The following is a 60948-nucleotide window of genomic DNA, read 5'->3' as shown; positions in this document are numbered from 1 at the left end:
CATTAAAGCATAAAAATAGTGTTCCTTGGGTTGGTTATCAAAATGTGAGAAAGGGAGATTTGTCAAGTATTTAATACTCTTATCAACATGGGAGTTGGCAAATATGCTTGCTTTATATAAATGTATGTATGTACTTATTATTGGAAATCAATTAACAACACAAAACAATAATAAATATTGTCCGGAAACCCTCACAGGTACTGCATTTAGAATAAAAAATATGCTCAAATCATAACATGGCAAACTTTTTATTTATTTGACCTTTATTTAACCAGGTAAAATCAAACTGCAGCCCAACAGGCAACAACAACTGTCAGTGTGTCAGTGTGCTGACTTGACTCTGACTTGCCCCAAACTGCATGTGATTATCATAAAGTGGGCATGTCTGTAAAGGGGAGAATTTCTGAATTTAAAGACAACCAGGCTGTAGTAGGAAATGTGTAGCTAATATGCACACTTCAATATTTGTTAAGTCATATCGTCATCGCAATATTGAAAAATGTTATTACAGATTTTCCTCATAACGTGCAGGCCTAGTGTACAAATCGATTCAGATCCCGTAAAGGTTTGTTGCATGTCAACCGACCCACCCATGTTGCTGAAACACATGGACACTATAGCCCAATGTCACATTTATATTATGGGAGAAACCGTAGGAGAGGTCATTCAAAGTGACATGCTCCCTCTTAAGACAGTCAATTAACAACAATTAACAAAAATGTATTTATTTAATAACTGCAGCATATAAATGAATCATTACATTGTTCAAACTGAAGATACTCTTCGCTGTTTCCATAAAAATAGGATCTTTACAATGTGGAAACAAATCCTAACATACCTTCCAAAGATCATAACATTCACATCTCTGCATTATTATCACAGAAGAAATGACTGCACATTAGCATCACTAACATCATTATTACTGTAAGATCACTTTTAATACATTAAACAAGTTTGGCTTGACAGAACAACCTCTTCAGGTGTTTAGAGATTTCTTTCATTTTTAGTCCGTATATAATTGGATTAAGAGAGGATGATACAAAACAGTTTGTAAAGTCATTATGGAATTCACAATTTTTGGAAAATTAGATCCCAGTCGAACTATCGCGACATCATATGCACACAAACAGGAAAAGCTGATTAAAACCAACAGGTGAGGTAAACAGGTCTCTGCTGCTTTTTTCCTGACTTCTCTGCAACTTCGATGGGTTATTATAAGTATTTTTGTGTATGTAAAAATAATGAAGAGCATGGGCAGAATTGCAAGATCTAATAAAGCAACAACACCATTTATAGTAATTACTCTTGAACTTACACATTGAAGTTTATAAATTGCATTGTTACAAAATATTCCTTGTAAAGTTAAGTTACACAGTTTTGTTTCAGCACTCAGTATTGTTGGGAGTGCAATATGACAAGCAGGAAGAAGCCAAGCAAAAAACAGGAAAATACTCACCGTGTTTTTTTGTCATGATAGTTGGATATTGCAGAGGTTTACATATAGACACATACCTGTCATAGGCCATGGCTGACAACAGTAAGAATTCTGAACTGCCTACAGCATAAAATATATAAAATTGAAAGAGACAGGCAGAATAAGATGTGATAAGTTTTTCAGATAAAATGTCAACCAAAAGCTTTGGGTAAATAGCAGTGCTTAAAACAAACCGAGTTCAGTAATAAAGCTGCAATGAAAATGTACATAGGCTCATGGAGATTCTTGTGTATAAAGATAAGGTACAGAATAGTAGAATTACTGCATATTATTAGAATATATACTGTGAATATAACCAAAAAATAAACATATCTGTATTTCTTAACTTCCACATGCCCACCAAGAGTTATATATGTTGCATTTAACTTATCATCCATTATGGTTGTCTAAAATATATGTTCAGTAATAAAACCGGAAGATGTTATATCCGGCATACATGAATTAAACTATGAAAAGAAGTCTCACTTTGATGATAATACATAACATCCAACCTGTACTGAAGCATCTTATTCATTCACAGAAAGGCACTTGGTGTTTGTCCATCTCCAGAATTCAGAAAGTGAACTGTTTCAGTCTGTGGAAAGTTTTTATTAAATTGCTTCACCCTCCAAGGATCTCATTAAATTGTTTTACCTCTTTTGAGCATTACGCAATCTTTCCAACTCAAAATATCGGCCGTAGTATTCCACAACAACTTAATAGCCCTCTTTGTTTCACGCGAATGGTCGCAATAGTCTGCCATGGCCTGTTTGGTATCTGATGAGAGGTGAGATTTGATGCATGTTGTTCCTGGCATAGGGAAAATCTTTTCCCATGCGAGTCGTCACAGTCAGGCAGGTCCTTTTTATGTAGTGTGTTTGCTTGTGGTAGGGGCAACTCTACGCAACCTCCTTCTCATTAGGAGCTGCTTAGATGACTTAAACCAGTTGACTGATAAGTTGCAGTGTACCAAAAGAGGACAAGTATGGACCAGCTCCTGAGCCTCTTCCTTTGTCCAGTATGAAGTTGGCAGAGCTTACCACTCTTTCAGCCGTCCCTGCACAGCACATGCTCAGTGTCCCATGAAGCTGTCGGAGATGACTAACTCCAGCACTCCATGTCTGGCGAACATGGCCGTCAGCTTTCTCGTGACAGTTACTGTGGTAGTAAACAACAAAACAAGTCTCTGTCGGAACAACATTACCCACACAGAATGTGATGTACCATGTAGTACAATCCTTGAGTTCATCAATGTCCTCTCCATGTTCATTAAAGATCACTTCCCTGCCTCTTTGAACTGTTGCTGTCAGGGAAGCGCTGTGTCAGGGGTCTCAGCCGACTTCAAGCCAGGTACTGAGTTGGGAGTCTGAGCTGACTTCAAGACAGGTCCTGAGTCGGGAGCCTGAGCTGACTCCAAGCCAGGTCCTGAGTCAGGAGTCTGAGCTGACTCCAAGACAGTTTGAGTGTCAGGGGTACCAGCCCTCTTGTCCCTGATTTTGGTTTCTAGGCTTTGGGGTTTTCTGTTATATTCCTTGTCTCTTTCATTCTAGTGTTTCCTGTTTTATTTTGATAAGTTCACTCCTGTTGTGTCTTGTCTGGTTTTACTTCCTGCCTTTGTTTTTTTCCCGCCTTTGTGATTGTCTGGCTCACCCTTATCTGTTCCACCTGTGTTTAATCATCCTGCTCTCCATATGCATTTAGTTTGTGTGTTTCCCCTGTTTCACTGTCAGTTCATTGTCATATTGAGTTCATATTGAGATTTTATTCCAGTGTTTTGTAGTTCAAGTTTATTCCTTTTGACCATAATTTGTGGATTGTCTTTTCTGTAACCTGCCCCTTTTTGTGTTCTACGTACGTTTTTTTCGTTTGAAATCATTGTACTCTGACTGTTGCCTCCTCATCCTTACTTGCATTGGGGTCCAAGCCTGTTATCCTGAATACCTGACAGTTTCATTTCCCTCTACAAACATAGAAGTTTTAAGCCCAACCATGTTGTTTTTTCCTAAACCTAACTAAGTGGTTTTGTTGCCTAAACCTAAAGTGACGCCAAGGGGCGTGACAAAAAGCGTCAGTATGTGACGAGTTGGGATGAAAATGTGTTTAATTTAGGGATGGTTACCGAAACCTGGTATTAAGGGGCTAAAGACCATAGTATTTATTATCACGCTAACGCCTCTTCCCTTCTCCATGTCAGGGCTGTGGAGGAGCTCTCCAAATACACACAGCAAAGCCAGCTAACAGCAGATCGGAGAGGCCGCGGTGGAGACAGTGAAGTGAAGATTTGATACTACACTTGTTATTATAAGTAAGTCAAAAAAAACCTTTGCAAGTATAAAGCCAATAATTTATTAATGCACCTGTTCAACAAGCTCATGACCTATAGGTGAGGGTTGGAGCGTAGATGGAGTGGTAAATCAAGAGCTTTGCTTTCCGGCTCAGCTCCCTCTTCACCACAATGGTCCGGTACAGGGCCCGTATAACTGCAGACGGCCAAACTGTCATGGCCATTTTCAATGCGGTTCCTTGACCTCTGACCTCAAGTTATGTGAATGAAAATGGGTTCTATGGGTACCCTCGAGTCTCCCCTTTACAGACATGCCCACTTTATGATAATCACATGCAGTTTGGGGCAAGTCATAGTCAAGTCAGCACACTGACACACTGACAGCTGTTGTTGCCTGTTGTTAATTGATTTCCAATACTAAATATGTGCATATATTTGCATAAAGCAGCATATTTGTCCACTCCCATGTTGATAAGAGTATTAAATATTTGACAAATCTCCCTTTAAGGTACATTTTGAATAGATAAAAAATGTGTGATTAATTTGCAATTAATCACGATTAACTATGGACAATCATGCGATTAAATACTTTAATCGATTGACAGCTCTATTTAGGATACATCTTGTTAATCTTTTTTTTTTTAATAATGTAATCTGTGTATGACCTTGAACTGAATCAGCTGTTACCTGGCATTAATTGAATTTAAGTGAATCCTATCCATCCCCTCCTTCCACACCTGCTCTGTCAACTCAACACCAAGATCTGCCTCCCAGGCAGATTTGATATGGTTTGATGATGCAGCAGTAATATCAGAAAACAACAACACAAATTTTGATACAAGCTGTTGAGAACGAGGATGTTATTTCATTAAAGCATTAAAATGGTGTTCCTTGGGTTGGTTATCAAAATGTGAGAAAGGGAGATTTGTCAAGTATTTAATACTCTTATCAATATGGTAGTTGGCAAATATGCTTGCTTTATATAAATTTATGTATATATTTATTACCGTTTATAAACCCTCACAGGTACTGCATTTAGCATAACAAAAATATTCTCAAATCATAACATGGCAAACTTTTTATTTATTTGACCTTTATTTAACCAGGTAAAATCAAACTGCAGCCCAACAGGCAACAACAGCTGTCAGTGTGTTAGTGTGCTGACTTGACTATGACTTGACCCAAACTGCATGTGATTATCATAAAGTGGGCATGTCTATAAAGGGGAGAATTTCTGAATTTAAAGACAACCAGGCTGACGTAGGAAATGTGTAGCTAATATGCACACTTCAATATTTGTTAAGTCATATCGTCATCGCAATATTGAACAATGTTATCACAGATTTTCCTCATAACGTGCAGGCCTAGTGTACAAATCGATTCAGATCCCGTAAAGGTTTGTTGCATGTCAACCGACCCATCCATGTTGCTGAAACATGTGGACACTATAGCCCAATGTCACATTTATATTATGGGAGAAACCTTAGGAGAGGCCATTCAAAGTGACATGCTCCCTCTTAAGACAGTTAATTAACAACAATTAACAAAAATGTATTTATTTAATAACTGCAGCATGTAAATGAATCATTACATTGTTCAAACTGAAGATACTCGTCGCTGTTTCCGTAAAAAGGATCTTTACAATGTGGAAACAAATCCTTACATACCTTCCAAAGATCATAACATTCACATCTCTGCATTATTATCACAAAAGAAATGACTGCACATTAGCATCACTAACATCATTATTACTGTAAGATCATTTTTAATACATTAGACCAGTTTGGCTTGACAGAACAACCTCTTCAGGTGTTTAGAGATTTCTTTCATTTTTAGTCCGTATATAATTGGATTAAAGAGAGGATGATACACAAACATTTGTAAAGTCATTATGGAATTCACAATTTTTGGAAAATTAGATCCCAGTCGAACTATCGTGACATCATATGCACTCAAACAGGAAAAGCTGATTAAAACCAACAGGTGAGGTAAACAGGTCTCTGTTGCTTTTTTCCTGACTTCTCTGCAACTTCGATGGGTTATTATAAGTATTTTTGTGTATGTGAAAATAATGAAGAGCATAGGCAGAATTGCAAGATCTAATAAAGCAACAACACCATTTATAGTAATTACTCTTGAACTTACACATTGAAGTTTATAAATTGCATTGTTACAAAATATTCCTTGTAAAGTTAAGCTACACAGTTTAGTTTCTGCACTCAGTATTGTTAGGAGTACAATATGACAAGCAGGCAGAAGCCAAGCAAAAAACAGGAAAATACTCACCGTGTTTTTTGTCATGATAGTTGGATATTGCAGAGGTTTACATATAGACACATACCTGTCATAGGCCATGGCTGACAACAGTAAGAATTCTGAACTGCCTACAGCATAAACTATATAAAATTGAAAGAGACAGGCAGAATAAGATGTGATCTGTTTTTCAGATAAAATGTCAACCAAAAGCTTTGGGTAAATAGCAGTGCTATAAACAACCGAGTTCAGTAATAAAGCTGCAATGAAAATGTACATAGGCTCATGGAGATTCTTGTGTATAAAGATAAGGTACAGAATAGTAGAATTACTCCATATTATTAGAATATATACTGTGAATATAGCCAAAACATAAACATATCTGTATTTGTTAACTTCCACATGCCCACCAAAAGTTATATATGTTGCATTTAACTCATCGTCCATTATTGTTGTCTAAAATATATGTTCAGTAATAAAACCGGAAGATGTTATATCCGGCATACATGAATTAAACTATGAAAAGAAGTCTCACTTTGATGATAATACATAACATCCAACCTGTACTGAAGCATCTTATTCATTCACAGAAAGGCACTTGGTGTTTGTCCATCTCCAGAATTCAGAAAGTGAACTGTTTCAGTCTGTGGAAAGTTTTTATTAAATTGCTTCACCCTCCAAGGATCTCATTAAATTGTTTTACCTCTTTTGAGCATTACGCAATCTTTCCAACTCAAAATATTGGCCATAGTATTCTACAACAACTTAACAGCCCTCTTTGTTTCACGCGAATGGTCGCAATGGTCTGCCATGGCCTGTTTGGTATCTGATGAGAGGAGAGATTTGAGGCATGTTGTTCCTGGCATAGGGGAAATCTTTTCCCATGCGAGTCGTCACAGTCATGGCCATCAGCTTCTTCGTGACAGTTACTGTGGTAGTAAAAAACAAAACAAGTCTCTGTCGGAACAACATTACCCACACAGAATGTGATGTACCATGTAGTACAATCCTTGAGTTCATCAATGTCTTCTCCATGTTCATGAAAGATCACTTCCCTGCCTCTTTGAACTGTTGCTGTCAGGGAAGCGCTGTGTCAGGGGTCTCAGCCGACTTCAAGCCAGGTACTGAGTTGGGAGTCTGAGCTGACTCCAAGCCAGGTCCTGAGTCAGGAGTCTGAGCTGACTCCAAGACAGTTTGAGTGTCGGGGGTACCAGCCCTCTTGTCCCTGATTTTGGTTTCTAGGCTTTGGGGTTTTCTGTTATATTCCTTGTCTCTTTCATTCTAGTGTTTCCTGTTTTATTTTGATAAGTTCACTCCTGTTGTGTCTTGTCTGGTTTTACTTCCTGCCTTTGTTTTTTTTCCCGTCTTTGTGATTGTCTGGCTCACCATGATCTGTTCCACCTGTGTTGAATCATCCTGCTCTCCATATGCATTTAGTTTGTGTGTTTCCCCTGTTTCACTGTCAGTTCATTGTCATATTGAGTTCATATTGAGGTTTTATTCCAGTGTTTTGTAGTTCAAGTTTATTCCTTTTGACCATACATTGTGGATTGTCTTTTCTGTAACCTGCCGCATTTTGTGTTCTACGTACGTTTTTTTCATTTGAAATCATTGTACTCTGACTGTTGCCTCCTCATCCTTACTTGCGTTGGGGTCCAAGCCTGTTATCCTGAATACCTGACAGTTTCATTTCCCTCTACAAACATAGTAGTTTTAAGCCCAACCATGTTGTTTTTTCCTAAACCTAACTAAGTGGTTTTGTTGCCTAAACCTAAAGTGACGCCAAGGGGCGTGACAAAGCATCAGTATGGGACGAGTTGGGATGAAAATGTGTTTAATTTAGGGATGGTTACCGAAACCTGGTATTAAGGTGCTGAAGACCGTAGTATTTATTATCACGCTAACGCCTCTCCCCTTCTCCATGTCCTGGCTGTGGAGGAGCTCTCCACATACACACAGCAAAGCCAGCTAACAGCAGATCGGAGAGGCCGCGGTGGAGACGGTGAAGTGAAGATTTGATACTACACTTGTTATTATAAGTAAGTCAAAAAAAACCTTTGCAAGTATAAAGCCAATAATTTATTAATGCACCTGTTCAACAAGATCATGACCTATAGGTGAGGGTTGGAGCGTAGATGGAGTGGTAAATCAAGAGCTTTGCTTTCCGGCTCAGCTCCCTCTTCACCACAATGGTCCGGTACAGGGCCCGTATAACTGCAGACGGCCAAACTGTCATGGCCATTTTCAATGCGGTTCCTTGACCTCTGACCTCAAGTTATGTGAATGAAAACGGGTTCTATGGGTACCCACGAGTCTCCCCTTTACAGACATGCCCACTTTATGATAATCACATGCAGTTTGGGGCAAGTCATAGTCAAGTCAGCACACTGACACACTGACAGCTGTTGTTGCCTGTTGTTTATTGATTTCTAATAATAAATATATACATATATTTGCATAAAGCAGCATATTTGTCCACTCCCATGTTGATAAGAGTATTAAATATTTGACAAATCTCCCTTTAAGGTACATTTTGAACAGATAAAAAATGTGTGATTAATTTGCAATTAATCACGATTAACTATGGACAATCATGCGATTAAATATTTTAATCGATTGAAAGCTCTATTTAGGATACATCTTGTTAATATTTTTTTTTTTTAATAATGTAATCTGTGTATGACCTTGAACTGAATCAGCTGTTACCTGGCATTAATTGAATTTAAGTGAATCCTATCCATCCCCTCCTTCCACACCTGCTCTGTCAACTCAACACCAAGATCTGCCTCCCAGGCAGATTTGATATGGTTTGATGATGCAGCAGTAATATTAGAAAACAACAACACAAATTTTGATACAAGCTGTTGAGAACGAGGATGTTATTTCATTAAAGCATTAAAATGGTGTTCCTTTGGTTGGTTATCAAAATGTGAGAAAGGGAGATTTGTCAAGTATTTAATACTCTTATCAATATGGGAGTTTGCAAATATGCTTGCTTTATATAAATTTATGTATATATTTATTACCGTTTATAAACCCTCACAGGTACTGCATTTAGCATAACAAAAATATTCTCAAATCATAACATGGCAAACTTTTTATTTATTTGACCTTTATTTAACCAGGTAAAATCAAACTGCAGCCCAACAGGCAACAACAGCTGTCAGTGTGTCAGTGTGCTGACTTGACTATGACTTGACCCAAACTGCATGTGATTATCATAAAGTGGGCATGTCTATAAAGGGGAGAATTTCTGAATTTAAAGACAACCAGGCTGACATAGGAAATGTGTAGCTAATATGCACACTTCAATATTTGTTAAGTCATATCGTCATCGCAATATTGAACAATGTTATCACAGATTTTCCTCATAACGTGCAGGCCTAATGTACAAATCGATTCAGATCCCGTAAAGGTTTGTTGCATGTCAACCGACCCACCCATGTTGCTGAAACATGTGGACACTATAGCCCAATGTCACATTTATATTATGGGAGAAACCTTAGGAGAGGCCATTCAAAGTGACATGCTCCCTCTTAAGACAGTCAATTAACAACAATTAACAAAAATGTATTTATTTAATAACTGCAGCATATAAATGAATCATTACATTGTTCAAACTGAAGATACTCTTTGCTCTTACCGTAAAAAGGATCTTTACAATGTGGAAACAAATCCTAACATACCTTCCAAAGATCATAACATTCACATCTCTGCATTAGTATCACAGAAGAAATGACTGCACATTAGCATCACTAACATCATTATTACTGTAAGATCACTTTTAATACATTAGACCAGTTTGGCTTGACAGAACAACCTCTTCAGGTGTTTAGAGATTTCTTTCATTTTTAGTCCGTATATAATTGGATTAAAGAGAGGATGATACAAAACGGTTTGTAAAGTCATTATGAAATTCACAATTTTTGGAAAATTAGATCCCAGTCGAACTGTCGCGATATCATATGCACTCAAACAGGAAAAGCTGATTAAAACCAACAGGTGAGGTAAACAGGTCTCTGCTGCTTTTTTCCTGACTTCTCTGCAACTTCGATGGGTTATTATAAGTATTTTTGTGTATGTAAGAATAATGAAGAGCATAGGCAGAATTGCAAGATCTAATAAAGCAACAACACCATATATAGTAATTACTCTTGAACTTACACATTGAAGTTTATAAATTGCATTGCTACAAAATATTCCTTTTAAAGTTAAGTTACACAGTTTAGTTTCAGCACTCAGTATTGTTGGGAGTACAATATGACAAGCAGGCAGAAGCCAAGCAAAAAACAGGAAAATACTCACCGTGTTTTTTGTCATGATAGTTGGATATTGCAGAGGTTTACATATAGACACATACCTGTCATAGGCCATGGCTGACAACAGTAAGAATTCTGAACTGCCTACAGCATAAACTATATAAAATTGAAAGAGACAGGCTGAATATGATATGATCTGTTTTTCAGATAAAATGTCAACCAAAAGCTTTGGGTAAATAGCAGTGCTGAAAACAACCGAGTTCAGTAATAAAGCTGCAATGAAAATGTACATAGGCTCATGGAGATTCTTGTGTATAAAGATAAGGTACAGAATAGTAGAATTACTGCATATTATTAGAATATATACTGTGAATATAACCAAAAAATAAACATATCTGTATTTCTTAACTTCCACATGCCCACCAAGAGTTATATATGTTGCATTTAACTCATCGTCCATTAAAGTTGTCTAAAATATATGTTCAGTAATAAAACCGGAAGATGTTATATCCGGCATACATGAATTAAACTATGAAAAGAAGTCTCACTTTGATGATAATACATAACATCCAACCTGTACTGAAGCATCTTATTCATTCACAGAAAAGCACTTGGTGTTTGTCCATCTCCAGAATTCAGAAAGTGAACTGTTTCAGTCTGTGGAAAGTTTTTATTAAATTGCTTCACCCTCCAAGGATCTCATTAAATTGTTTTACCTCTTTTGAGCATTACACAATCTTTCCAACTCAAAATATCGGCCGTAGTATTCTACAACAACTTAACAGCCCTCTTTGTTTCACGCGAATGGTCACAATGGTCTGCCATGGCCTGTTTGGTATCTGTTGAAAGGTGAGATTTGAGGCATGTTGTTCCTGGCATAGGGAAAATCTTTTCCCATGCGAGTCGTCACAGTCAGGCAGGTCCTTTTTGGGTAGTGTGTCTGCTTGTGGTAGGGGCAATTCTACGCAACCTCTTTCCCATTAGGAGCTGCTTAGATGACTTAAACCAGTTGACTGATCAGTTGCAGTGTACCAAAAGAGGACAAGTATGGACCAGCTCCTGGGCCTCTTCCTTTGTCCAGTATGAAGTTGGCAGAGCTTACCACTCTTTCAGCCGTCCCTGCACAGCACATGCTCAGTGTCCCATGAAGCTGTCGGAGATGACTAACTCCAGCACTCCATGTCTGGCGAACATAGCCATCAGCTTTCTCGTGACAGTTACTGTGGTAGTAAACAACAAAACAAGTCTCTGTCGGAACTACAGAGACTTGTTTGTTGCAGGATTTGATGTACCATGTAGTACAATCCTTGAGTTCATGAATGTCCTCTCCATGTTCATTAAAGATCACTTCACTGCCTCTTTGAACTGTTGCTGTCAGGGAAGCGCTGTGTCAGGGGTCTCAGCCAACTTCAAGCCAGGTACTGAGTTGGGAGTCTGAGCTGACTTCAAGACAGGTCCTGAGTCGGGAGCCTGAGCTGACTCCAAGCCAGGTCCTGAGTCAGGAGTCTGAGCTGACTCCAAGACAGTTTGCGTGTCGGGTGTACCAGCCCTCTTGTCTCTGATTTTGGTTTCTATGCTTTGGGATTTTCTGTTATATTCCTTGTCTCTTTCATTCTAGTGTTTCCTGTTTTATTTTTATAAGTTCTCTCCTGTTGTGTCTTGTCTGGTTTTACTTCCTGCCTTTGTTTTTTTCCCGCCTTTGTGATTGTCTGGCTCACCCTGATTTGTTCCACCTGTTTTTAATCATCCTGCTCTCCATATGCATTTAGTTTGTGTGTTTCCCCTGTTTCACTGTCAGTTCATTGTCATATTGAGTTCATATTCAGGTTTTTTTCCAGTGTTTTGTAATTCAAGTTTATTCCTTTTGACAATAATTTGTGGATTGTCTTTTCTGTAACCTGCAGCATTTCGTGTTCTACGTAAGTTTTTTCATTATGAAATCATTGTACTCTGACTGTTGCCTCCTCATCCTTACTTGCGTTGGGGTCCAAACCTGTTATCCTGAAAACCTGACAGTTTCATTTCCCTCTACAAACATAGTAGTTTTAAGCCCAACCATGTTGTTTTTTCCTAAACCTAACTAAGTGGTTTTGTTGCCTAAACCTAAAGTGACGCCAAGGGGCGTGACAAAGCGTCAGTATGGGACGAGTTGGGATGAAAATGTGTTTAATTTAGGGATGGTTACCGAAACCTGGTATTAAGGGGCTGAAGACCGTAGTATTTATTATCACGCTAACGCCTCTCCCCTTCTCCATGTCAGGGCTGTGGAGGAGCTCTCCACATACACACAGCAAAGCCAGCTAACAGCAGATCGGAGAGGCCGCGGTGGAGACGGTGAAGTGAAGATTTGATACTACACTTGTTATTATAAGTAAGTCAAAAAAAACCTTTGCAAGTATAAAGCCAATAATTTATTAATGCACCTGTTCAACAAGCTCATGACCTATAGGTGAGGGTTGGAGCGTAGATGGAGTGGTAAATCAAGAGCTTTGCTTTCCGGCTCAGCTCCCTCTTCACCACAATGGTCCAGTACAGGGCCCGTATAACTGCAGACGGCCAAACTGTCATGGCCATTTTCAATGCGGTTCCTTGACCTCTGACCTCAAGTTATGTGAATGAAAACGGGTTCTATGGGTACCCACGAGTCTCCCCTTTACAGACATGCCCACTTTATGATAATCACATGCAGTTTGGGGCAAGTCATAGTCAAGTCAGCACACTGACACACTGACAGCTGTTGTTGCCTGTTGTTAATTGATTTCCAATAATAAATATATACATATATTTGCATAAAGCAGCATATTTGTCCACTCCCATGTTGATAAGAGTATTAAATATTTGACAAATCTCCCTTTAAGGTACATTTTGAACAGATAAAAAATGTGATTAATTTGCAATTAATCACGATTAACTATGGACAATCATGTGATTAAATATTTTAATCGATTGACAGCTCTATTTAGGATACATCTTGTTAATCTTTTTTTTTTTTAATAATGTAATCTGTGTATGACCTTGAACTGAATCAGCTGTTACCTGGCATTAATTGAACTTAAGTGAATCCTATCCATCCACTTCTTCCACACCTGCTCTGTCAACTCAACACCAAGATCTGCCTCCCAGGCAGATTTGATATGGTTTGATGATGCAGCAGTAATATTAGAAAACAACAACACAAATTTTGATACAAGCTGTTGAGAACGAGGATGTTATTTCATTAAAGCATTAAAATGGTGTTCCTTGGGTTGGTTATCAAAATGTGAGAAAGGGAGATTTCTCAAATATTTAATACTCTTATCAACATGGGAGTTGGCAAATATGCTTGCTTTATATAAATGTATGTATGTACTTATTATTGGAAATCAATTAACAAAACAAAACAATGATAAATATTGTCCGGAAACCATCACAGGTACTGCATTTAGCATAAAAAATATGCTCAAATCATAACATGGCAAACTTTTTATTTATTTGACCTTTATTTAACCAGATAAAATCAAACTGCAGCCCAACAGGCAACAACAGCTGTCAGTGTGTCAGTGTGCTGACTTGACTATGACTTGACCCAAACTGCATGTGATTATCATAAAGTGGGAATGTCTGTAAAGGGGAGAATTTCTGAATTTAAAGACAACCAGGCTTACGTAGGAAATGTAGAGCTAATATGCACACTTCAATATTTGTTAAGTCATATCGTCATCGCAATATTGAACAATGTTATCACAGATTTTCCTCATAACGTGCAGGCCTAGTGTACAAATCGATTCAGATCCCGTAAAGGTTTGTTGCATGTCAACCGACCCACCCATGTTGCTGAAACACGTGGACACTATAGCCCAATGTCACATTTATATTATGGGAGAAACCTTAGGAGAGGCCATTCAAAGTGACATGCTCCCTCTTAAGACAGTCAATTAACAACAATTAACAAAAACGTATTTATTTAATAACTGCAGCATATAAATGAATCATTACATTGTTCAAACTGAAGATACTCTTTGCTGTTTCCGTAAAAAGGATCTTTACAATGTGGAAACAAATCCTTACATACCTTCCAAAGATCATTACATTCACATCTCTGCATTATTATCACAGAAGAAATGACTGCACATTAGCATCACTAACATCATTATTACTGTAAGATCACTTTTAATACATTAGACCAGTTTGGCTTGACAGAACAACCTCTTCAGGTGTTTAGAGATTTCTTTCATTTTTAGTCCGTATATAATTGGATTAAAGAGAGGATGATACAAAACGATTTGTAAAGTCATTATGGAATTCACAATTTTTGGAAAATTAGATCCTACTCGAACTATCGCGATATCATATGCACTCAAACAGGAAAAGCTGATTAAAACCAACAGGTGAGGTAAACAGGTCTCTGCTGCTTTTTTCCTGACTTCTCTACAACTTCGATGGGTTATTATAAGTATTTTTGTGTATGTAAAAATAATGAAGAGCATAGGCAGAATTGCAAGATTTAATAAAGCAACAACACCATTTATAGTAATTAATCTTGAACTTACACATTGAAGTTTATAAATTGCATTGTTACAAAATATTCCTTGTAAAGTTAAGTTACACAGTTTAGTTTCAGCACTCAGTATTGTTGGGAGTGCAATATGACAAGCAGGTAGAAGCCAAGCAAAAAACAGGAAAATACTCACCGTGTTTTTTGTCATGATAGTTGGATATTGCAGAGGTTTACATATAGACACATACCTGTCATAGGCCATGGCTGACAACAGTAAGAATTCTGAACTGCCTACAGCATAAAATATATAAAATTGAAAGAGACAGGCAGAATAAGATGTAATCTGTTTTTCAGATAAAATGTCAACCAAAAGCTTTGGGTAAATAGCAGTGCTATAAACAACCGAGTTCAGTAATAAAGCTGCAATGAAAATGTACATAGGCTCATGGAGATTCTTGTGTATAAAGATAAGGTACAGAATAGTAGAATTACTGCATATTATTAGAATATATACTGTGAATATAACCAAAAAATAAACATATCTGTATTTCTTAACTTCCACATGCCCACCAAGAGTTATATATGTTGCATTTAACTTATCATCCATTATGGTTGTCTAAAATATATGTTCAGTAATAAAACCGGAAGATTTTATATCCGGCATACATGAATTAAACTATGAAAAGAAGTCTCACTTTGATGATAATACATAACATCCAACCTGTACTGAAGCATCCTATTCATTCACAGAAAGGCACTTGGTGTTTGTCCATCTCCAGAATTCAGAAAGTGAACTGTTTCAGTCTGTGGAAAGTTTTTATTAAATTGCTTCACCCTCCAAGGATCTCATTAAATTGTTTTACCTCTTTTGAGCATTACGCAATCTTTCCAACTTAAAATATTGGCCGTAGTATTCCACAACAACTTAACAGCCCTCATGGTTTCACGCGAATGGTCGCAATGGTCTGCCATGGCCTGTTTTGTATCTGATGAGAGGAGTGATTTGAGGCATGTTGTTCCTGGCATAGGGGAAATCTTTTCCCATGCGAGTCGTCACAGTCATGGCCATCAGCTTCTTCGTGACAGTTACTGTGGTAGTAAACAACAAAACAAGTCTCTGTCGGAACAACATTACCCACACAGAATGTGATGTACCATGTAGTACAATCCTTGAGTTCATCAATGTCTTCTCCATGTTCATGAAAGATCACTTCCCTGCCTCTTTGAACTGTTGCTGTCAGGGAAGCGCTGTGTCAGGGGTCTCAGCCGACTTCAAGCCAGGTACTGAGTTGGGAGTCTGAGCTGACTTCAAGACAGGTCCTGAGTCGGGAGCCTGAGCTGACTCCAAGCCAGGTCCTGAGTCAGGAGTCTGAGCTGACTCCAAGACAGTTTGAGTGTCGGGGGTACCAGCCCTCTTGTCCCTGATTTTGGTTTCTAGGCTTTGGGGTTTTCTGTTATATTCCTTGTCTCTTTCATTCTAGTGTTTCCTGTTTTATTTTGATAAGTTCACTCCTGTTGTGTCTTGTCTGGTTTACTTCCTGCCTTTGTTTTTTTCCCGTCTTTGTGATTGTCTGGCTCACCATGATCTGTTCCACCTGTGTTGAATCATCCTGCTCTCCATATGCATTTAGTTTGTGTGTTTCCCCTGTTTCACTGTCAGTTCATTGTCATATTGAGTTCATATTGAGGTTTTATTCCAGTGTTTTGTAGTTCAAGTTTATTCCTTTTGACCATACATTGTGGATTGTCTTTTCTGTAACCTGCCGCATTTTGTGTTCTACGTACGTTTTTTTCATTTGAAATCATTGTACTCTGACTGTTGCCTCCTCATCCTTACTTGCGTTGGGGTCCAAGCCTGTTATCCTGAATACCTGACAGTTTCATTTCCCTCTACAAACATAGTAGTTTTAAGCCCAACCATGTTGTTTTTTCCTAAACCTAACTAAGTGGTTTTGTTGCCTAAACCTAAAGTGACGCCAAGGGGCGTGACAAAGCATCAGTATGGGACGAGTTGGGATGAAAATGTGTTTAATTTAGGGATGGTTACCGAAACCTGGTATTAAGGTGCTGAAGACCGTCGTATTTATTATCACGCTAACGCCTCTCCCCTTCTCCATGTCCTGGCTGTGGAGGAGCTCTCCACATACACACAGCAAAGCCAGCTAACAGCAGATCGGAGAGGCCGCGGTGGAGACGGTGAAGTGAAGATTTGATACTACACTTGTTATTATAAGTAAGTCAAAAAAAACCTTTGCAAGTATAAAGCCAATAATTTATTAATGCACCTGTTCAACAAGATCATGACCTATAGGTGAGGGTTGGAGCGTAGATGGAGTGGTAAATCAAGAGCTTTGCTTTCCGGCTCAGCTCCCTCTTCACCACAATGGTCCGGTACAGGGGCCCGTATAACTGCAGACGGCCAAACTGTCATGGCCATTTTCAATGCGGTTCCTTGACCTCAGACCTCAAGTTATGTGAATGAAAACGGGTTCTATGGGTACCCACGAGTCTCCCCTTTACAGACATGCCCACTTTATGATAATCACATGCAGTTTGGGGCAAGTCATAGTCAAGTCAGCACACTGACACACTGACAGCTGTTGTTGCCTGTTGTTAATTGATTTCCAATAATAAATATATACATATATTTGCATAAAGCAGCATATTTGTCCACTCCCATGTTGATAAGAGTATTAAATATTGGACAAATCTCCCTTTAAGGTACATTTTGAACAGATAAAAAATGTGATTAATTTGCAATTAATCACGATTAACTATGGACAATCATGTGATTAAATATTTTAATCGATTGACAGCTCTATTTAGGATACATCTTGTTAATCTTTTTTTTTTTTAATAATGTAATCTGTGTATGACCTTGAACTGAATCAGCTGTTACCTGACATTAATTGAACTTAAGTGAATCCTATCCATCCCCTCCTTCCACACCTGCTCTGTCAACTCAACACCAAGATCTGCCTCCCAGGCAGATTTGATATGGTTTGATGATGCAGCAGTAATATTAGAAAACAACAACACAAATTTTGATACAAGCTGTTGAGAACGAGGATGTTATTTCATTAAAGCATTAAAATGGTGTTCCTTGGGTTGGTTATCAAAATGTGAGAAAGGGAGATTTCTCAAATATTTAATACTCTTATCAACATGGGAGTTGGCAAATATGCTTGCTTTATATAAATGTATGTATGTACTTATTATTGGAAATCAATTAACAAAACAAAACAATGATAAATATTGTCCGGAAACCATCACAGGTACTGCATTTAGCATAAAAAATATGCTCAAATCATAACATGGCAAACTTTTTATTTATTTGACCTTTATTTAACCAGATAAAATCAAACTGCAGCCCAACAGGCAACAACAGCTGTCAGTGTGTCAGTGTGCTGACTTGACTATGACTTGACCCAAACTGCATGTGATTATCATAAAGTGGGAATGTCTGTAAAGGGGAGAATTTCTGAATTTAAAGACAACCAGGCTTACGTAGGAAATGTAGAGCTAATATGCACACTTCAATATTTGTTAAGTCATATCGTCATCGCAATATTGAACAATGTTATCACAGATTTTCCTCATAACGTGCAGGCCTAGTGTACAAATCGATTCAGATCCCGTAAAGGTTTGTTGCATGTCAACCGACCCACCCATGTTGCTGAAACACGTGGACACTATAGCCCAATGTCACATTTATATTATGGGAGAAACCTTAGGAGAGGCCATTCAAAGTGACATGCTCCCTCTTAAGACAGTCAATTAACAACAATTAACAAAAACGTATTTATTTAATAACTGCATCATATAAATGAATCATTACATTGTTCAAACTGAAGATACTCTTTGCTGTTTCCGTAAAAAGGATCTTTACAATGTGGAAATAAATCCTTACATACCTTCCAAAGATCATAACATTCACATCTCTGCATTATTATCACAGAAGAAATGACTGCACATTAGCATCACTAACATCATTATTACTGTAAGATCACTTTTAATACATTAGACCAGTTTGGCTTGACAGAACAACCTCTTCAGGTGTTTAGAGATTTCTTTCATTTTTAGTCCGTATATAATTGGATTAAAGAGAGGATGATACAAAGCCATTTGTAATGTCATTATGGAATTCACAATTGTTGGAAAATTAGATCCCAGTCGAGCTATCGCGATATCATATGCACACAAACAGGAAAAGCTGATTAAAACCAACAGGTGAGGTAAACAGGTCTCTGCTGCTTTTTTCCTGACTTCTCTGCAACTTCGATGGGTTATTATAAGTATTTTTGTGTATGTAAAAATAATGAAGAGCATAGGCAGAATTGCAAGATCTAATAAACCAACAACACCATATATAGTAATTACTCTTGAACTTACACATTGAAGTTTATAAATTGCATTGCTACAAAATATTCCTTTTAAAGTTAAGCTACACAGTTTAGTTTCAGCACTCAGTATTATTGGGAGTACAGTATGACAAGCAGGCAGAAGCCAAGCAAAAAACAGGAAAATACTCACCGTGTTTTTTGTCATGATAGTTGGATATTGCAGAGGTTTACATATAGACACATACCTGTCATAGGCCATGGCTGACAACAGGAAGAATTCTGAACTGGCTACAGCATAAACTATATAAAATTGAAAGAGACAGGCTGAATATGATATGATCTGTTTTTCAGATAAAATGTCAACCAAAAGCTTTGGGTAAATAGCAGTGCTTAAAACAACCGAGTTCAGTAATAAAGCTGCAATGAAAATGTACATAGGCTCATGGAGATTCTTGTGTATAAAGATAAGGTACAGAATAGTAGAATTACTGCATATTATTAGAATATATACTGTGAATATAACCAAAAAATAAACATATCTGTATTTCTTAACTTCCACATGCCCACCAAGAGTTATATATGTTGAATTCAACTCATCGTCCATTAAAGTTGTCTAAAATATATGTTCAGTAATAAAACCGGAAGATGTTATATCCGGCATACATGAATTAAACTATGAAAAGAAGTCTCACTTTGATGATAATACATAACATCCAACCTGTACTGAAGCATCTTATTCATTCACAGAAAGGCACTTGGTGTTTGTCCATCTCCAGAATTCAGAAAGTGAACTGTTTCAGTCTGTGGAAAGTTTTTATTAAATTGCTTCACCCTTCAAGGATCTCATTAAATTGTTTTACCTCTTTTGAGCATTACGCAATCTTTCCAACTCAAAATATCGGCCGTAGTATTCCACAACAACTTAATAGCCCTCTTTGTTTCACGCGAATGGTCGCAATGGTCTGCCATGGCCTGTTTGGTATCTGATGAGAGGTGAGATTTGATGCATGTTGTTCCTGGCATAGGGAAAATCTTTTCCCATGCGAGTCGTCACAGTCAGGCAGGTCCTTTTTATGTAGTGTGTTTGCTTGTGGTAGGGGCAACTCAACCTCCTTCTCATTAGGAGCTGCTTAGATGACTTAAACCAGTTGACTGATAAGTTGCAGTGTACCAAAAGAGGACAAGTATGGACCAGCTCTTGGGCCTCTTCCTTTGTCCAGTATGAAGTTGGCAGAGCTTACCACTCTTTCAGCCGTCCCTGCACAGCACATGCTCAGTGTCCCATGAAGCTGTCGGAGATGACTAACTCCAGCACTCCATGTCTGGCGAACATGGCCATCAGCTTTCTCGTGACAGTTACTGTGGTAGTAAACAACAAAACAAGTCTCTGTCGGAACTACAGAGACTTGTTTGTTGCAGGATTTGATGTACCATGTAGTACAATCCTTGAGTTCATCAATGTCCTCTCCATGTTCATTAAAGATCACTTCACTGCCTCTTTGAACTGTTGCTGTCAGGGAAGCGCTGTGTCAGGGGTCTCAGCCGACTTCAAGCCAGGTACTGAGTTGGGAGTCTGAGCTGACTTCAAGACAGGTCCTGAGTCGGGAGTCTGAGCTGACTCCAAGCCAGGTCCTGAGTCAGGAGTCTGAGCTGACTCCAAGACAGTTTGCGTGTCGAAGGGTACCAGCCCTCTTGTCCCTGATTTTGGTTTCTATGCTTTGGGATTTTCTGTTATATTCCTGGTCTCTTTCATTCTAGTGTTTCCTGTTTTATTTTGATAAGTTCTCTCCTGTTGTGTCTTGTCTGGTTTTACTTCCTGCCTTTGTTTTTTTCCCGCCTTTGTGATTGTCTGGCTCATCCTGATTTGTTCCACCTGTGTTTAATCATCCTGCTCTCCATATACATTTAGTTTGTGTGTTTCCCCTGTTTCACTGTCAGTTCATTGTCATATTGAGTTCATATTGAATTTTTATTCCAGTGTTTTGTAGTTCAAGTTTATTCCTTTTGACCATACTTTGTGGATTGTCTTTTCTGTAACCTGCCTGCCGGACCTGCCGCATTTCGTGTTCTACGTACGTTTTTTTCATTTGAAATCATTGTACTCTGACTGTTGCCTCCTCATCCTTACTTGCGTTGGGGTCCAAGCCTGTTATCCTGAATACCTGACAGTTTCATTTCCCTCTACAAACATAGTAGTTTTAAGCCCAACCATGTTGTTTTTTCCTAAACCTAACTAAGTGGTTTTGTTGCCTAAACCTAAAGTGACGCCAAGGGCGTGACAAAGCGTCAATATGTGACGAGTTGGGATGAAAATGTGTTTAATTTAGGGATGGTTACCGAAACTTGGTATTAAGGGGCTAAAGACCGTAGTATTTATTATCACGCTAACGCCTCTCCCCTTCTCCATGTCAGGGCTGTGGAGGAGCTCTCCACATACACACAGCAAAGCCAGCTAACAGCAGATCGGAGAGGCCGCGGTGGAGACAGTGAAGTGAAGATTTGATACTACACTTGTTATTATAAGTAAGTCAAAAAAAACCTTTGCAAGTATAAAGCCAATAATTTATTAATGCACCTGTTCAACAAGCTCATGACCTATAGGTGAGGGTTGGAGCGTAGATGGAGTGGTAAATCAAGAGCTTTGCTTTCCGGCTCAGCTCCCTCTTCACCACAATGGTCCGGTACAGGGCCCGTATAACTGCAGACGGCCAAACTGTCATGGCCATTTTCAATGCGGTTCCTTGACCTCTGACCTCAAGTTATGTGAATGAAAACGGGTTCTATGGGTACCCACGAGTCTCCCCTTTACAGACATGCCCACTTTATGATAATCACATGCAGTTTGGGTCAAGTCATAGTCAAGTCAGCACACTGACACACTGACAGCTGTTGTTGCCTGTTGTTAATTGATTTCCAATAATAAATATATACATATATTTGCATAAAGCAGCATATTTGTCCACTCCCATGTTGATAAGAGTATTAAATATTTGACAAATCTCCCTTTAAGGTACATTTTGAACAGATAAAAAATGTGTGATTAATTTGCAATTAATCACGATTAACTATGGACAATCATGCGATTAAATATTTTAATCGATGGACAGCTCTATTTAGGATACATCTTGTTAATCTTTTTTTTTTTTAATAATGTAATCTGTGTATGACCTTGAACTGAATCAGCTGTTACCTGGCATTAATTGAACTTAAGTGAATCCTCTCCATCCCCTCCTTCCACACCTGCTCTGTCAACTCAACACCAAGATCTGCCTCCCAGGCAGATTTGATATGGTTTGATGATGCAGCAGTAATATCAGAAAACAACAACACAAATTTTGATACAAGCTGTTGAGAACGAGGATGTTATTTCATTAAAGCATTAAAATAGTGTTCCTTGGGTTGGTTATCAAAATGTGAGAAAGGGAGATTTGTCAAGTATTTAATACTCTTATCAACATGGGAGTTGGCAAATATGCTTGCTTTATATAAATGTATGTATATATTTATTATTGGAAATCAATTAACAACACAAAACAATGACATCATAACATGGCAAACTTTTTATTTTTTTGACCTTTATTTAACCAGGTAAAATCAAACTGCAGCCCAACAGGCAACAACAGCTGTCAGTGTGTCAGTGTGCTGACTTGACTATGACTTGCCCCAAACTGCATGTGATTATCATAAAGTGGGCATGTCTGTAAAGGGGAGAAATTCTGAATTTAAAGACAACCAGGCTGACGTAGGAAATGTGTAGCTAATATGCACACTTCAATATTTGTTAAGTCATATCATCATCGCAATATTGAACAATGTTATTACAGATTTTCCTCATAACGTGCAGGCCTAGTGTACAAATGGATTCAGATCCCGTAAAGGTTTGTTGCATGTCAACCGACCCACCCATGTTTCTGAAACACGTGGACACTATAGCCCAATGTCACATTTATATTATGGGAGAAACCTTAGGAGAGGCCATTCAAAGTGACATGCTCCCTCTTAAGACAGTCAATTAACAACAATTAACAAAAATGTATTTATTTAATAACTGCAGCATGTAAATGAATCATTACATTGTTCAAACTGAAGATACTCTTTGCTGTTTCCGTAAAATGGATCTTTACAATGTGGAAACAAATCCTTACATACTTTCCAAAGATCATAACATTCACATCTCTGCATTATTATCACAGAAGAAATGACTGCACATTAGAATCACTAACATCATTATTACTGTAAGATCACTTTTAATACATTAGACCAGTTTGGCTTGACAGAACAACCTCTTCAGGTGTTTAGAGATTTCTTTCATTTTTAGTCCGTATATAATTGGATTAAAGAGAGGATGATACAAAACGGTTTGTAAAGTCATTATGAAATTCACAATTTTTGGAAAATTAGATCCCAGTCGAACTATCACAACATCATATGCACACAAACAGGAAAAGCTGATTAAAACCAACAGGTGAGGTAAACAGGTCTCTGCTGCTTTTTTCCTGACTTCTCTACAACTTCGATATGTTATTATAAGTATCCTGGTGTAAGTAAAAAGTATGAAGAGCACAGGGAAAACCGCAAAAATTAGCAGAGCAACATAGCCGTATATAGTCCGTACTTTTGTAGTCACACAGTGGAGACTGTAAATTGCATTGTTACAAAAAATTCCCTCTAAAGTTAAATTGCACAGTTTCATATCAGCGCTCATTATTACTGGGACTGAAGTCTGACAAGCCGGCAGAAGCCAAGCTAAAACCAGGAAAATACTCACAGTGTTTTTTCTCATGATAGTTGGATATTGCAGAGGTTTACATATAGAAACATATCTGTCATAAGACATGGCTGACAACAGTAAGAACTCTGTACCACATAAGGTGTAGCATAGGAAAAACTGAAAAAGACAGGCTGAATATGATATGATCTGTTTTTCAGATAAATAGTCGATTAACAACTTTGGGTACATAGCAGTGCTGAAAGCAACAGAGTTCAGTAGCAAAGCCGCAATAAAAACGTACATAGGCTCATGGAGGTTTTCGTGTATCCAGATAAGGTACACAATAGTGAAATTAAATAAGATTATTAGAATATATGCTATAAACATGATAAAAAAATAAAGATATCTGTATGTGTGCACTTCCACATGCCCACCAAGAGTTATATATGTTACGTTAAGTTCATCATCCATTATTGTTGTCTGAATTAAAATGTTCAGTAATAAAACAGGCTGATTAAATAACCAGCATACATTAATGAAAATTTATAAAATAAATAAAGCTCACGATAATACTAACATTTATTCTATACTGGAGTGTCTTATTCATCCAGATACTTCTCCTTGAAATGCACTTTGGTGTGTGTTAATCTCCTAAATTCTAAAACTCAACCCAAAAGAGAAAAATAGAAAGAAAAAGACTGAATAAGATATTAACAGTTTTTCGGATAAAGAGTTAAGCAGATGTTTTGGGTAGATTGTAATGATAAAAAGAACACAGTTAAATAGCAAAGCTGCAATAAATGTATATAGGATCATGGATGTTTTTGTGACTCCAGATAAGGTACACAACAGTAGAAATACTGTTTATTATTAGAATATATACTCTGAACATTATGAAAAATAATCATAGCTGTATTTGTTAACTTCAACAGAGGCCTACTCAGTAAGCATTATATATAACATTTACCTCCGTTAATGTTCTCTAAAATGTTCAATAATAAAACAGGCAGATGACTTAATCAGTGTACATGAACAATAATTCAAAAAAGAAGTCTTACTATAACGATTATACCAACATTCAACCTGTACTGAAGCATCTTTCTCTTTCACAAATACTTGACCTTGAAATTCACTTTGGTGTGTGTTCATCTCCAAAATTCAGAAAGAATGAATGTGATTGTTCATGAAATGAGCTATTTGCATTGATGTAAAATTTTTATCAGATTGCTTCACCCTCCGGGGATTTCATTAAACTTGCCACCAAAGTAGATGCTAATATGTTAATGTGGGCCGAGAAGAGAGCCAAGGACTTGTGTGTGTTTGTCTAACAGGGGTTAGCCAACACACGGCAGTTCATAAAATTGTCACAAAATTGAATCTATATGATTCATGTACATAAACACAAATTTCCCTTTTTTTCGTGACGCTCCGCACAACTTTCAACAACACCAGTCTTTTCAAAATAAAACTACTTAGTTAGGTTTAGGAATGCATCGACTTGGTTAAGTTTAGGTAGCAAACTACTTAGTTAGGCTTAGGAATGCATTGACTTGGTTAGGTTTAGGTAATAAACTACTTAGTTAGTTTTAGGAGTACATCGACTTGGTTAGATTTAGGTGGCAAACTACTTAGTTAGGTTTAGGAATGCATTGACTTGGTTAGATTTAGGTAGCAAACTACTTAGTTAGGTTTAGGAATGCATTGACTTGGTTAGGTTTAGGTAATAAACTACTTAGTTAGTTTTAGGAGTACATCGACTTGCTAAGGTTTAGGTAGCAAACTACTTAGTTAGGTTTAGGAATGCATCGACTTGGTTAGGTTTAGGTAATAAACTACTTAGTTAGTTTTAGGAATGCATCGACTTGGTTAGGTTTAGGTAGCAAACTACTTAGTTAGGCTTAGGAATGCATTGACTTGGTTAGGTTTAGGTAATAAACTACTTAGTTAGTTTTAGGAGTACATCGACTTGGTTAGGTTTAGGTGGCAAACTACTTAGTGAGGCTTAGGAATGCATTGACTTGGTTAGGTTTAGGTAATAAACTACTTAGTTAGTTTTAGGAGTACATCGACTTGCTAAGGTTTAGGTAGCAAACTACTTAGTTAGGTTTAGGAATGCATTGACTTGGTTAGGTTTAGGTAATAAACTACTTAGTTAGTTTTAGGATTACATCGACTTGGTTAGGTTTAGGTAGCAAACTTCTTAGTTAAGCTTAGGAATGCATTGACTTGGTTAGGTTTAGGTAATAAACTACTTAGTTAGTTTTAGGAGTACATCGACTTGGTTAGGTTTAGGTAGCAAACTACTTAGTTAGGCTTAGGAATGCATCGACTTTGTTAGGTTTACGTAACAAACTACTTAGGCTTAGGAATGCATTGACTTGGTTAGGTTTAGGTAATAAACTACTTAGTTAGTTTTAGGAATGCATTGACTTGGTTAGGTTTAGGCAACAAACTACTTAGTTAGGTTTAGGAGTACATCGACTTGGTTAGGTTTAAGCAGCAAACTACTTAGTTAGGCTTAGGAATGCATCAACTTGGTTAGGTTTAGGTAGCAAACTACTTAGTTAGGCTTAGGAATGCATCAACTTGGTTAGGTTTAGGTAGCAAACTACTTAGGCTTAGGAATGCATTGACTTGGTTAGGTTTAGGTAACAAACTACTTAGTTAGGTTTAGGAGTACATCGACTTGGTTAGGTTTAGGCAGCAAACTACTTAGTTAGGCTTAGGAATGCATCAACTTGGTTAGGTTTAGGTAGCAAACTACTTAGTTAGGCTTAGGAATGCATCGACTTGGTTAGGTTTAGGTAGCAAACTACTTAGTTAGGCTTAGGAATGCATCAACTTGGTTAGGTTTAGGTAGCAAACTACTTAGGCTTAGGAATGCATTGACTTGGTAAGGTTTAGGCAACAAAATACTTAGTTAGGTCTGGGAATGCATCGACTTGGTTAGGATTAGGCAACAAAACTACTTAGTTAGGTTAGGAATGCATTGACTTGGTTAGGTTTAGGTAGCAAACTACTTAGTTAGGCTTAGGAATGCATTGGCTTGGTTAGGTTTAGGCAACAAACTACTTAGTTAGGTTTAGGAGTACATCGACTTGGTTAGGTTTATGTAGCAAACTACTTAGTTAGGCTTAGGAATGCATTGACTTCGTTAGGTTTAGGTAACAAACTACTTAGTTAGCTTTAGGAAAAGATTGTGATGTGGGTTAAAATAACACCGGAAATGCCGTAACTTAAGTACGGAAGTTCTGTGACAAAAACTACTTAGTTAGCTTTAGGAAAAGATCGTGGTTTGGGTTAAAAATAACTCAGGAAGTGCCGTAATTTAAGTACAGAAGTTATGTAAGAAATTAATCAACTTTGACTTCTGGTTTCACAAAGGACACGAATACTGGTGTCCTGGGTGAAAGTTTTTTGACGCACCCATCCACCCCGACTTCCTGCCTACATGGCGTTTGCTGCTCTTTATACTTCCCAGTTCACAATTACATGGATTACATACGAATCGATTTCGTGCTGTCAATCACGAAAAAAAATGTGAAATTTGTGTCTTTGTACACAATTTCGTGACTATTTCCCAATCTGCTGTGCAACTGGGCTGGGTGAGCAGTAGAAATTACCCAAGGGGAGACAGAACTGAAGTTGAATAATTTATTCACAAATTATCTAATAAAAACTATATGTGCCTTGTGTAAAAATTATAAAAGTAAAGGTCTTTTTTTGTCCTGACTTGTCGCCGCAAGTCCGCTGCCACGTTCCCTTGTCCCGTCACAACATCGACCAGCCTCTCTCTCTCTCTTAGTCCAGTTCCAGCTCTATGGGCAAGCCGCTAGCACCATCCTTTCCGCTGCTGCTCAGGCCCTGTTCTAGACTGCTTTGAATGGGGGGGAAGAGATTTTGGTTGGTCAACAATGACTAGTGTTGAGTGATCTTTAAGACTGTAATGTGCACTCTGATTATGTTTTCATTAGGACTGTCAAAGTTAACACAATAATAACGCCATATCGTTTTAACGCCACTAATTTCTTTAATGCATTAATGCAACTTGCGATTTTTAGGTTGTAGCGGGCTCAGTTTTACAGCTATAGCGAAGATAGTGGTATCTTATGAAATTACAAAACCTAAGGAATCCATTGGTACCATGTCATACTAGTTTGTCAGGAAGGAGGCTAAATAACTTATACAACTTTCACACCAATGACCAGGGTTGGGCCAGGGTTAACTTACCGTGGTCCAACCCTCCTTTTGTCAATTCAAACCAAGCCAGTCAACCTGGGTTGAACCCTGGTCAGGACAATTAAAATACAACCAGGGTCAGAGCAATGCATACCAATTAGCTCAGGTGTTAGAAATGGGCAGGGGGGTTACACCTCTAGAGGATTATAGAGAGAGGGGATGATAGTGGCATCATCAAGACGTGAAAACATGAAATGTCACAGAATGATACATGTTTTTGGGATACAGTGTAAATATAGTACACACAGCATTGTTAGCTTTGTAAAATGTTTAACTATGTTGTATGTATGGAGCTGTAATGTTTGCAAAAACATTAAGACAACATACAGATTTACAGTATCTATTCATCAACATGAACCTTTTTTTCTCTGTCTATCTACAGCACCCATTTATCATATATTAGACTACATTGTGTTGTCTAATATGATAGTATAGACTACATTTACAAAAGGATTAGACACTTCTGAAGACTGAAATATATATTTCACTCACTCCGCCATCCCAGCAAAGATTTGCTTCATATAGTAGGGCTACTAAAGTTGTTCAGCTGGTCATGTGGCAACTGTTAGATAATGGAAAAGTTTGTCCATACAATAAAATTAGTTTATATTTCATTTAGTTTGCTAATTGTTTGATAATGTAATGAACCAAGGCTGGGTTTGTTACTTTATAACAGAGAGAACAGGCAACAGATGGATCTTTTTGCAGGTTTATTTTGAAAGATAAAAAGTTTAAAAAGGTAACGTTACAAATAGAAGATGTGTAAACACACTTTAAAAACAGATGCGAGTACAGCTGGCGGTACGGTGAGGTGGTTGGCTTACTATTAACACGGGGTGTTTTCGTGTAACGTAACGGCGGATGTCTCTCTCATTCAGCAGCCTTGTTATGTTCATTTAATGTTACACTACGTTGTCCCTCACCGGCCCGTCATCTACCGCCAACCCTGGTCTGACCCACCTCTCGACCTGGGTCGCAAAGGTGAGTCGATCAATGCGGGTTAACCCTTTCATATACACAACCAACCCTGGTTCAACCCTGGTTGAGTCCTCGGTGTGAAAGGGGTATTACTTGCACTACTTTGGCGATGAACATCTGGCATGGCCATATTCAAACGGGTCCCTTGACCTCTGACCTCCAGATATGTGAACGGAAATGGGTTCTATGGGTACCCACGAGTGTCCCCTTTACAGACATGCCCACTTTATGATAATCACATGCAGTTTGGGGCAAGTCATAGTCAAGTCAGCACACTGACACACTGACAGCTGTTGTTGACTGTTGGCGCTGCAGTTTGCCATGTTATGATTTGAGCATATTTTTTATGCTAGATGCAGTACTGTGAGGGTTTCTGGACAATAATTCACCCTCTTCAGCGAGCGGCACAGGAGCAACAGGGCCCCCTTGTTAGAGGTCTCCGCCTGTGCTTATAGAACTAGGGTTACAATATCATTACCTTTGTTCTAACTCACACAGGCGGAGCCCTCTACTGTACTCTATGGGTACAGTGGTGCAGCCCAGTGATCTCCAAATAAAGAGGTTTAAATCATCTGAATATCAGATTGTAAATAATCGGGTTTATGTCCAATCTGTGTGATCAGATGTCAGAGGATTTGAATTTAGCACATTAAAGTTTGACCGCTTTGATGTGCTTGTCATGACACAGCATGTTGGATCAGTTTGGTAGTTGTTTCTGATCACAGAGGTCCGCTGAGGCTGGCACACTGTGACCACTGGGTCATAATTAGCTGTTGGCGTACTGGCTGTAGTCAGGCTGGTCCCCTGACGCCTGGCCTGTTGTTCACCACAGTGAGGCGGCACACTAATGACACTCATTACAGTGTCCTTACATCAGCTGTGGGCTTCTGTGTACGCCACATTGATGTTACCTAAATAGATTGCATTATACTAATTGGAGGCACACACAAACACAAAACAATAATCCCTTACATCACTTTTAAGATGCACTTTCTGATAACTTTTGTACCATATTTTGACCTCTTTGAGGTTAATTTCACATCTTGGCTCTTCATAAATAACTCAATAGCTAAATTCGCATTCTTATTGTTGTTTTATCGTCAATAAGTTATACATCTGGAAAGTGCACTTTTGCAGGGAAGAGGAAAAGTAGTAAATGCATCAACAGAAAGGGGGCAGACAAATGTGTTGAAGCAGACAATTCAGTGAAATCTGAACATGTCTAGATGACAGTCTGTGGTCTCCACTGCTGTTGTACAGTCTGATGGCGGTGGGCACATGCTCAGTTTTACATCTGGGTCGGATGAATGAGCTGCCCCATCTGCCACAGCTCTTCATGGACAGGGTGAGAGGGGTAAACCAGGATGTCGTTGACCTTGTCCTTCATCCTCCTCTCCGCCACTCACTCCAGACTGTCCAGTTCAAGCCAAAGAGCTGTTCTTCCTTACCAGCATGTCAAGCTCCAGCACACCCAACCCAGTCGCCAGAAAAAAAGGTTGCCATTGTACATTTCTGCGCTTCACTGGATACATTGAATGTCAACCTTTGTGAACCAAAAAAAAAAATTCATAAATCGGTTTCATACCAGACTCCTATCACGCTTGCAGAAACGCCCAATGACACGCGGTTAACGTTGTGAAACGATTGGTTAGGATTAGGCAACAAAACTACTTGATTATGGTAAGAAAAAAGATCACGGTTTATGTTAAAATAATAATATAGCAACTTAATGCAACATACGTAACAACGTAACTAGCATCTGTCATCAGTGTGTGAATGTGTGTGTGAATGGGTGAAATGCTGACATGTAGTGTAAAGCGCTTTGAGTGGTCGGAAGACTAGAAAAGCGCTATATAAATGCAAGTCCACTTACCGTATCTTAATGTCTTGACTTTTGTTTATCTTAAAGTGACTGTAATCAATATATTAATTATTATTAATATTGTGAAACAGTATGAAATGACAACAATGTGACAATATAAAAAAGGGGTCTTTGATTTAGAGTTATACATTTTAGTCTCTTATTATCTGAATAGTTATTTGTAAAGTGTGGAGGAAATTTTGGGGGAAAAGCTGCACAAAAACATGTCTCCTCTTTTGGCGGCTATGTTTTCTTACTTTTGCCTGTTTCTGTGGCATATCTCTCCATCTCTCTGTCTCTGTTTCTGAAGGATCAGTGTTAATCTCTGAGGAGTTGACCCAGTGACCATTACCCTGTGATAACCCCCCCCACACACACACACACACACACACACACAACGCTGATAACGGCTGGTCTCTTGAAGACCCAGATGTTGCAGCAGGATTTAATGCATCACAACTACTGTTATTGTGTGTTGCCCTCTTAAAACTGTGTTTCCTGCTGCTGCTGAGCATGTCTGACCTGCCGTGTGGGCGTGTGTGTGTGTGTGTGTGTGTGTGCGTGCGTGTGTGTGTGTGTGTGTGTGTGTGTGTGTGTGTGTGTGTGTGTGTGTGTGTGTGTGTGTGTGTGTGTGTCTGTGTGTGTGTGTGTGTGTGTGTGTGTGTGTGTGTGTGTGTGTGTGTGTGTGTGTGTGCGCGCGCGTGTGTGCGTGCGCGTGCGCGTGTGTGTGTGTGTGTGGCTAAAAGCAGTAAAGAGTTAAGAAGCTTTGTGATCTGTTGTAGAAGTACTTACTAGTGAGTGAGAGAGCGAGTAAATGGTAGAATGAGGGAGCTACACAAGGAAAGAGTGCGAAGGTAAAGAGATGAAGGCCTGACGCACCAGAGAAACAGATGGAGTGAGGAACAGGAGGGCGGGCGGGGAAAGAAAAAGATGTTTAAAAATAACAGAAGAAAGCAAAGAGAAAGAGAGAGAGAGGGAGGGAGGTTGGTGGTTGGTGGATTAAGTCGGGTTAGAGAGGATTAGTGTCTGTTTTGGTTTGGTAGTAAAATCACATCCATGTCAGTCACCACTGGCTGCTGCTGACACGCTCACACTGCTGATTCACTACTTCAGCCCAGAGTTCACACGTTGAAAACACCACCGGACCATAGCAGGAGGAGGACAAAGAGGGGGTGAGTTGGTCTTATTTTACAGTTTTGACTGTCTGAGTCGAGGACTGAGCTCTGACCAAGAGTTCTACTTGATGCTATAGTCTGTAGTCGTGCTAGCAGATCTGTGAGGCTAAATGCCAACATCAGCATGATAACATTAAAATGTTTAGCAGGTATAATGTTTACCACGTGCACCATCTTAGTTTAGCATGCTAACATTTATTAATTAGTACTAAACACAATGTAAATCTGAGGCTGGTGGGAATGTCAGGTATGTGCATGTGTTTGGTCATAAACCAAAGTATTGGACACATTAAAATGTTGACCTGATGATGGCGCTGGATGAAAGGTCAGAGGGTCACCGAAGACAGCAGGAATCATCCTCTGGGTACGATGAATGACAACGAGTGACGTCACGGTGCACTAGTGCAGTTGTCTTTTGCGGTGTTGTTTATATTCAAACTATAGGGCAGTCAATCGATTAAAATAGTTAATGATCATATTTCCAATGACTTTGTATCCAAATGTGTCACGTGTAAAATGAGCATTTACACCTTTGTAACATCCATATTGTTTGGCTCTGATAGCAGAAATTAGAAGCAGAGCTTTGTTGAACAAAATGGAGAACTTACAGGAATTCAAGATTGAATTTTGCATAGTAGCTGTGGTCTTTAGTTTCTGACTGCAGCTGAAGCATTTTCAATAATCTCAGAGTTTGATTTCAGCTGATTTAAAAAATATACTATTATAATTTTACCGTTAAAAACCACAAACATAAACCAAAACACTCCTGTATTGCAGGTTTGAGTTTGTGGTATTATAACCAGTGGGAACAGTCCCGGGCTTTATGTATAGCTGTGTCTTTGGCTGTCAGAAGAGGCTCTGTGACGCTGCGTGACGTGCTCAGTTGACTTATGATGACTTTCAGATAGTTAATGGAAGCTCTTCCTGGACAGTGTTAAGTGGAAACGGAAGCTGAGCCAAGATAAGAAGCTAAAGAGGAGACATAACATCAAATTAGCCCACATTTAGTAACATGCTGTGTCAGAGGAAGAACCAAAATAACATGAGCTGACAGAGCTGTGTTTGAAACATTCAATTCAGTCATTTTTTGTCTCTTATCTACTGTTTTGGGAGAATGTGACAGTGTTTTCCAAAATTTCAAACCATTAACATCCACAAAGTAATATCACAGATCTTATCAGCTATTAGGATAGGTCGTCAGGCAGCGAGTCTCGCGAGATTGTTTTTGCAATTTTTTTGCAATTTTAGGCTTACCTTCTAGACACGGCTGACTAAAAGCCAATGTGATTTTTCTATAGGATTTTGGATTATTGCAGAAAATAAGATCTGTGGCAAACAAACGTTTATGATATTTACACATTTTGTTCAGCGAGATAATCTTCACAAATGAACACCACTTTTATGATTTTTGAAGCGTACGTGCAATCGCCAGAAGTAATAGAGCTAACGTGGGGGAGTTCTTTGATCACCTCACTTCAGTGATAGACAGGTATAGACTTGGCGTACCATGACTGGCTCAACTTATCCTCTTCCTAGACTGAACTTACACCTCATCATGGGCAAGTTGAGCCAAAAGTATTTATTTTACATCCAAAGTAATCATTCCCAAGGATGCACCACATCGTGAAATATATGTTCATGTTTTAGTTGGAGACATTCCTGTCATTCCCTCACTTTAAATATGCCTCAAGTAAAAACTGGCTCAACTATAGCTAATACCGCTGTCCCGACCGACGGCGTTGTCATGGAAGAATAGCACCCACCCTCCAGTTGCTTGCTGTTGTTTGCACCGTTAGCACCGTTAGCTGCGAGACGTCGGTCAGCTGTCGCCATGTTGAGAGTCGTGTGGAGGCAATAGATAGGCTCTGAATTTCGTACTGAGCACCTTTAAATCATGATGATGGTGGACGTACATGCAAATTAAGTTCTTGATTGTAACACCGCCTCAGATTTTTAACATATTTTGTAGTTATTTTAAAAAATAGTAAGCAATGACATTGATATCAATTAGTCAGTCATGTCTTAAGTTGTGACCTTCTTGCATTAGATCAGAGTATGATTCACACTAAAAGTTGTTTTTTGTTATTGTTTTTTTTAGTAAAATACGCCTTTTTTCCTCTGAGGCGAGTCTGGACAATCACCATGATACAAGTTATGGAGGACGGTGAGAAACACACACACACACACACACACACACACACACACACACACACACACCTATACATATATATATATATATATATATATATATATATATATATATATATGACCTTCATTGATGGCATTCATTGTTTATTATTAGACTTGAGTTCAGTCTTAACCCTGAACTCAAGTCTAAATCCAGGCGCGGGCTTAATTTCAATTTAATCTAATCTAAAATCTAATTCAGATGGTATGAGTGTCTCTCTGCGGGGTCAGGGCTCCTCAGTAGCACTTAATCCTGTCTGGCCCAAACATGTTTGTTTTTCACCCTCTGCTCAGGAGCCTCAAACATCTGCTGTGATATTACAGAAAACAATATTTAATCTCTTGCATGTTGGAATCTGCTGTTGACTCGTGTAATGCATATTATTCATTGTGAGGCTTCAGTGTCTTACTTCTTTCACTTTTTGGTGGCAGCATTTATCATAGTTGATATACATACATTTATAATACATGAATTGCTCCATTTTATCTGAGTAGAGTCACACTGTTCATCTGAAATGATGCATGGCATAATCAGTGGTGGAAGAAGTGTTCAGATGCTTTACTTAAGTAAAAGTACTAAAACCACACTGTGAAAATGCTACACTGGAAGTAAAAGTCCTGAATTAAAAACCTTACTAAAGTAAACGGATGTATTATCAGCAAAATGTAGTTGCTGTCAAACTGCACTTCTTCATTTATTTCTGCATTTTTTATTGTGTTGTTTCTCTGTGTTTGTATGCAGGTGTCAATGAGGTGCTGGCCACTGTTGTGGAGGACGTAAGTCACGCTGTCAGCCAAAACATCGATGGTGCTCAGGTTCTGCATGAACTGCTGAGTGCACCCTGGCTGCGCGCACTGCTACAGGTACGACCTGACTCGACAAACCCTGCACTAAAACAGATGCACCATGTACTTGTCAAGTCATGACATCATTTCCTGTTTTGTCTCTCCAGGTTTATGAGTGCCTGTTGGAGTTCGAGAGGTTGACACCCACACCCATTCTGCCTTATGCCTCAGGACTCTCTCATGAGGTTTATGCACACAAACACACACACCGCATATCCCAATTCGTCAGACCCCTCGGCGTCACTTTCGGCAGCAGTAAACACGTGCTTAACGTTGTAAAGTAAACAAAAACACGAGCAGGTTCAGGCAATAAAACCTGTGATTATCCTAGAGGTCACCACAGGTCATTTTATACAGTAAGCTCAGGTTTAAAAAATATGGTCTCACTATATGAAATGGCTACTATGGGGACTAACATCATCACACATAAATACAATTGGGCTCATTGGATCCACAAGAGTCTCAACTTTACAGTGATACCCAGTTTATGAAATTCCAAGACTGTTTAGGGACTAAAAAACACTGCATGTTTTTTGCCCCAAACTGCATGTGATTATCATAAAGGGGGCATGTCTGTAAAGGGGAGACTCGTGGGTACCCATAGAACCCATTTTCATTCACATATCTTGAGGTCAGAGGTCAAGGGACCCCTTTTAAAATGGCCATAAAAGTTTTTCCTCACCAAAATTTAGCCTAACTTTGGACCATTATTTAGCTTCCTTCCCGACAAACTAGCATGACATAGTACCAATGTCAGTAGTTTTTGATTAGAGAGTTAGCATTTGTATTCCTGTCTGACTATCTCTCTGTCTGTCTTTCCATCCATCAGATCATGACTGTAATACAGAAGGTCCACCATCCCTCCACTGAAGCCAGAGAGCTCTACAACCTCCTCAGCTCACCACACATCCAGGTGTGTTGTTATCACTCATGTACGAGCTCTTGCAGAACTCGTATTTGTTGCTCTGTTATATATAACACCTGTTCCCTTTCTCTCAGGCCCTCCTATCCTCCCACGACAGTGTAGCCCAGTCAGACTATGGACCGGTTTTACCCCCTCTGCCTGATGAGATGCCTGAGGACGAGGAGGCCATGAGGATCGTTTGTCTGGTGAAGAACAACCAGCCGCTGGTGAGACAGAAGCTTTGGTAGTAAAAAATATCCAGACAACAGTTGTCCCTACAAAATGTATTAGCAAAGCAAATTATTAAGTGTCTAAACATGACAGACGGTGGTTGAATAATCGGATCGCATCTACCATATTCAGAATTTAAAATCTATTCAGTCATCAGTCATTGTGGTAATTTGATTGAAAGCGTTATTGATCTATAACTGCATTACAGATTTAATTTTAAGCTTTGAGGAGAGATCTTTCCTTTATCTTTTGTTCAACAAGAACAGAGAAGAGCGCAGGGGAGGTGTAGGAGACGGAGTAGGAATGATTCATAGTCGTTGGAGCAGCCTCCGGCGCCTCACGTTGGACCGTCTAGTCCCTGCGAGGAGGGCGTGGTCGGGGGAGGAGCTCAGAGCGACTGAGAGTGAAGCCAGGCCTCTGCCCCTCCCCAGGGGAGGACGGTCACGTCCCTTTCTCCCCCGCTATCAGTCAACAGGAAGCTGCTGTTTGTGCCCACAAACCGCAGAGCTTTGGAAGAAAGGGCTCAACCAATCAGCTCCCTCTGTCTTTAGTCCGGCCCCCTGTACTGGTAAGAGGAGGAGGACTGTCAATCAATGCAATCACCAATCATCCGTCCATTCACTCATTCTTTGTCACACTCTTGGTGAGCTTACTGTCCGGCAGCTCCCAACAGGCTAAGACTCCTCTGGAGATAGGACTGATTTCCTCTGATGATGCTCGATAAATATGGGTCCAATATTGTACCATACATCATTCATCCATCCCCTCATTCATTCATCCATTTCTGCATTTGCTCTTTCCTTTGTCAGAAAGTCCGTCTTTTGGTTCATCCAGCAAATTTGTTGGAAGGCAACAACCAGTTCATCTATTAGTTCATCCATCGTGAATCTTTCAACTCACAAACAAATTTATTATCCTCACCATCTGTCAATCATCACCAAGTCATCATCTGTCTTTTTCATGTAACCATCGTTCGGCTCCTTTCTTTCTTTTTCCTGCACTGCTGTTCTCTTTCAATGATGTGTATTCTGTTGGCACTTTCTTTCTTGTCTTCATCCGCCTCCCAACATGGAGGTCCATTTTTAGAGAAACCCAATGACAGCAGGGGAGACGGTGCCTCTCCCGGAGGGAGCAGTGATGACTACGCCTATCCTCCGCCTCCAGTCCTGGCTTACAGTCTCAGCCTTCCTAACTCCCCCGTCTTTTACCAGAAGGGGGCTACAGGGGGACACTCGAGGAACATCCCTACACCCGGCAGGAGCCCCTCTTGTGCCGGGAAGAACCCTCATAGAGCCCACACTGCACCTTCTAGTCCTGCGCCTCATCGCTCCACTCGGCAGCAGGGAGTTAGCACCCTCCCCACCCCCGGCAGGCAACATGGGTGTCAAACTGGATCTCATAACAAACTCCAAGAAGATCTTCTAAGTCGTCCCTCGATGTCCCACTACTCTACTGCTCCTCATCACAATGGACGCCAGAAGCAACCACAACAGACGCGAAACGAGCAGCAGCAACCAAAACGCGGTCCACATCGTGAGTTCACCAAACAGTCCAGCGTGGAGGAGCTCAGGTCCACCGTCCAGACGGTGGCCAGCAGCATTGAGCACGGCACTCAGGACGTCCGCCATCTTGGCCACAAGATGGTGGCAGCGACGGAGATGATCACTGACAGCGTGGAAGAGAATGCCCAGGCGCTCAATCTGCTGGCGGAGGTGGTCGACAAGCTCCAGGGGCTCATTGTGGCCAGCAAGCACCCAGAGGTGTCACCGCCACGCCAGCCCAAACAGCGCACTCCTCCCCCACCTCCTCCGAGGGTCTCCTCAATGTCTCCAAGAGCGGTCCACAAACCTCCCACTCCTTACCCACGCCACCGCTCGTCGTCCTCTTCTTCTTCTTGCTCCTCCTCGTCTTCGTCCACGTCTGTCAGTTCCTGTGTAGACGGCTTCGCAACGTCGAGGATTCCAAAACGATTGAACGGAGGCTCCAAGAGGACAGTGGTGACTTTTAGTGGCACCCACAGGGCAGGAGGCAGTGGTAGTAACGGACAGGTGAGGCTCAACAATGGAGCAGTTTCTAGAGCTTCTCTGGAGGACCAAGACTGTAACGGCACAGGCTGCTTGACAACCAAGAAGAAGAAAAAGAATAAGTAGGCCCGAAAACAAACCGTCTCCTCTCCTTCTCTGCTGTGGCGTAGAAAACAAACTTAAATATCTCTACTTCTTTAACTTTTTCAGTGTAGATTTACATCAGCATTTGGATCCCAAATATCAGTTTAAGGAACTGTTTAACCATATAGAAGCAGACTGATATCAGTTCTCGGACAACAAGCACTTTTTTTGTTTTTTCATCTCTGGATTTATCACTCGAAGGGGAAAAAAGCAAAATATTTGAAGGTACAAAGAAATTTCATTTTCTCACTCAACATCTCCCATTTCATCCAGCTATTCTTAAAAAATGTGACCACCGTCATCATCTCTCTTCTATTGTTTTCCGTTTCTATTGTCAGTCAGTCCACTGCGCTTTGAGGAGCACAAGAAAGCAAAAAGTCCTTTATTTATTTATTTTTGCTTTGATTTAAACCAAACCAACTGGATATAACCAACGCATTTCCATACATCAGCTCATGCTTTAAGAGCGTCAGTCATCAGTTGCTTTCATCCCATCTTCCATTTGTATCTTTCCCAATTTATATCTCTCTCTATTTATACAGAGCTGCACTAAAAGCTGGTGCTTCTGTAGCCATTGAAGGTTGTTAAATCTGTCTGTCTGTTTGTCAGGGGGCCACGATACGGAGGGACGAGGAGACGGGAGAGATTTACATCGCCAGGGTGATTCATGGAGGACTGGCCGACCGCAGCAGTGAGATAAAACTGTATTATATATGTATTAGATAGAAGGTACAGGTGTATTAAACATGGTCAAAATGTGCAATATCATGGCTTAACATGTGTGTGTGTGTGTGTGTGTGTGTGTTCCAGGACTCCTTCATCCTGGTGATATGTTAGTGGAGGTGAACGGACACCCTGTAGTGGGTCTGGAGCCAGAACAGGTCATCCAGATACTGGTAGGTCACCTGAGGGGAAAATAAATACATCACTAAATGAAGGCCAGAGATAACTTAAGTGAAGATGATTTTAATTTAAATTTCTAGTAATAAGTAAATATAATATAATATAAATAAGTAAAATAAGTAAATTCGATGTGGTGTGGTATCTGTAGGTGTTCATACTTGTGATCATCATGTGATTATTAAGACAGTTTATCAGTTATTTACTAGTATTTGTTGTGTTTACAGATCAATTCCCAGGGAACGATCCTGTTTAAAGTCATTCCTGATACAGCTCAGAGCAGCAGCAGCCAGAAGTCGGTAAGAAACATCCAGCACACATCCTCAAATGATAGATTCTGTCTCTCTACCAGTGGTAGAAGCAGTACTCAGATCCTTTACTTAAGTAAAAGTACAAATACATTAATGTAAAATGTATCATGGTCATGTTTGTTGACCTGGTTGGTGAGCTGCTGCTGCATACAGTTGCCCTTGGAGGGATTAATAAAGTTTTATTGAACTGAATTGAATTTGAATTGATTGCCGTCTTAAATAAATGTCCTTCTAAATGTACTAATGAGTTTTGCTTGAAGGTGTTTAAATTTGGGAGATTTCCTTTAATCCCTCTCTGTGTGTCTGTCAGGTGTATATGAAGGCATTGGTGGACTACTGCCCCCTGCAGGACTCCTCCATCCCCTGTCCTGACGCAGGGATGGCGTTCAGCAGAGGAGACCTGCTGGAGGTGGTCGACCAGTCGGACGGACGCTGGTGGCAGGCCAGGAAGCTGCCCTGCTCTGTGTCCTGCGCTGGTCTGATTCCCTCTGCCAGCATGCTGAAGAGGTGACGCCTCACACACCCTGAATAGGAACTTAACAGTTGTGTCATCATTCCCAACAAACATTACAGCACTGGTTCCCAACATGGGGGTCCCGATCCCCACTAGGGGTCGCCAAAGCTTCAAGGGAGGTCTTGAGGCCTTTTTGATTTTAAGGGGTGTATTTAAAATACAGTATTATCAAAATCATTGACTGTTAATTTCCTTTTGATCGATTAACCGTTGCAGCTCTAGTTAGAGCCAACTTGAAGCAGCTACACGTTGTTTTCTTTTATGAAAAACAAGTTGTTTGTAGCTGCATCTTTCTTACATTTAACATCTTACTCTTTCTCTCTCTCTCTCTCTGCAGTAAACAGAGAGAACAGTGGTGGTGTCAGCCATTACAAGTTCATACCTGCATCAGACCCTGTAAGCACTCGTCAATGTCATCACTAACTTTAATGTGTATTGATGTGCATCTACAGTTAGGGCTTGTTTATATAACAGTGCATATTAATAAACATCGCTGTAAATGCTGCAGAGTTAGTCAAAAAGTTAATTTTCCTATGTGATCCCTGGACAGACAGACGCATAGTTGTCCTGATATATATAATAATATAATTATATTAAATATAAGATTAAAGACAGGTGTTAATCTCCATACAGGCTCTATACATGTTGTGAATGTGACCTTTAACAGCGTTTCTTTTCTGTCTGTCCTCAGTGACTCTGGCTGATAACGGTGGGTGAGACAGCTCATAGTTCACTTTTTTTTATTACAGTATCTGATGTGTTAGGTGTTTTTTATTTACACATTTGATCCATTAGTGTAGTATTTGTGTGACTTCAATAGGTGTGTGATGATACTGATGATGTGACTGTATTAAACTACTGTCCTGTGCTGTGAATGTAGTGTGCAGGTGTTAAAGGTGCTATTGGTAACATTGATAAAATTCAGCCAAATAAATAATGTGTGATTCTTTTGCGATAAATCAGGATTAAATATTATTATTAATTGACAGTCCTAATTATTATTATTTGCTGCTGTTTCATATGCTGTATTCCCTTCATAATTTGTTTCAAAACCAGATACGATATGATACGATACGATACGATACGATACGATACGATACGGTACGATACGATACGATACGATACGATACAATACGATACAGTACGATACGAGCAGTTAAAGTCATAATTACAAGACAAGCAGTAGATATAGAGTACACACAGTACCAGAGTTGTACTCAAACTAATACCACAGTACTGTCTCAGTCGGCAACAATATAGAAACAGCTCAAGTGAAGTGATTCAACCTGAACTGAGAAACAGGTGAAAACATCATGTTGTCACATCCTCTCACTGTAGAGGAGCGTTGACTCTTCACTTTATTCCTGTCCTGTAGAGTTTGTGGTCAATACTCAGGGTTAGGGTCACTGTGTGACTGTGGAAACAAGCTTCAACTTAAAAAAAGTACCTTTTTTTCATCTCTTCCAGAGGACGATCGAACACATGTTGATGACAAACGCACCCTAATAGGTAATACATGTCCAACACAATGATGAATAACTGATACAGTTTTTACAGACTGAAATATATCCTCCTCCTCATCATCATCATCATCATCATCTGTTTTTCTTCTCTCCGCAGAGCTGGGGGACATACACTTTGGTAAGTGTTTATTTAGGAATTTTATACATTTCACAGAATGATTGTCTGTTATCAATGCACTTGTGTGCTTAGTAAAAAGCAGTATTTAGCAAAATCAAGTGTACTTTAGTGTAAAGTGAGTGAAGAGCTTTAATGTTTTCTTCCTTCAGATGAGCCCAACTCTGATATCACTGATGGAATCTACATGGGTAAGACGCAGTTAGTTATAGTTAGTTAGTTTATATACACAAATAATCACAAAGGGGCAACAGAAAGAGTGAATGCATGATTATACTTTTTGCATGTTGATGGATGAGTAAAATAATGAATTTAACAAAAATAAGCAACACTACTTAAATACATAAAAAATATTGTTAATGTGACAAAGATACAGTAAATGAATGAATGAATTGTGTTCACCAGCTGGTTTCCGGCAGAGTTTCCGTCTCTGGAGGAGGACTTCCTACAGGAGGAGACGACAGTCCTGCACCTCCTGCTCACCCAACAGCAGCGCCCTGGCCACCCCCTACGAGGAGGTGGCTTTGTACCAGCGCCCCCCGCAGGAGAACCACCGCCTCATCATCCTCATCGGTGAGACAGGAATGTTTAAATTATCGTTTTGATTCATAATTTTTTTCTGTTGAAAGCTCCGACTTTTTTCTCTCACTGTTTGTTCCTCTTTAATTCTCCATTTCTCTACAATATCTACAGTATATACAATATATTTCTCTCTGTCCAGGTGCTACAAGAGTTGGAGTGAATGAACTGAGGAAAAGACTCATCAAACTGAACCCTTCAACCTTCCAGGGACCCGTACCTCGTATGTGCCCTCCACAAATCTAATACATTAATTTATAGTGTCACAAAATGGGTTTACTGTTTTACATTGTGTGTCACAGACCCTGGAGATGCCCACTGTTCCTCAACTTTAGTTCCACATGAAGAAAATTATACTGAAAAACATGTGAAGTAAATGATAGCGTACCAGTTTTGATTTGCTGTCACCCTGTTCCTCCAGATACTACTCGTCCAATCAGAGCAGGGGAGCAGACAGGAAGAGAGTACCACTTTGTCACCAAAGAGCTGTTTGAGTACATGGTCTGTAACCACAGGTAGACTTCTCTTCTCTTTTCTTTTGTCTATTTACATGATGACTGTATTTACTGTATACATTTGATTTGGATGCACAGTCTATCCAAATTATTCTTAGAAGAAACTTTGATTATTTAATTTTAGATTAAATTTATCTTTGCTACATGGTCAATATCTAACATTTCTGACGGTGCTGTTATCTGATGTGTATTTGTACCTCTGTTATGTGTGTGCTGGTCAGGTTTGTGGAGTATGGGGAGTATAAGGGCCACCTGTATGGGACCAGCACTGACGCTATTGATGAGGTGCTAAAACGAGGACGGATGTGCATCATCGATATTGAACCACATGTGAGTTTCATTGAGAAGCCAGTCGTTGATAACATGGATCGTTCATCCATCATCATCCTGTTAGACATTTGTGTGAAATTGTCATAATTAGCATTTCAAGTGGACGTTTGTTCCAAATTTGAAGACATTCCCTACCAGCGTTCCTGAGATATCGCAATCACGAGAATAGTATGACGGACGGAAAGACAACCCGAAAATAGAATACCTCCGGGCACGGCTTTTGCCGGCACGGGGGCATAAAACACTCATGTTAAAGGATAAAGCTGCTGTTATTCTATATTACACACACTGTCAACAAATCACAGGAAAATAATGTGTTAGTTGGTCTGTCAGTACTTCCTGTCTGTGGCTTTCAGCTCCAAGTCCACTGGTTCCTACTGAAGACCTAAATCTTTAAAAACACCTCACTAATATATCATTTCCTAAAACAGCTGGTCACTGTAGTTTTTATCAAACAAACAGGAGGAAATAATGTATTTGTTGGGGACTATTTTTTGCAGCGCTAATCCCAGATGTGTTGGTTTTGTTGTCAGAGCATCCTGCCACTGAGGACGGGGAAACTGAAGCCCTACGTGATCTTCATCAAAGCTCCCAGTCCAGACAGACTGAGACAAACCCGGAGAGGCGCTGGAATCATCACCAACTGCTCCGTCAACAGAGCGTTCACAGTAAGAGCTCCGACAATATTAAAGCTCAGATTTCTAAAAGCACGACAACAGAAATATTGTTATGTAATAGCACTAAGTGCAGAAAGAACAAGAAAGAAGTGAAAGACAGTTAGAAAATGAAGTCCTTGTATTTTTTTCTCCTGCAGGAGGAGGACTTTGTGGAGCTGGAGGAGGTGTCCCAGCTGATGGAGGCCAAGTACAAACAGTTTTTTGACAGCATGCTGGTAAACGACGACCTGCAGGACGCCTGCATGCAGCTCTGCTCCATCATCCGGGAGGCACAGGAAGAGCCACAGTGGATACCCGTCAGCTGGAGTTGGATGGAGGAGTAAAGGGGGAGAGGGGAGATGTGGGAAGATTTGGTTGGGAAAGAAAAACTAAGAGAGAAGAGAAAGAAAGATGAGACGTGTTGGGACAATACTGAGTGAAATATGAAGAACTGCGGAGGAGATGGAAGATGAACTAGGAGAAAGAGAAAAGACCTGGATATGGAGACAAATGAGGAGAAGAAGGATGAGAGGAAAAGTTGAGAGATTGCATCAAAAGAATTATTTTTCCTGTTTGTCTTTGGAATTTGCACAAAAACTCTTGAATTGTATTTATAAATTCTCTTTTTATTCATTCGTAATGTTGGCAGGATAGCAGGCTCAGTAAGTAACTACTGACTAGCTTGAATATTACAGAGACTAAAAGAATAAAGGCCGACTGATCAGACGCTTTCCGTCGTCTCATGTTACCTCATGTCTTCTGTTAAAGGCTTCACTTTAAAAGACCAGTGTGTAAAAATTGGGAGGATATATTGGCAGAAATTGAATATAATATTTATAGTGTAAAATCACCTGAAAATATTAATCGTTGAGTTTTCGTTAGCTAAGAATGAGCCGTTTATACATAGGGAGCGGGTCCTCTTCACGGAGTCCGCCATATCGATAACGCTACTCACTGCCGTCGACGCTGCTCTCTCTCTTGCTTCACCACTCACTTCCCATGTAGACACACACTCTACGCACTGGCTCTGCTCCAAATGACCTACAAATGGCTCGAGAGAGGGCCATTCGCGTTTTGGCGTCAGCCACCATTTCATTCTGCAACCTCACCGCTAGATACCGCCAGATCCTACACACTGCTCCTTTAAAGTTAAAGTTAATTTTCATGCAGTCAAAGCTTGTTTTTGGGAATATTTACAGTCAGGTTTTTTTTTTTCAGAAATAGCCATTCAATGTATTTTTATTCTGTAATTACCTCTCTACAGTTGAATTGGTGTTGTAGGTGAAAGTAGACAAGCCTCCATCACTGCTGTGGTGTCTCACCTGTAAACCCTCCTGTAACACTGTGATGTTAAAGGATTTCATGCTTTCTGTCCAGGGGATCCTGTAGAACTGGTTACATGTTGCATGAGAGATTGTGTGATAATAAATGGGTTTAGAAAAGAAAAACAAGGTTCTGATACACAAATCTGTTTTCAGTTTTTGGACATGTCTTTTATCATTGCTATTTTTTTTAAACTTGTTAACAAACAGTTTCTTATTTCCACCTCCAGCAGTTACAGAGCAACATGATCATTCATGAGGAGTCCTGTTTGTGTCCACATGATGAATGTAAGTCCAATATTCATCCTCTTTTAGCTCTGTTTTTGGTCTCCACCTACTCCTGAGGGAAATGTCTGTCTCTTTAGCTGCTAAATGCTCCACTATGTTCACCAGCTAATCTCTAACCACCTGATTCGACTGTTATCAGGCCATTAAATAGGCGTTATCGGTCGCTATAAGCACCATAGATGTGGATCATTAGGGGCCTACTACACCTACTACACTGTAAAAGCGAAAGTGAAACTTCATTTTAGCAACACACTTGGTTAAGTGAAATAACTGTGAACACAAAGACAACTACAAGTTGTTGGTTTAACACGGGATGCGAGTTTCGGTCTCCTGGGTAAAAACGTGTGATTTACCATGTGAATAGATGATAAAAACTACTAATGGGTGTAGTAGGCCCTTACTGACCCACATCTATGGGGCTTATAGCAACTGATAACGCCTATTTAGTAGCCTGTCTGCTGTTTGCTGCTGAGAAGGTATGGTGTACAGTGACTTTTTACAGCTTTTTCTCTGAAATTATGCTATGGGAGCTGTGAGAGTAAACCAGAACAGTAAAGTTGTGGGCCAAACAGCTAAACAATGAGCTGAAACTCACTATAAAGCTCCGTAAAGCCGAGGGGAGCTGCTCGGCGGCACTTTACAGTTCGGTCTAACTCAACCAGTCTTGACGTTTCTATCTCTGAAACTCCTTTTTGACAACTTTTCAGCCTGAAGCTTCTGAATTTTCCCCACTGATCATCACAGACTGGGAGCTTTACTGTAATAAATGCTTGTTTCTTTTATCTAGAATAAAAGTTAACATGTACATATACAGTATGTGTGCTAATTAAAGATCAAGATAAAATCATGTGGGTGCATGTCTTCTTTCTTCTCTCCCCCCTCCTCCCTCCCTCTCTCTCTCTCTCTGTTTGTCAGGTTAATCCTCTGCAGGAAAGCTGTAGCTCAGCTGATTTACCAGGAGGATTACGGCCTTCTCACTGCATCATTCAGCTTTACTGTCATCCATACAAACAGCAGCGAGTGGCGGTCAGTGTAACACAACATAACAGATAACCTGAGACAGTGAGAGGATAAGATGGGGAAATATTGTGTTTATATGTTGACATGTTCTTTATAAGGTGAAATAACAACAACCAAAGAAAGATAAAGATAATAAGATAAATTAGTGTGCATGAAAGGGAAACATACACCTAGATTACAGTAATATGTGTATGTATAAGTACTCAGATTGTGTACTATAGTAACAATACCACAGTGTTGAAATACTTTAGTAAAAGTCCTGCATTCAAAGTAAAAGTACAAAAGTATTAGCATCAAACTTAAAGAACCAAAAGTAACACTCATTATGCAGAATGGCCCCTTTCAGAATAATATATATATTACTGGATTATAATTATTGAACACAAAGGGAGGAGTGATGTGTGGCCGACGCGCCCATTTGTTATGGTCTGAGTTGCTGGTGCTCTAGTGTGACATCTAGTGGTTCTGAATGTCATATATAGAACATTAACAGTATAATGGTGCAGCTCATTTTAATTACTTTATATACAGCTTGTGAATTTCCCCCTGCGGAATAAAGTGTTAATCTGTAATATTACATTATAATTTTAATATTTGTTGATTATATTTTTATTATTAATCGGAAACTGCAAGGAATTTTAATTTTCAAAATAAATGTAGTGGAGTTATAAGTACAATATTTGCCTCTTAAATGTAGTAGAAGTAGAAAAGTATAAAACAAAAATACAGTAATCAAGTAAGTACCTCAAAATTGTACTTAAGTTCAGTACTTGAGTAAATGTACTTAGTTACTTTCCACCACTGATATTTTAGCTTTGTGTTTTTTATTTTCTTAATTTATTGTCAGTGTATTTGTTGACCTGGGTGCCGAGCTGCTGTATATAATTGCCCTTGGAGTGATTGATCAAGTTTTATTGAACTTAATTGAAATCAAATTTATTATAGTCTTAAATAAATGTCCTTGTAAATGTATGAAAATGAAATTAGAATGAATTAGTTTTGGTAAATTACAATTATTTTTGTATAATTATTCCAGTTTGCACATCCCAGGCTCCATATGTACACTAAGCAAGTGTTTGGGTTCAGAGATTTTAAGTAAAAATATCAAATCTTTGAGAGACAAATGAACTTCAAGAGTGCAGCAAACAAATCTGAGCCTGAGTGGAAGTGACAACGTTCTTTATTGCATGTATCACTCACAGCAAGGGCACATTGACTCACTCAGCAGAGCCTTACAAGTTGTGGCATTTTAATATGAGATGGTTGTCCCCAATTCGGAAAAAGCAGATTTATGGGTCAGTAGTACGTAATGTCCCCAAAAGTGACCTAAGTACGCATGTGAGTGACTGTGTGTGTGTAATAGGATTGGATGTTTGACCTGGTTCCTGTGGTGTGAAGGTTTTAACTTTGAACTGTTAACCTCAGACAGAACCAGCACACCTGCTCAGACATGGCAAAGTTTATGTCTCACTTCTTTCCCACAGCACCAACAGCTAAGACTCATTGGTGTCATAGTATTTAGAGCCATCCACCATATCAGACTTTAAAGGTGCCAAATGCGAGATTGGGAGGGTGGAGTTAAGTATTACAGAACGCTGAATAAGACATTTTTAGAGAAACAGCTAAAACATTATTTATGAAAAGAAAAACATCAGTCTAATAATTCTGCCTATTTGTGAGTAAAGAGTGATTGGATCTGTTGAAAAAAATGACGGGCAGGAGAGCAGGCTGAGGGATTATTAGCATCCATGGCTACTTAGGAGCACTATACCAGCAGGTGACATCACAGCTGATCAACCAACCACAAAGCTCCCAGAGGCTGTTGCGGCTCAGCACATGATCCACCTGCCACTCTAAAACCCTGAGTCGAGTCTCAAAGCTGTAAATAAACCTCCTCCCCCCTCTGTTTGTCCTCTCTGCTTCACTTTAGCTCCACACTTTGGATTCATGCTTCAAGATTTTGATGTGAATTTGAGATTAAACAAGAGCAGAAGACAGAGAAATAAAGGGAAGGAGGGTGGGATTTTATACCGAGGCTCACCCTCAGACACTTTGCCTCAGCTTGATAAGATCAGAGACAGACGGCAGTGATTGTCTGCAGTGTTTCTTCACAGCCGCAGACCGACTCAACTGCACAGGTGAGCACTGATACTGATCCACTGAAATACACCTGAAAACAACTTTTTAAAATATGTGCTTGGCATAATAATAGTTCCTCTTTATGACAGGAACAAGATGTACAATTAGAAAGACTTTAATAAGGTCATCCTTAAAAACCATCGAGCCAAAGTTTAGCCAAATTTAAGCAACCCTAATTTTGATTCATATTTTATCATCTTTAATTTATCTAAAAGCAAAATATTAATATATATATTCTATACTACTATATATTAGAGTCTTTTGTTGTGTAGCATCTTACCATTCATGACTGGCGTATTTAGGTGACATTGACTGTGGAGATATTTATTCAGTTTTTTAAAGGAAAAAGTGTTTAGCATAAAGTATAAAACTGTTAACTTAAAAAAACTGAAAAGGTTTACGAAATTGTTTCTTTTAACCTTTTACTGTTCTTCCTGTGGGATGGCACTATAAAGAGCTTTCATGCACCTTTAGTACTAAAATTACATGAACGTGAACATTTAATGTATGTAGATTAAACCTTGAAACCTTGAAATTATATAATATAGACTTTTGAAGAGGCTCAACAGTGTAATAAATTAAAAACCAGGGACTAATGATCTAATATTGGGATTTTACAGTAAGGGGATCATCCTGAAAAGGCAGGTGCAAGTGTGATTAAACTGTTCACATTCTTGACAGAAAAAAACATCACTCAGGTTCACTTAGCTTTTAACTGCATTTCACAGTCTTCCTCAGTTGATTGCATTTGCGCAGTTGCCATGGAAATTGGTCAGTTGTCATAAGTAGGTCACATGCAAAAAGTTCTCCAAACTAAACAACAAAATACGTTGTTTGTCCATGCTCTCTTGAACAACATAAAGGAGTGTTTTCTGATCTGACGCCACTATCAGCAGGATGCCATCATTTGTCTGTGTCTCCAAGTCTCCCATTCCAAATAAATCTGTTTTATGATGTGACAACGCAGGTTTGGTTGGGTTTAGGCACAAAAACAACTTGGTTAGAAACATTGTGGTTTCGTTTAAATTAAAACTTTGTTATGGTTAGTTCAGTCAGGACATTCACATCAGGGTTTTAACCATTATGATGTGCATTTAAATTTGGCAGTGTGGCTCTGCTTGAGTTATCTTGCATGGCAGCTGGATTCTCACAATGTCAAGAGATCACATATCACACAAAAATCAATTCAAGTAATGTGTTTGTGCCAGGGCACGGACCAATCGGCGTCTTGTGAGGAGCTACTGGCAGCTAGGGGCGTGGCTTAGGTGTGTGACACAACACGGAGAGGCAACTGTTCGTTTTAAACAACAATGGCGGCTCCTTAAGTGGTTAGATGCTTCAGTAGCATCAGTTATATCAGAACTGGAGAGTATTTCTTCATTGAAAGAAGAGCAAAGACCGGCACTAAAGGGTTTTGTCAATCTTCTCCCAGCAAGAGTTTGATTGAGAGATGGTTTATCCAATGAGACTAGGGAGGTGGAGCCGATGTTGATCCTATTTTCCTCCCGACGTCGGTCACATTCCTGTTTTGCAAGACGGGCCTCACTAGATATAATTTAATTTTTTTTTGCTTCCATGGACTTTGTGTTGGAGTCTGAGTTGTGGTGGGGGCTGGTTGTTCGTTGGCGTTAGCAGACTCCATTTCTAACCGAATGTTAGCTATCCTTGCACACTGTTAGACCTGAAGCGGAACTGAAAATAAAGGCACTCGCGAGCGTGCATGATATCACATCCCCAAAAAAACGGCCCGCATTCTTCACATTAAAAGCAGTCTACAGGCTGATAGAGGAAACACAGAAAATCGCCGAGGGTCTTATTTTTTAGGTTAGGCTAGAACCTGTTCACATAATTTTTCGATTAAAAAACGTTTATATGTGTAAAAACTTACATACAGTCCCTTTTAATGTTCACTGCCAGCCAAGAGTTCACTAAGAGAAATGGAATAGAATACAACAGAAAACAAATGAACTTTATTGTTTAAGCAATGCTGGAAATGTGTCTATGGCCTCATCAAGAGCATTAAACACAGATTACATTGCATTAAAAAAAAAAAAAATTAATTCTCACCTGGAAAAATAAATCACTGTAAAAACATGTGAGACTGCATCTTTGGTCTGTTAATCGTATGATTGGTGGTTTGATCCCCAGCTCCTCTTCCTCAATTGCTAAAGTGTCCATGAGCCAGACACTGAACCCCAAATTACCCCAAAGTAAGTAAGCTTTAGATAAAAGTGTAAAAAGTGTCAATTGTAAATATAATGTAATAGATCAATGTGAACAAGAACGAAGAAAAACTGCAGTTTCAAACCAAAATTCAGGTTTGGTTTCAATGTGTTTAAAAATGTAGCATGCTGAGATGCTGCAGTATACTGTCTTGGACTAGATTACAAGGCAGAGCTCTCTTTAAATAATACTTAAAATATCTTTCATGGTGTGTTTCCTGAAGCTTCGTTCCACCAGCTGTCCTCAAAGCTCAGGCTAATCCAATTATCTCAAACAGGCATCACCATCCGGCCACCGCAAGATCCTCATTAAACTGTTAATTAACTGACCTAAATACTGTGAAAAAATAAATGAATAAAAAACTCTCTAAAGGGAAATTACCTGCTGAAAGATCCTCGTAATTGATTTTATTCACATTTTAAACTGTTTATCCTCTCGCAGAGAAACTATGCCAACCGTCAAGAGCAAGAAGAAGAAGCCGAAGAAGGAGGTCAACGATGGAGAGGAGCAGGGAGAAGGTAAGAGGTGACGCCTGCAGCTCCAGACAGCACTCTATTCTCTTCTACTCTATTTTACTCTATTATGTTCCTCTATAGTTGGTCTGGAGGTGGAGATGGAGGAAGTGACCAATAGGAGCCACTATGTGAGCAGAGACCCTTTGACCCCAGAGCCGCAGGATCCAGCACCACAAAAGAAGAAGAAAAAGAAGAGGGTGCCTACTATCGGTAGCAACACTGCACCAACTGTTATTCATGTCACCTTTTACATTAAAGAAAGATAAACAGCTGGAGGAGGGGTTGAGTTTTATTCCCACACCAGTACCTCCATCTTTGTTCCATCTGTTCCAACAAACTGAGTTGGCCTACTTGGCTGGTGGGAAGCTGACAGGGGATGCAAATTGGGAAAAACAGGGAAAAAATATGCATCGAGACTAATGGTGCGGTTAGACCAAAATTCATGTGGAACGGAGCGAGACACATTCACTTTTGGTCGCGAAATCTCCTTTGCTTCTCACTGAGTTCAGTCTCATTGAACTTTGATGAGACTCTTCGTTGTCTGGCCAGTTTGAGAGAGGGGGTGGGACTGACCTCTCAGGAAATATTGTTTGTTTATATTCTTGTTTTTTAACTGCAAAATAACTCAATCATCAGAGAAGGAGGGATGCTGATTGACAGAGGTTACTGACAGTAAAGTGTGTTTACAACCCCACCCATTCCTGTCCCTCCGGCTTTCGGCTGCACCACAGCAGTACATTTTGCAAGGAAAACTTTGGTTTAAGTTTGGTCTAATCAGAAAGGTGTTAAATGTAGTGCTGACTTCTAACAAGAGACAATGTTTTATTAAAGTGACTCAGGTGTTCTTTATATTGATAAGAAATCTCATGTTTCATGTTTTGTTTTGTTCAGATCAGGAAGCAGAGCACGCCGACGTGCCAAACGGTAACATGACCGAGCCCGACATGGACGGAGAGGAAATGACTGTTGCTGTAACCAGAAAGACGAAAAGGAAGAAGTGAGTAAACTAGCATTAAGTAAACTAATGTTTTCATTAACCAAAGTATTGGATGAATTAAAGTGTTGACCTGATGATGGCCATCATCATAATAGATCACCAAAGTTATTAGAGTTCATCCTGAGGGGAACATGAATGGCAATCCATCCAATAGTTGTTGAGATATTTCAGTCTCCCATCCACTCAGCGTGGCTAAACATGTAAGTTGTACAAAACCCTCTTTCTTATATCACATGGCAGGAAGGCGAAGGCGACGGAGCACTACAGCAATGATCTGGGAGCCGAAGACGACGATATCATCACAGACGCCCAGTCCCCGATCCCCCAGCATTCCCTGTTCTCCGCCCCACACGGACACAGCCAGCCTGTCGGCAGAGTCTTCGTGGAAAGGAACAGTGAGTGTGAAAGACAAGGCTGGCAGTGAAAACATACACAATCACTAGTTAAAGGTGCTATTGATAACATTGATAACATTCAGCCACTAGATTTTACATTCTCCATCTCCTGTTCTATTGCATTTACTTCACAACAAGTCGTTGCCCCCAATACTGACAACCCAGAGATACCACGCGATACCAACGTTGCAGAAAATTTGAATTTGCATTAATTTGAGTGAATAAATCAACATCCATTAGTCATTAAAGAGCAAAGCATTCATAGAAATGTGATATACTGTAAACTATTGATTGTTAAATTTCAAGTATCATACTTTTCTGTCCTTTTTGTCTCATGTCATATAGTTTGTATTTTGTAATGGCTTCAGACAAATATCTATTCCAAAAGAAACATAAAATATGTGACTTAATTTTAACAAGTAAGGATTTGATTTCCTTTACATGGACCCCGTTTACACGCTGGCTGATCTCATAATAGTTAAGTGTTGATGCATCCAAGAAGCATTCAAGGGAGATTGAAATCTTATTCAAACCACCTCTGGGGGTAAACTGGACTAACTACAGCCTTAAAAATGACCACAGTGTCGACTCATGTCATTGATCCACTTCAGAATTTTTAAAACAGACATTTTGACTGTCAGTGCATGAAAAGCAGCAATGTAATGTTCAAAAACAGCTGCTTCCTTCACATAAACAAGTGTGTGTGCGTGTGTGTGCAGGGCGTTTCCAGGCAGAGCGAGTTGAGCAGCTTCGACACTCAGAACTCATGGATGACTACATGGACCCCAGGCAGATCTGGAGCACCAGAGACGTCGCTATGAGGGTCCACAGTGGCTTCAGGTCTGCACACACACACACACACACACACACACACACGCACACACACACACACACACACACAACACACACACACAACACACACACACACACACACACATATTTCTTGATAATATATGTGTATTTGTATATATATTATTTGATAACTCCTTTTTGCATTCTGTCCTGTGGTGTGTGTGTGTGTGTGTTTGTGTTCTCCCTCTGCAGGGTGATCGGGCTGTTCTCTCACGGTTTCCTGGCCGGTTACGCGGTGTGGAACATCATCGTTGTGTACGTGCTGGCGGGCGATCAGATGACCACGCTGCCCAACCTGCTGCAGCAGTATCACCCACTGGCCTACCCAGCTCAGTCTCTGCTCTACCTGCTGCTGGCCATCAGCACCGTGTCGGCATTCGACAGGTTTGTAGATCTGTGTATGTTGCATAAAATGGAAATACTCAAGTGAAGTACAAGTACCTCAAATTTGTGGCAACTAACAGCTTTCTGTTTGGTGTCACCTGCAGGGTGAACCTGGCCAAAGCCTCCATGGCACTGAGAGGCTTCCTCACTCTGGACCCTGCTGCTCTGGCTTCTTTCTGTAAGTGAGACAAGACAAAGACAAAGAAGAAGAAGATGATAATGATGATGATGATGCGTTACAGCAACTCTTGTCTCTGTGTTCAGTATATTTCATAGCACTGATCCTGTCCCTCAGTCAGCAAATGACCAGCGATCGCATCAACCTCTATCCTACAGCCAACGACACTCTGTGGTGAGAACTTCTATTGTGTTCTACTGTATTGTATTGTGCTGTGTTGTATTGTAATATAATATATTGTGTTGTTTTTACTCTCACCTCATCCAGGCCTCAAGGTTCAGAGGAGCAGATCCTGCGGCCGTGGATCGTAGTGAACCTGGTAGTGGCGCTGCTGGTGGGCCTGGCCTGGGCTGTCGTCTCCACCCGGCCCGACATCGACTACACGGAAGGTAGGTGGAGATGTTGTGCTGTGCATTACTGTCAGGTTAAAGGGCCAGTGTGTAGGATTTGGTGGCATTTAGCCGTGAGGTTGCAGATTGCAAACAACAGAAACTACTCCTGTGTGCCAAGCGTGTAGGAGAATTACGGTGGCTGACACGAAGTTATAAAGTGCTTTACATAGTTGAACCAGGATTAAATCATTTCAGGACATTTGCTCTTTGGCCGTCCAGCAATTTACATCCTGAACATAACTTAAAAGAGACTTAATGTTACGTGCTTCACCTGGTTTTAAGGGGAAATATAGCTGCATGTTTTGCGTTTTGGTTTCTAGAACTCATGTGTGCATTGCTGTTTATCATACTGTCACTCTTGATGCTACCACCAGATAGCGCCAAAGTAAGGAATGTTATCAAATCCTACACACAGTGACTTTAGAGTTAGTTTAGTGTCATGTAAGTGAGGTTTACAAATAATAAAAGTCCATTATACACTAAATATACGTAAGTTAATACATGTAAATATAAGTGATATACTTGTGTGTGTGTGTGTGTGTGTGTGTGTGTGTGTGTGTGTGCGTGTGTGTGTGTGTGTGTGTGTGTGTGTGTGTGTGTGTGTGTGTGTGTGTGTGTGTGTGTGTGCGTGTGTGTGTGTGTGTTTGGTTTCCATAATATTGTGGTGATGTGATGGTTTGTTTTTCTTTGCAGAGTTTTTGATGACAATGGAAGTGGAGGCATACCCGAGAGCAGACGAGAATCTGGACATCCCTGCCTGAAAGTCTGCACACCTCTGTCCGTCTATCCGTCTGTCTGTCTGTCTGTCCGTCTATCTGTCCGTCTGTCTGTCTGTCTGTCTGTCTGTCTGTCTGTCTGTCTGTCTGTCTTCCTGTCTGTCTCAAAACCAGTTTTCTTGTTCATCTTAATGTTTTTGTACAATAGCACTTTGTTTTGCCAAGAGTGATTTTGTAAATAAAGAAATACAGTATATGTACGATAGCAGCTGTCAATTGTTTGTTTTTTGTTTCACAGCGTTTTACCACAGGATGGTGCTGCTGCTCTAAGAAACAACTGAGGAGAATAATTGTAATATTTAAGATTACATAGTTTAAATGTTAAATAACGCTCCAAATTTGTGCTAAATTTTGGTGAGGAAAAACTGGCATATGGGGTCACTTGACCTCTGACCTCAAGATATGTGAATGACAATGTGTCCTATGGGTAGCCACGAGTCTCCCCTTGACAGACATGCCCACTTTATGATAGTCACACATAGTTTTGGTCACTGACAGCTGTTGTTGCCTGTTGGGCTTCAGTTTGCCATGTTATGATTTGAGCATATCTTTTATGCTAAATGCAGACCTGTGAGGGTTTCTGGACAATATATGTCATTGTTTTGTGTTGTTAAAGAGACTGTTTGTAACTTCTTACACGTGTAAATCAATCCGGGTCGGTGTCCCATGCGTGTTCGCGTGTGGCTTCGCTGTTCAGACAAGATTCCAACACAAACTACACAGAAGCACCAAAACCGCAAAGCTATATCTAGTGAAGCCCGTCTGTTAAACAGTGTTGGCCGCAGTCGGAGGACGTGGGGGAGACCGTAGTTTTGGTCTCCAGTGCTGGTGTCTCTGCTCCTCTGCCTGCCTGCTTAACTTCAGTCACATACCGCGCTCGTTCTCGCTATTTCGCTCCACACGTTCACGCGCACACACTACACACTGCAGAAGAGTTAGTTTAGCTCTGAGAATATGTAGTAAATGTACTGCGGACTTTTGTGCAGAAATAAATGCTGCAGCTCCTCCAGACCAACAGAGGTCGGGAGGCTGAAGCAGGAAAAGCCAACACTAGGATCAGCAGTGATTCATGGAGAGACCTTCGTCTGGTCAGCTAACATTACTGCCAAGCAGGTGACATATAGAGTGATATTGTGGTTTTAGCTGACGTGTGTCGCCTCACTGTGTTGAGAGATGCTCGTTCATGTCTATGTAAAGCGAGCACAAGCGCGAGCCTGACGCTGACTTTCGTTGACTTAACGGCCACAGGCGTCGCTGTTAACAAGCATTTCTGATTCTTACAAACAGTCCCTTTAAGTAAAAGATCTGAATTCTTCTTCCACCACTGAAAATTGCCAAGCTTGTCAATGCAGAAGGCCCATCTCATTTACATCACTGCAGTGGAGTTATCTTTTTTACGTGATTCACCTGAACGCTCCATTAAACTGATGGAGTTGAAGGTATCATTATACATAGACACTTTCTCATGATTTGCTTTTTCTACAAAGGAAACACAGTTGTCTTAACTACTGCCATGTCATCGATGTAATCGTTGACAATCTGCATGCTCCTCTTCTGCTGAGAGTCACAATCTCAGAGAAAAATACCACTTTCCCATCTTTAGGATTTCTGTCCATTTGTGATGTCACAAATATACATATTTAGACCATGAAATACAGGTATATTCAGGTATATTTAGGCAGACAGTTTTGTTTTTTTAACATTACAGCATGTAAACGTGTTCTAGTAGAAACACAAAATACAAGTATGAACATGAAAATGAGCATAATATGGGACCTTTAAGTAAGGATTCTTCTTCCACCACTGAAAATTGCCAAGCTTGTCAATGCAGAAGGCCTATCTCATTTACATCACTGCAGTCGAGTTTTCTTTTTTACGTGATTCACCTGAACGCCCCACTTTTTCCCATCATCTTTTTTTTTCTGCTCTCTGGTCGTGTCAGTGGTGATATCTCCCACGTTCCCTGAAGGCAGCGGGATACATTCAGCCGTTAGTAGTAAAAAGCATGCAAAGATGGCGGAGCTACAGATGCTGCTGGAAGAGGAGATTCCTGCAGGACGGAGAGCTCTACTGGACAGTTTCACCAACCTGGAAAGAGTAGCGGAGTACTGCGAGAGCAACTATGTACAGGTACATACTAGTATGTAAAACACCAGGTGTATTACATAGAGTATAAATGACATATAACGGTGTAATGTTAGCAGGGAGTGGGCGGTTGGAGAGATGGGAGTGATGGAATGACAGTACCAAACTCCTGTTATGTGATTAGCATTTTCATGGAAGATAAAAAAATCAATTCAATTTAAAAAAACACATATTATACAGTTAAACACCTCAAAGTCAATTCGGCTTTTTAAATTTTCCAACAAACCCCTCTGCTTTTATGTGAATTCAACTTTTATAACTGGTTTAGCTCATTTGACTGTTGGAATTTCATACGTAATTTAAGTTTTTCCCTTTTAAAAGTTGACATTTTACGTATTTATGTTTTTAATTGGTTTAATCTATGTATGCCGAATGAAAGAGTGATGTGTGTTTAGTCGTAAAATGTCTTAAAACATCTTCTACAGTGTGTTTGACAGTTGCAGATAAGCAGGGAATCATTATATGTAGGTTTTTCAATGGGAGTCTGGCGTGACATTTCTCCCATTCTGTATTGGCCTATGGAAGGAGTGTGTACCAGTAACCATCAATAGGAAACTGTTAAACCAATACTGTCTTATTAGCATGGCGTTGTTGTAATAATTATCCATATATATAATCTTGATTTCATTAAATATAGACATAGTTATCATCTTTACCAGTTCTGAGGATTTTGCTCACATAATCTTGTGTTGTTACATTATAAGATGAGATAAGATAAGATAAGAGTGAAACACAGGAGAGGTAAAGGTATACAAAAAATGATAAAAACAATAAATAGAGATATAAAAGATACAGAGTGAATGGGTGAACATAGTGTGTACAGTGTATGTACAATAAATAAATAATATGTACATATGTGCAGTCTATAAAGTGGTATATAGGATGTATAGTGTAAAGTAAGTGTAAATCTTGATTTCGTTAAATATAGACATAGTTATCATCTTTACCAGTTCTGAGGATTTTGCTTAACATAATCTTGTGAGCAATGTTGTTATTATACACAAAGTTGTTCTGAATCTGGCTTCAAAACACTCACTACAATGTAGTGGTAGTGTACCTGCCATACATTTGTTTTTTTGGAGGAAAATATACAGTATTACTTACTGATAATTAAAGATGAATTAAGTGGAAATCTTAGAGGAAATTTCTTGAAATACAGATTCATTGACGAAGATTGAATACACAATGATTGGCAGTGTGAAAAGTTCAATTTTAAGGTCCAAAATCGATGTTACCAAGAGTACGTATATCAGTACAATAATAACCTTGAAAATGCTCAAATTGATCACTTAAAAAGGTTTGCTGAGGCTTTTACCACCCTCTCATTATTTAATCTGCTCATGGTATTTCATGGTACTGAAATAGTTGAGGGCTGCAACCAATTCTGTTATAATAATGTTTTAGATCAATCAATCAATCAATCATTGAATCTATTAATTGTATTAAAATGCCCATCACAATTTCACCAACTGCCTGACCAACAGTTGTAATTCAAAGATATTCAATTTAAAACAGAGAAAAGCAGCAAATCCTCATATTTGAGAATCTGGAATCAGTGTTTTTTTTTTTTTTTTTGTTTAAATAATCAACCGACTATTATTAAAATTGTTGTAGATTAATTTTCTGTCAATCGAATAAATGTTTTTGCACTAATCTAGTCTCTCACACAACTGAGGAAGAGTATAGCTGGCAATTTCCATGTTTATCCCCTGGACGTTGCCTTTCAAATGTTCACCAAATTGGTAATACCAGCTTTTAATGCACACAAGTTCCACAAGTTTGTGATTAGATTCATTGTTATTTTATGTGCCGATTGTTTTCTGGATTCATCAATTCATTGTCTAGGCCAAAACATGTCAGAAAATAGTGAAAATTGAGTCGGGTGACATCTTCAAGTTTGCCTATTTTCTCCAACCAACAGTTCAAAACCCATATTGAGTTTATTATCATATTTTACACAGAAAAGCAGCAAATTAGGTGATTTGGCATTTTTGCTTGAAAAATGACTTTGATAAGTGATTAATTGATAACCAAAATAGCGGCCGATTAATTTTCTGTTGATCGATTTATCATTTCAGCTCTGCTTCTGTAACATCCAGTGAAAAATGTATTTCCTTTTTTCATTTTAAGATAGCTATCTGTGTGAGGCTGACATCCATCTCTGTAGTCGGTTAGTGGAAACATGAATGCAGTGTGTGTGTTTTCATAGGCAGGCAAGGCTGTTATGGACAACTGTTCTTCTTCAGTTGGCTTTAAATACACACCTGTTCATCTCCAGATTTTATCTTCATCACAATTCTCGATCAACAAGACAGACTGCGTTAACAGTCTGCCTTTCCTAGAGGCTAAAATGATTTCTCCCCCATTTTCTTTCTTTTATTCTTTACTCATTTCACCCTTTAATTTTCTGGATAATTTTTTCTTATTCCCGTCTCTCTTTCCTATGTCAAATTTTCCTCTATAAAGTTTTCCCCTCTTCTCTATCTCTTCCTTCCTTATATCCTTTCACCCTTCCTGTCTTTTCTTTCACTGAAATGTCTCCTAACACTCTTTTCTGTCTCTGAGAGTAATAACTTTTCTCCTCTCAGCAGTCTTTCTGAAGAAAACGACCATTTTCTAGTTCATTAGCCTGTTCATACTACATGTCCAAATGGGGCCTAGTTAGGGCTAACTCAGTGCCCACTGGATGGCCTACATTCCCACTGCCAGCAGATGATGTGAGCTGTTACATAATCCAACAGTTGAGCTGTTGATCTTGTTTTATGGGCTAAATATTTGGATTCAGGGTTGACCCATGTTAAACCCTGTGTGGCCCCCTCCTAGGCTATCAGACACTGTCAGGATTAAATCTGTCTAGATTTATTCAAAGCCGGGCAGCTGCTTCTCGTTACACTATTAATGATATATCAATATTAAAAACTCAGTACTGAGGCATCGAGTGCCTGGTCAGATAGGTAATTTTGTTTACTCATATCTATTCTGATTAGATAGTTGCAGATTTAAATCGATAAATGAATTATATAAATTTGATTGATTCAATTTTTTTTTGCATGATGTGTAAAATATAGAGCTTATCTTAAAGATTGGTATCATGGCCGATCCGGGCATATTTTAATGGATTGATACCAGTTAAAATAAAGATACAAATCATATCCTTTTTTCACTGAACTCCACTTTGTTTTGTCCACCTCAGCCTGCTAACATTTGGTCTTTTATTCATATCATATTAATAATTTAAGCTTATACATAAACTTAATAGTTTTGAACCAGGACCTTCAGCATTTGGATCAAGTACTTAAAATAAGGTGCCTGCAGCTGTTATTTCAGTGTGATATTAAGCAACATTTAAGTAAATATTTGAGCTGTCAAAGTTAACGTGATAATAACGCGTTAATGCAAATTTGTTTTAACGCCACTAATATCTTTAAGGCATTAACGCAACTTTGGATTTATAGGTTGTAGCGGGTTCCGTTTTAAAGCTAGAGTGAA

At 39.4% G+C, this 60948-nt stretch overlaps 8 protein-coding genes and 1 pseudogene across 11 annotated transcripts in view; 3 read left to right on the top strand and 6 right to left on the bottom strand.

Moving 5' to 3' along the window:
- Positions 1-1003: 1003 nt before the first annotated feature.
- Positions 1004-1872, bottom strand: LOC119500409 (annotated as a pseudogene).
- Positions 1873-5531: 3659 nt separating this feature from the next.
- LOC119499707 (olfactory receptor 6K3-like) lies at positions 5532-6458 on the bottom strand. The gene has a single exon (XM_037788861.1). The coding sequence runs from the start codon at positions 6456-6458 to the stop codon at positions 5532-5534; it is 927 nt and encodes a 308-aa protein (XP_037644789.1).
- A 3345-nt stretch (positions 6459-9803) lies between these two features.
- LOC119499700 (olfactory receptor 2K2-like) lies at positions 9804-10730 on the bottom strand. The gene has a single exon (XM_037788855.1). It carries the CDS (start codon positions 10728-10730, stop codon positions 9804-9806), a length of 927 nt encoding a protein of 308 aa, XP_037644783.1.
- Positions 10731-14427: 3697 nt separating this feature from the next.
- Positions 14428-15354, bottom strand: LOC119499694 (olfactory receptor 6K3-like). The gene has a single exon (XM_037788850.1). The coding sequence runs from the start codon at positions 15352-15354 to the stop codon at positions 14428-14430; it is 927 nt and encodes a 308-aa protein (XP_037644778.1).
- Positions 15355-18767: 3413 nt separating this feature from the next.
- LOC119499698 (olfactory receptor-like protein DTMT) lies at positions 18768-19694 on the bottom strand. Its single transcript, XM_037788853.1, has one exon. It carries the CDS (start codon positions 19692-19694, stop codon positions 18768-18770), a length of 927 nt encoding a protein of 308 aa, XP_037644781.1.
- Positions 19695-23345: 3651 nt separating this feature from the next.
- On the bottom strand, positions 23346-24272 carry LOC119499697 (olfactory receptor 13C2-like). Its single transcript, XM_037788852.1, has one exon. It carries the CDS (start codon positions 24270-24272, stop codon positions 23346-23348), a length of 927 nt encoding a protein of 308 aa, XP_037644780.1.
- A 9697-nt stretch (positions 24273-33969) lies between these two features.
- On the top strand, positions 33970-45803 carry LOC119499708 (MAGUK p55 subfamily member 4-like). Its single transcript, XM_037788862.1, has 20 exons — positions 33970-34218; positions 34984-35105; positions 35195-35272; positions 35917-36000; positions 36087-36218; positions 39000-39081; positions 39201-39286; positions 39518-39589; positions 39912-40108; positions 40453-40511; positions 40807-40824; positions 41583-41624; positions 41736-41756; positions 41906-41944; positions 42159-42326; positions 42475-42555; positions 42754-42847; positions 43069-43177; positions 43711-43845; positions 43992-45803. Exons 1-20 carry the CDS (start codon positions 34110-34112, stop codon positions 44175-44177), a joined length of 1914 nt encoding a protein of 637 aa, XP_037644790.1. The 5' UTR covers positions 33970-34109; the 3' UTR covers positions 44178-45803.
- A 2520-nt stretch (positions 45804-48323) lies between these two features.
- LOC119499693 (transmembrane protein 237A-like) lies at positions 48324-55515 on the top strand. The gene is made up of 11 exons (XM_037788849.1): positions 48324-48601; positions 51267-51343; positions 51422-51550; positions 52232-52337; positions 52578-52732; positions 53452-53572; positions 53777-53968; positions 54073-54146; positions 54233-54320; positions 54414-54535; positions 55232-55515. The coding sequence occupies exons 2-11, from the start codon at positions 51274-51276 to the stop codon at positions 55297-55299; spliced, it is 1125 nt and encodes a 374-aa protein (XP_037644777.1). The 5' UTR covers positions 48324-48601; positions 51267-51273; the 3' UTR covers positions 55300-55515.
- A 1750-nt stretch (positions 55516-57265) lies between these two features.
- Positions 57266-60948, top strand: part of LOC119499692 (abl interactor 2-like) — a 32823-nt gene continuing 29140 nt past the window's right edge. For 2 of the 4 annotated variants that reach the window (XM_037788846.1, XM_037788845.1), the window contains exon 1: positions 57266-57444. In XM_037788846.1, the coding sequence (XP_037644774.1) occupies positions 57328-57444 (117 nt within the window). In that variant the 5' untranslated portion in view covers positions 57266-57327. The remainder of the gene's footprint in view (positions 57445-60948) is intronic. The other 2 variants (XM_037788847.1, XM_037788848.1) reach the window with 2 other exon arrangements.

Source organism: Sebastes umbrosus, chromosome 13 (assembly GCF_015220745.1).
Source record: "Sebastes umbrosus isolate fSebUmb1 chromosome 13, fSebUmb1.pri, whole genome shotgun sequence".
NCBI lineage: Eukaryota > Metazoa > Chordata > Actinopteri > Perciformes > Sebastidae > Sebastes > Sebastes umbrosus.
The sequence above is the reverse complement of the archived record's forward strand: the minus strand, read 5'-3'. Positions and strand labels throughout refer to the sequence as shown.

Excerpts from the sequence above, each read along its gene's own strand:
- LOC119499708 (XM_037788862.1), top strand. The coding sequence starts at position 34,110 with ATGATTCACACTAAAAGTTGTTTTTTGTTATTGTTTTTTTTAGTAAAA. Across the intron at positions 39,287-39,517 it reads AACAGGTCATCCAGATACTG|ATCAATTCCCAGGGAACGAT; the intron begins GTAGGTCACCTG and ends TTGTGTTTACAG. Across the intron at positions 42,848-43,068 it reads TACATGGTCTGTAACCACAG|GTTTGTGGAGTATGGGGAGT; the intron begins GTAGACTTCTCT and ends TGTGCTGGTCAG.
- LOC119499693 (XM_037788849.1), top strand. The coding sequence starts at position 51,274 with ATGCCAACCGTCAAGAGCAAGAAGAAGAAGCCGAAGAAGGAGGTCAAC. Across the intron at positions 52,338-52,577 it reads AGAAAGACGAAAAGGAAGAA|GAAGGCGAAGGCGACGGAGC; the intron begins GTGAGTAAACTA and ends ATCACATGGCAG. Across the intron at positions 54,321-54,413 it reads ACAGCCAACGACACTCTGTG|GCCTCAAGGTTCAGAGGAGC; the intron begins GTGAGAACTTCT and ends CACCTCATCCAG.
- LOC119499707 (XM_037788861.1), bottom strand. The coding sequence starts at position 6,458 with ATGGACGATGAGTTAAATGCAACATATATAACTTTTGGTGGGCATGTG.
- LOC119499697 (XM_037788852.1), bottom strand. The coding sequence starts at position 24,272 with ATGGATGATGAACTTAACGTAACATATATAACTCTTGGTGGGCATGTG.
- LOC119499700 (XM_037788855.1), bottom strand. The coding sequence starts at position 10,730 with ATGGACGATGAGTTAAATGCAACATATATAACTCTTGGTGGGCATGTG.
- LOC119499698 (XM_037788853.1), bottom strand. The coding sequence starts at position 19,694 with ATGGACGATGAGTTGAATTCAACATATATAACTCTTGGTGGGCATGTG.
- LOC119499694 (XM_037788850.1), bottom strand. The coding sequence starts at position 15,354 with ATGGATGATAAGTTAAATGCAACATATATAACTCTTGGTGGGCATGTG.